This window comes from Patiria miniata, unplaced genomic scaffold (assembly GCF_015706575.1).
Source record: "Patiria miniata isolate m_02_andy unplaced genomic scaffold, ASM1570657v1 HiC_scaffold_5, whole genome shotgun sequence".
NCBI classification, from domain to species: domain Eukaryota; kingdom Metazoa; phylum Echinodermata; class Asteroidea; order Valvatida; family Asterinidae; genus Patiria; species Patiria miniata.
Genome location: NW_024037072.1, coordinates 5,897,084 through 5,951,454, shown reverse-complemented (window position 1 = coordinate 5,951,454; position 54,371 = coordinate 5,897,084). Strand labels below are relative to the sequence as shown.

The following is a 54,371-nucleotide window of genomic DNA, read 5'->3' as shown; positions in this document are numbered from 1 at the left end:
GGGATGTTGGTCCCTCAAAAAGTAGGTCAACAAAATTAGGGCGAGAGCCCGAAAAAAAATGGATTCTGGATGCTGTGGTGCGATCTGGGGCAATTTCTGGTCACTTTAACGAAGTATTTTAATTGGCGTACGCAGTGCCTGCCCTTTTTGACGTCACTTTAAAAAAACAAAACAATTGGGTTCTTTTTTTTTCGGAGGGGGGGGGGGGGATGGCCCCCGTTGGCCCCCTTCTCCTCCTGGATCCGCCCTTGATTCCTTGATCCCAAAAATGCCTATTTTTTCGTTAACAAGTGATTCGAAAAGCTAGGCAAGATCGAAAACAAAATAAGACAGTTAAATTGACCAATGACAATTTGTATCGACCCTCGATGATTGTGTAAGTGCATGTTGTTTAACGAGCCCCCTAACATATCATGTTTCACCTTATACACATTACACCACCAGGAATGCACATTATAAAAACATGTTTGAAAAAACACACACACATACGATAAAAAAAAAACCAATATGTTCGATGATCTAAAACTTTAGAAATCATTTTAAACGTAAAGTCAGCTTTGTATGGTGTTTCTTCGCCGGGTATTAATTTATTCTCGCACTTCACTGATGTATTTTTTCTTGGCGTTCAGTCATCGGTCCATGGTGGCTGAAATAGTACCTAAAAACTAAACGAGACTCGAAGCTGGGTTTCCATGATCACCGTCACTAGTAAACAATTGAAATAAACACAAATAAACAAACTAATCCATGGGCCGTCTGAGGAACCATTTACCCTTTACTAAAGTACTCTGTTGCTATCGTCACGATGTTTTTAATTTGTACAAGCTTTCATTGGGCATTTACACAAACGCTATTAATTTCAATTTGGTGGGTTTGTCTGTTTACTAAAAAAAAAAAAAAACAGGCAAGAACCGCTTTTGCTGTGTTCAGTGTTCATGACAAATACCGAAGGTGCGATAGCTTGATAAATGCGTCAAAAGGTGCAAAGGTTAACCCCCCTCCTGCAGTGTCTGGTACATTCATTTGTATAGTTGATGTGGAAACTGCGCTTGTTATGGCGAATGTTCACGTGGCGACGGCCGTAAACACACACAAATATGTCTTTCATGGTATTTGGTAATTCCTTCAATTGAAACACACAATTATTAGCAAACGTGTCCGATCATAAGAAACGAAGACATGGAGGGATTTTAAAGATGTACATGTACTTTCTATGTTATTCTTGAGTTTTACCACGAAAAATGAATAGGCCTATATTCTTTAATGCCGAAATTCTGCCCGACGGTTCTTGCGGGTAGATTGGTTCCCGCCCCTAAAATGGTCAATACTCGAGAGGCCGAAACCAGTCGACTCGCACGGGACAGATCTGTTTTTTGCCAAAAGCAAACAAAATAAAATTTCCGACCCCCCCCCCCCCAGAAGGATCCAAATTCGCCCGAAATGGGAAAAAAAGTTTTCTTGCATAGGCCGGCCGAGGTCTCGTTGCATGCCAGAAAACCTGACAAACATTAAAATGAAAGTATGCATAATGGGATAATTAGTAACTTATTCTATTGGTATTGGAACTCATCAAGTGCTTATCGTTCAAACTGACGTGAATGCACCGATAACCAACTATAGCCTATCGTATATAGTATTAGACAGGACGGTACATGCACACCTGGCACAAAAAAGAAACTAATAACAGGTTTTATAGTAATCCTTGTTTGGACATTTCTCAGTGAACAAAACAATCCGGAATATACTTTTTGTTACGGAAACTTTTCGGTTTAATTTGATACCTTACTTGGGAACACTGTGTAAGAAATAACGAGAGCGCAAACACTGAAGCTCCTGAAACCCCAAAACTAAAAGTTGCACTTAGCGAGATTTTCAATGGGCGTTGCACACAAAATTTAATGGGGGGCTGCATCGTTGCATTGTGTGTTGCAATGTCCACTGAAAATCTCGCTAAGTGCAACTTTTAGTTTAATTTTTTTGTTCACAGAGAAATGTCCAAACAAGGACGATTATAAAAACTGGTCAGTTTATTTTTGTGGCAGGTGTATTTGCGAGACAAAATTAGACAGGACTAGTTCAGTTGGTCCCAATCGATTCAGAGTGGCTATATATATAATCTGATTCTTTCAATGCATCTGATCTACTACACAATGCATGGGCTGGATTGACCCATTCGCAGTTACGGGGTAATCATATACGAAAGGACTGCCCGGCTAACAAGTGAAAATCAGTCAGTCGGGGAGTCAGTCAGTCAGTCAGTCAGTGAGATAAGTAGCAAGAGAGCACCAGACTTGCCCTCTGGACGCAAGATGTCTAACAACAAATTAATCGAAGAATTGGATAATGAGTATGCCTTGTTACGAACCCACAATCTTGCGCACCATCTCCAATGAAAAAAGAAGAAGATTATTTCATTTTGACGGTAAGCCATTACGGCTTTAAACACAAACCTCAGATCGGGCCCACAATTGTACTTTCAATAAGCACAACAAAAGTATACCTGCGACATAATGACGTCACGCTTTCCTACCCGGAGCCATTTGTGGGAACGATCGGGAAAGTCGGAAAACGCACGTCATGTGAACAAAGTGTGACGTCATTGTGGCTCAGTTGCAAGATTTGTTTCTGTCATCTTTCATCAAAGGGAAAGGCAGATTTCCAGAGAAATATAAGCTTAATTTTTGGGTTTTTTTAAAGAGATCTTTTTGGGGGTGGCAAAAAGAGCCGAAATCAGCCGAAAACTCATCAAGGCTCGGCACAAAAATTTGGTCATTTTAGCCATTAAAATTCAGCCTGGAGACAGGGTTGTTCCGAATGGGGTTGCCGAAACAATGACGCCCCTTCACTTGAATAGAGACGATGACACTACTCCGAGATTAATGAACAATTTTGGCGTGGCAACACTATAATCGTGATCAATTTTAATCAAGCAACTTCCGTTGGTTGATTGCCTTTAAATATCCCTACCCAGGCCAAGCTAATTTTAGCTCCGTTTTAGTCCAGTAGATGTCAAGAAGATCTCGAGAATGGCTTCGAAACCAGGAGCAAAGGTCTCTCTTGCTCATTTCATGATCATCCCTAATAATTCAGTTCAGCTACGTGTGTTATGGGAATGGCATTTTGTTATGGCGACCGTTCCCAAGGCGACGAGAGTAAACAGATAAATAAATCTATCGCGAAAGCAGCCTCGTCTCCATGGCGTCGAGGAGTATGCTCCCACTACAGCTGCTCCTCCCACCCTAGTACTGGATCGTTAATGTTGAAAATCTCGCACAGCAGGTACGGAATATAGTCTGGTGCCTGGCCATGCTTTCATTCAGCGTTTCGTTGTGTTTGGGGTGTCCAGGGTACAGACGTACGGAATCACTTCACCGCGTCAGCATGGGATTGGAACGAGGTTATCGTGAAAGTACGTTGGCACAAAGATCTGGGTGAATTAAGCATTCAGCGCAAATAGATGACGAACCCTTAAATTAATGATTAATGTTTACTGGTTAACATTTTACCTGTACAGGCCAAGAGGCATTCGTCAAAAGCAAATGATGGTTATCTCGGGATGTACCGGTACCTATCCGTACAGATATATCCATCTGGCAATTATTAAAGGTTTGCCCAAGTATTACCAAAATTAAGTGATCTACCACAATATTATGTTGTCTTATTTATGGAGAAACTGTTGGAAAAACCTTGTATGTTTACATCTGAAGCGGAAGTCTTTTCCAGCTTTGCCTAAACGTGTTTCCAGTAGTTAAGATTGCACATCACGAGCCGCTGATAACCCTCTAGGAACACTGACAAAGCTGCCGTATGATAATGTCAGCGAGTTGTTACTATTAATATCTCAAATTTAGTCAGTAGAGATCTCAAAACAATAAAAGCGCACGCTACCAGAGCAACGTTTTGGGAAGTGCGACTGGAAGTGCGACTAGCGATCGATCCGGTGGCTCGATTTTGGAGGACCAAATCGTTGTACCCCAAATTCTTTGCCGCGCTAGAGCAACTCAAAAACTACAAATTTCCATATTAATTTTGAACTCTTATACTATTTTTACCTGATATTTCCAACTATTATGGTTTGGGAGACGCGTTTTTAAAGCTTAAGGGGCGCACTCCAGACGGACTTAACCATTTGCTGGTAACGCCCGGTACCGCCCGGTAACCTTTGGACTGCGACGGGGAGACATCCGTGGTTTAGTTTTGGTGACTCCTTCCTCCTTGTTTGCATGCTACTGTTCTTATCAGTTGCCATTCACTACAATAATGAACTCCACCACTACTGGTTTTAAAGTTCAGAGTGCCGCCTTTTTTCGCAACCTGCGACTATTCAATATGGCCGGATAATGCGCAAAATGATTCTTAATAACTGTTGACGAACTACAACGCTATAAACAAATCAAGTTAACAAGTTGCGACATTTCAGGGCTCGGGCTGCAATTTTGTGTGGGACTACACTGAGGTAAAGGGTTAGGGCTACATCAGTAGGTACACGATTGACCCGGGAAAATAAGTGTAATTTTGAGCCGGAAAAGTGTTATTTTGAGCCGAAAAGTGTTATTTTGACCGGCAAAAGGGTCAGGGACCTGGTTTTTGAGTCAATTAATCTGATCTTGGACTTTTTAGAGTTGTTCAGGGTTAGAGCTGTAGCTCTCGAGCTATGGGTTAGGGCTGTTGTACATTTTCGGCCCTGGCTACATTTATTAGGTACAGTTGAGGCTACTTTTAGGGCTCGAGCTCCATATGGGGACAGGGTGGGTTTTCGGGCTCAGACTTTTTGGTATTTTGTTCGGGGTTACCGATTTGGGTTTAGACTACATTCAACTCAGGTACGGGTTGGAGCTATAGGGTTAGGGCTATTTTCGGCCCTGGGCTATACATTACATGTATTTAGTTGAAGCTACATTTCGAAATCGAGTCACATTTCAGGACAGGGTAGGGGTTATACATTTCGAGCTCGGGCTACTTTAGGTGTAGGTTCGGGGTTACAGTCAGGACTTATAGACTACATTCAGCTCAGGTACATGGTTGGGGCTATAGTTCTCGGGCTACATTTAGGTACTGAGTGGGTACAACATTTTTACGACGCGGGATACATTGAGATGTACGATTGGAACTGCTGTTAGGTATACATAGTTGTGTCTAAATTTAAGTCCAGGCTACATTGAGGTTTCAGGCTACGTCTGAGCACTGTACCGCATAAAAATGCATTATTTAATAAATACAGGGACTAAAGTAGGAATTTAAACAGGAAACGTGGCTTCAGTATAACTCCAAAAGCGAAATGAATTTATCATTTCAAATATGCATAACAAGCTCGCACACTATCACACTGCACTTATATTCGCGCATGACCTACGCCATTTTCAGCGTTTCTGAAGTCCAAAGTTGTATTTAATGGCGGTTGATTTTTGACGGCAACCTGAATGCATTATGGCTACGTCAGCTGCTATCATGTGCGTGCTCCGCATTATTAATTCGCTCTCGTGTATGCTGCTAATCATGGGAAGGAAACCTCCACGTGTCTCTATGAAATTTCAAAAGTAAACAACGGACTGTATGAACTTAATTATCAGCTGCACAGACAAGAAAAATGGTTAACGATACGTATGGTGTTCAAAAAAAGGACAGGCAAACGTCGTGTGGGCTTTCAAACGTCGTGTGCGTGAGCTAGCGTCGTGGGCTAGCACACGACGTTTGAAAGCGCAAGCACACGTTTGCCTATCCCTTTTAGAACACCATAGATACGAATACGATTGACACTGTTAATACTAATTAGGCATTGTGGAACTAAAATTAATGATTCGCGTAAGACATTATGTGCCTTTATCAATGTATCAAGTCATGTATGACTTAGTTTTGTTTTTATTTTAGATCCTCAATATAAAAGGCTTATAAATGCGGGTATTAATTTCGTCTATTCCAATAAAACTTGGTGCCGGTAATTCTATCGTTCTGAGCTCGCCCATTTACATCTACTTTTCGTTATGATTAAAGTGAGGTATCGGGATGGGAGGGGTTTATTTGAAATATAAAATCTGGCTTGTACACAAAGTGTTGAAGATCATTTTCTGAATTTTTGAAATTCACAATACATATTGTGAAGTGACCCCTTTTGGGGTGGGGGGGGGGTGGGGTGGGGGTGGGGACCAGTTACCCTTTCAGTGGCTACGCCCTGCGACCATTCTCGAACGGTAATAACGGTAAAACGGTAATACCACTATTCAGGCGTGATGCACTGCACTTTCGTCCTGGTTACAATATTAAAGTCGAGTCTTCTTGTCTTGTCTTGATATTAACCCTAAAAGGGCCGGGTTATTTTGACCATCTCTCAGCCGGGGGAGGATTCCGCCCCCTCCCCCCCCCCCCCCCCAAGATCTCGGCTATCGAGTGACAAAAAAATTGTGGTCACCTAAGATCTCGGCCATCGAGTGACAAAAATTTTGAAACTCAGTACATGCATTGAGCAACTCATCATGAACATACCCAAGAAATTTCATGACTATAGGTCAAAGGGTTTTGGAATTATGGCTAATTAATTATTCGTATGTAAAAATGGTAATCCTGCTCTCTGTAGGCCTACACGACGTATATGGGAAATTCAGTTTTCACGGTGCATAGCGCCGGAAATTGTTCGCTGCGCGGCAACCCGTGGTCGGGTTAACCCTTTTAGGGTTAATTTATACAGGGGGTCTCAGAAAAAGGTAATCCTATTTTAAGGGTTATTGTGGCCAGACTATATGTTTACCAGCAAAACGCATGGTATCATCTTAAAGCCGAGGCTTTGTGCATTTCAATGTTACCTTGTGTTTCATTCCAGGGTCATGCATCATGGAGCACCATTGTCTTGAAGTTGTGGTGCAAAAATGCAGTTGGTTCACTTTCCTGCTCAACAAAATCGTCACATAGATTCATGTTTTTTTTATTCATGGATTTTATTCACGATCATGAGTACCATAATCATGAGGTATCACATAACAGCAGAAGTCTGGAAATGCTTCTCCAAAGGCATCCTGCGTAGCCTGCAAACTTCTGGTTTCATGCAATTTCTTGACCACAAACATTCTCTGTTCTACCGTTAGCTGAACCATTGTGACAACCTCAGGTTTACACACTGTCTGAAGGCCAGAATGACACGGGTTCAAAAGTGAACCAACTGCATTTTTGCACCACAACTTCAAGACAATGGTGCTCCATGATGCGCGGACCCTGAAATGTAACCCAAGGTATCATTGAAAAGCACACAGCTTCGACCTGAAGATCATAAGATGATACCTTGCTTTTTGCTGGTAAACATAAAGTCTGGCCATAATAACCCTTAAAGGGAATGTATTACATTTGCTTTTGCTGCAATTATCAGAAATGAATGGATTTGGAGAATTAGAATGTAAGCCAAAAAAAAAAATATTTGGTCTCTGGTCAGACCAAAGTTCCGGAATTGACGCGGCCACCCGGCTTTTTTTTTTCTTCAAGCTTGGATTGTACAGACAAGGTGGGGCACTATTTTGCTTTTTTTGGTGTCCTCATGTACATTGGTGTCCTCCATAATTTGCCTTGGTGCTTTCCATTATTTGCCTTGGTGCAATTTCCCATTCCTTGGTGCTCTTTGGTAAAAAAAATTGAGGAGGTGCGGAAATAGAGGGCGCTGTTGAAGCTACCGCGGAACATTTTGGAAAAAAAAAGATCGACGCGCATGATTAAAATCGACGCGCGCTGACCAGAGACCGACTTATTATTTTTTTTTGGCCTTATAGGAAATATTGATAAACTGACTTGTTTCACGTTTTGGGCTTGAAGATGCTTGAAAAACCAAGAAAACCAATCATGTTCTTGAAGTCTGGTTCCCTGACCCCACTTAAGATGAAACGGAGCAATTTGTAGACTTTGGGGAATTGTAAGTTCAGAGAATTAATCTAGCAGGCTTGTACCTATTCACATGTGTGTAATCAATTGCAAAGAAAATGCGGAATAACTAAATATGAAAAATTAGGAGCAGTTTTGAAAATAAGCCAGCTTTCTACAACGCTGGTCGGCCGACCAGCGTAGGAAAAATACAATTTTTTTCAAAATGTCAGCACACCAGGAGCCACGATTTTATAGGATGTTTTAGACTGTCATTCCCTAACAATCTAGTTAGGTATTTCGTGATAATTTGATCATTTTTTTAATGTTTGCAAATGTTGTATCTTCCCTTTAAAGTAGGATTACCTTTTTTTTGACACCCTGCACAAACACCCCTTCCCAGGGATCACATGGGCAAGGTTGGTTGTGCGCATGGATTTGTTGTTTTGCTGTTTACTTGGTCGACTTGGTTTCTTCTTTCTCACAGATGATATTGAAGTGTATGTTTGAAACTTCCTGTATCCTGAATTGATGTAATCTCTTTAAGCAGTGTGGGAGAAATGATTGCTTGTAGCAGTTTTTGTTTGCTTGGATTGGTATGAAGTTGTTGGTGGTAGGTGAAGCTTGTCTGGTAGACCGTTGGACTATGGTTGACTGGGTGCAGGGTGTTTCTTGCGGGAACTTTGCTTGATGGATGTTCTTGAGTCGGGCAACTGTCCGCCTAGTATGGCTATATGGGTCCCCCCAGTGTAGATCCTTATCTTCAACATGCAACACACGTTGCATACATTTTCTAACCGACAGACTGATGAGTGCTGTTCCATCTGGTCCGTTTTTGTTTGATACGTATAGATAGACTTTGGCTACCGGGCTAGGCATGGTTACATGGTTTATGGACAGAGAGTGCAACGTTGTCTGAATGCATCATGGCCGTCGAAAGTGTGCGTGTGTATGGGGGGGGGGGGATATCATATCGTGTGCCTTCTCCCTATTTTTTCGCTCCCGAATAAAAATTATCGTAGCCTACATGAATTTGATTCTATAGCTGATTTTTTAAGCGATGATCTTTTGCTAAAAAAAAAAAATTGGTGAAGGGGTCAGAAGTTGCCTCAGATCGCACCAGGGCAGTGGTGTAAATCTGTGCCGGGGACTGGGGGTCAGGGGGATGGGGGATAACTAAAATCACCAAATTTCCCGGCAGTGGAAAATTGGAAAAGCGAGGGGGGGGGGGGCTTGGCTTGGACACCACAGCCTAGAGAGCGTCTAGAATTGAATTTTCGGGACCCTCAAACACGCGGCCTGAACCCCACGCCGTTAGGGCTTTGCGCTTTATGCTCGCATTACTTCTGATCAAGGTAGTCTCCCCCCCCCCCCCCCCACCACTTTTGAGAAGGATTGACGCCCTTTGGGATGCCGCAGAACAAAGTTACTGTTAGTTTTCGCGCCGCGAATTTGTAGACGTTGAACACAATGTCGACTCAGCAAACTTCGTAGCGTGACGTACATGTAAATGTTTCTGTACGTAAAATTCGCTTCGCATTTGCATTCGCCGCATCGTGCGAGTATTAACTGTTAAGAAATTACATATGTTGGTATTCACATGGACTTCAGACTGAAATCCATGGTGACGAAAAAACAGGACGAGACTCTTGTGGACGAGAACTTTACGTGTTGTGTGCATGGTGGAAAGTCATCCCAACTCGATGAGATAAACCGAGGTTTATCTCATTGGTGTAGCCTATTTTTGTTTTAATCAATATTCATTTTCTTTCTATGCGCGAAGGGCAAGGCCAAAAAAATGACCCCCTTTTTGTCATAAAACGTAATGCCATGTCATCTGTTACCTAATTACCATGACCTTCCAAAATCCTCTTTGCAAAATGGAGAATTTCGCAGGATTTAGGCTGAATGGAAAAAAAATCGAGCGGCTGATTTTGCAGAATGCACTGTGTAAAGGTCTTGGGTCGGACCTTGTGTTGTTTATGCTCAGCCGCGTGCATAAATTAATTTAGGCCTAGATGAGGAAAAAATGTTGCAACCTGACGCCACTTCAGCTGTTGTGTACAAAGTATATGGGAGTCAAGAACATTTTCTAAGTATTTCAAAATTGGAAATGTTTCTCATTCCCAGATTCATGTCTTATCATCATTTTTTGCAATAACTGACCTTCATTGAGATGATACAGGAAGAAAAAAGTGGCGTCATTCAGGTTGAATTTTGTTTCCCTAGATTATACTTGAAATCCTTCGCACTGCTCCAGGATGTCACTGGCTCTACCTCAACATATTGACAGTGATTGTCGGAGGATTTTGCAGGATTGAGGCAGTCCCTTCAAGGATCACATTCAACAAAAAACGGAGGATTTTGCAGGATTGAGACTGTATATACAGTCTCAATCCTGCAAAATCTTCCGTTTTTTCTATATGCAATTTTTACATGGAGGCAGTTGCAGGATTTTGCAGGATTGAAGTTGCATCCTAGCAAAAATGCCTTGGGAGTAAGGGATACTACAATCGTAAAGACTAATGACAAAAAGTCGTGTGGGCATTCTTTTTGCGGATGTAATAAAAAAAAACACCTCTGAAACCAAGAATATTAAACCTTCATCAAGTATGGTACATTTAGGGTGAGCGAATTCTTGGATTTGCCCCCAAATTCTGTCCGAACCAACAATGAAATGTAGGGACTCCTATAGATCAACTCCAGATCAAACACTCGACAATACTTTCGGTTTGGTAACCGGATTTCATATACTAAACACATTGGATGTGAATCATCCGAAAAGACGTCACTTCCTGAGCTCAAATAATGATGCCACTTGAAAAGAAATCAATCATTAATTGTAGATAAATATGTCCATTTAGAAGGCAATTTGTAAGTTTGTCAATTCACAACAGCACTCCACAACAGGCAAACCCAGAGTTACTGGTGCACTACTCCGGAACTAGAAACGACGCCACAATTACGGACCTTATACCCGGTCTAGTTCAGGTGGCTGTGTTTGGTTGTTTGTACACTTGACTACTATCTCCTTGTCATTGTTGCATTATCAATAATCGACAAATACGAAAACAAAAGTCTGCGACCTAGTTTGTTGGTGACCTTTCCTCCAAGATAATGTGTTCGTAAGGACAGTTTTACTGCGAGGTTGAAATAGTTTTTTTTCATATTTCAAGTATCCTTTCCATTTAATTGAACTGTGTGTCAGGAAACGTTAGTCAGTTAGGTAAAGGTTGCAATCCTAGGAAATGCACTTTTTTGTGTGTCCCATTTAACCTTCAATTATACTTTAAATTTTCGATTTGCCATTTCAAGGGTATTTTAATGCCTTTGTGGTTTTTATGCTAAATAATGCAAATTTCCATATGCGTTAGCAAAAGTGTGATGTCATTTCAGGCAGAAACCTCAATGTTACAGCTATTTCAGTCAGCACCAAAAGTTGCCTGAATTGTTGACATTTTGCTATTTTCATAATTTTCGTTTCCTTGGTGATTCGTTGTTGTGTCAGTAAACGGCAGTACATGTTGGGGTCAATTTGAACAGAAAACCCCTAAACTGAACAGTGTCTTCCTGAAATGACATCACAGTAACAGTACCCCCAGTTGTTCGGAAAGGCATAGAAAACTTTTACATTTTTAAAGAAGTGCACTTTTCAATAAAATTAACCAAAAAGGGATGTGAAATAGTTTTTATACATTTTAAGAGAAGTAGAGAGTTACATAAAATATGTTCCCAAGAAAAATTCATCTCATGGACCCATAAAGGGAAGATACAACATTTGCAAACATCACAAAACGAAATGATCAAATTATCACGAAATACCTTATTGGTTTGTTTGGGAATGAGAGTCTAAAGCATCCTGTAAAATCCTGCCTCCTGGTGTGCTTTCATTTTCAAGAAAAATGGTATTTTTCCAACGTTGGTCGGCCGACCAGCGTTGGAGAAACTGCTCCTAATTTTTCATAATTAGTTATTCCGTGTTTTCTTTGCAATTGATTACACACCTGTGAAGGGGTACAAGCCTGCTAAGACTGATTCTCTGACCTTACAATTCCCCAAAGTCTAAAAATTGCTCCGTTTCATCTTAAGTGGGGTTAGGGAACCAGACTACAAGAACATGCTGGTTTTCTTGGTTTTTCCAGCACAAGCCCAAAACGTGAAACAAGTCATTTTGAACAATATCTGCTATAACATACTAATCCTCCAAATCCATTTATTTCAGAAAATTGCAGCAAAAGTAAATGTTGTACATTCCCTTTAAAATACAATTGCAAATTTGGATTATTTTTGTATTTTGCAATTATATTTGTTATTTAATATCCGGTGTATTTTTTTAATATATTTAATTTAAAAATTTAAGGCAAACATCTTTAAGACAGCTAACAGTTTAAAAATTGCATAAAATTGTTATGAACATGACCAACTTTGATGGTTTGCATTTGTCAATTTAAGAATATAATGCGCAAAAAGACAGTTAAAGTAAACAAAATAATATAAACTGTTGATTTGCCCCTACTGAGAGTTTCACTTTTTCTTGCATATACCCAAACCGTGTCACCTATGTAATAAATGTCTCATGTATTATCTGTCAATTGCAATATCCGACTAAATAATGTTTATTGTAAGCACGACCCCAAGATTGTGTCGAATCAATCAGTTTTGCCACTGACTAGTTGCTTGTTTTTCTTTTAGTGTTCACTGTTTGCTATTTTACATAAGTGCACTTTTCCTTTTTTTCATTTGCATATACAAGCATATGTAATTTTATAAATGTTTAAAAGATGAATGCTGGTTTTGTTTTAATTTGCTCCAATTTCCAAAACTGTACTTGAATTTTCGTCGAACTGTTTTCGATTCAGCCTGAGGACCCCTTTGCAGTTCTATTGTAAAATCAAATAAAACCAAACCAAACAAGTACAACCATCTTAATTATCCTTCGAATCAGGATAACCTTCATCCTCAGTGCGTACCTCCATCGAAATGTCATTGAAATTCTCAACACCCCTGAAACGTGAAAGACAAAAAGACGGAGCAAGTTTTATTTTGTGGGTTACTTGTTTGGAAGTCTTCAAAACTGAAGCAATTTCAGTGGTGAATTACGGTTAAAGGGGCACTGCGTCCTGAAATCCCCGAAAATTTCATGTTTTAGAGTCTTTTTATATCCTATTTCAGACATCTGGTTGAAAGGAAACCACCCTTATGTCTCACCATTCACGAGAAATGACGAAATATTCTCGATTGTTTATATTGGACACGACAGAGTATGATATGTGTTTCCTTTTCTTTTCATACAATGTACACACGTACGATCGAACAGAGGTGATCAATCACCAATGCACAAAATGTGGTTTCTTACACGTCCGCAAAAGGCGAACCCTTACGGCTGGAATCACAACTAGCCCAAACAGCCAACTTTTTGGAGTCGCAAAAAAGGACCCCAAAAGACATTCTTACATGAATAACACAAAGATACTACAAAAACACCCAGTTTTAAAAGGATAGTTGTGTGGATGTTTAGGGCCAAAAAAAATATATTCGGTCTCTGGTCAGACCAAAGTTCCGGAATTGACGGGGGACGTGGCTTTTTTTTTTTTTTTTTTGCTTTTTTTTTTCCCTTCAAGCTTGGATTGTACAGACAAGGTGGGGTACTATATTGCTTTTTTGGTGTCCTCATGTACATTGGTGTCCTCCATAATTTGCCTTGGTGCTCTTGATCATTTGCCTTGGTGCATTTCCCATTCCTTGGTGCTCTTGGGTTAAAAAAAAGCTGAGGAGGTGCGGCAATAGAGGGCGCTGTTGGAGCTACCGCGGAACATTTTGGGAAAAAAAAAAGATTGACGCACATGATTAAAATCGACGCGCGCGCTGACCAGAGACCGACTTATTATTTTTTTTGGCCTTATATCCTACTTTTAAATGTTCTTTCCGATTAACATCATTTCGTTCAAAACACCTTTTGTAGCCCAATTGGGCGTATTCCAAGACGCAGTGTCCCTTTAATTGGTGGTCAAGAACTTTCACAGGAAAAGGTTGTAAGAAGTGGTGCCTTTTCCACACACAAAATTACATGAATGATGTCTCTAGTAAGATTATCCTAGCAGTATAATTGTAACCAGCTTAATAATGTTCAGTAACAGGCAAGTCCAAGAAAAGGTACCCTTTTTGTCCCATTCATTTGGTAAGCACCGTCAATATATCGAAATTACTCGATTATTTGATATAACATTTATTTTGATATCAATATCGCTGATGGCAATTTTGTAGTCATATCGAAATACTGAAATTTTGAATCTTGAGGAATGCTATAGAAAATATCGAAAATACATTTAGGTCAAAATAATCTCCCGTTTGTACTTTTACTTTGTGTTTAACGGTTGCTTTATATTAGGCCATCAGCCTCAGTCCAAAATTGTGGCCACCGGTATCAAATGAGGAGAACAATTGTCATAGCGATTTTTGGCACCGTATACCCATCCAGAGTTGGAAAATATGTGATAGCATTGCAGCGGTGGCAGCTTTTTGGGTGTTATAACCCTTTTTTTTCAAAATGTCCATCGAAATGCTTGTTACCACTCTTGGGGCGGTATACCTTACGCATGCGCACTATTATCATTTATGCCTTGATTCGATACTGACCAAACCCCCAGGCTGATGATGGCCTAAATTGATTGTTATACTGCTCTTTTCCTAGCTTACCCGTTGTCCACACCATCCTCCTCGAGTTCTTTTTTGGTGCAGCGGCCACGGAATGCACAGTACAGCAGATTCAGTATGACAATCAGTAGGACGGTGCCTCCCAGGCCCACAGACAGCCCAACGATGAGCGGGATATTGGGTTCGTAGGGTGGTTCCATGATAATGGTGCATCGCGGCCCCGTCATGCCTTCTGGGCATTCACTGTACAAATGAAGATCGCCACAATTTAACCTTCATGAAATATTTCCTATTTTAATTGTAAGTTCATATATATATATCTTGTCCCTCACTACACAAGTCTGAGATCAAACGATTACGTGCACAGAGCCACACAACAGACGTCTGATATATACGGGTATGTAAATGTTATGCGACCCCATGCGCCAGCCAATCGGAGACACAGTTGTGACGTCATTTAGAGCAGAAAATTGGCCAAAGCTGTTGATTGGTCAAAAGCTGCCAAGTTTTTTTCAGACAACATCAAGTAACCGAAGACACGACAGACGGCTCCTGCTGAATGGTCAAAATGTGCAGGTAAAGACACAGTTTTTTTTAGCATAATCTGCACACATATCATAGACGCTTGCCGTGCAAACGTCTATTCCATAGACGACACCACACTTTATGTTACTACATTAAAACATGATTTCGATCATTGAAAATGTGTATACCTAGCCCCTCGGCATTCTTTGGCACTTACATCAAATTGAAGTTATAATGAAAAAAACAACCAACCTGATAACTTACGTAACATTTAAAACGTTGCATGGTGGTGGTATGAACTGGTGAAGGTTGCGGTAACACCATGTGGAACTCTCTTTTGGGAAGATGTGTGGTTCTGAAAAGAACCGATTCTTTTCAGAACCACACATCTTAACCTGATAACTTGTAGATTTCTCCAAACTGTTTATCTCGGCCTACTCTTGTTACAAATGCATGTGAAAACTGTTTTAACTTGTACTTCAAAAATTGTTTCTTAAGACCATATTGCACTTTTTGGCACTCACTCGCAAACTCTATTTGAGTTTTTGGCAATTTTACATCCTACTTTAGAAAACATTTTCGCAAATTAGTAACTGAAAATGGTTCACTGCCTTTCAGCAGATTGTCACCACACCAGTTACAACCACAATTTTACTTCTTTATCAGAATGATATCAGAATCAGATAATTCTACTGAACGTGTCAAGCCAGAGTACAGGCCAAGTCAAAAAAGCTGAACGCAAACCCCAAATTTATATTTCATATTTAAAAAAAATATGTAGCACCAAAAATAATAATGACTGGAAAGCCAGTTTCATAAGCTACTTTTAGATGAAAAAATTACTGAAATTGCTCCGATTATTGCTCAAGAATATCACCAATTTAAATACAATAACCTAAAACCTGTTTTGTCCAAAAATGCGATTTCAAATATCATCGTCACAATTGTCTTCAAACATAAACAGCTGTTTAAAAGTTTATATAATTCAACAAAGTCCTTTTGATGGCCCGTCTTTTAAAAAAAAAGGATTTTATAAATCATATTGTTTGCCTAACCAGTATTGTTAATAAAGATATTGTGTACTACAGTTGTTGACAGCTGTTGAAACGAGTATTCTGTGTCATTTTCTTTGTTGTTCTAAACAGTCGGAATACAAAATAAATACGTTTTTTTTTTTGACGAAACAGGTTTTGGGCCAAAAAAAATAATAAGTCGGTCTCTGGTCAGCACGTGTCTATTTTAATCATGCGCGTCAATCTTTTCTGCTCCAAAATGTTCCGCAGTAGCTCCAACAGCGCCCTCTATTGCCACACCTCCTCAAATTGTTTTTACCAAAGAGCACCAAGGAATGGGAAATTGCACCAAGGCAAATGATCGAGAGCACCAAGGCAAATTATGGAGGACACCAATGTACATGAGGACACCAAAAAGGCAAAATAGTACCCCACCTTGTCTGTACAATCCAAGCTTGAAGAAAAAAAAAAAAAGCCCCCCCCCCAAAAAAAGCCATGTCCCCGCGTCAATTCCGGAACTTTGGTCTGACCAGAGACCGAATAATTTTTTTTTTGGCCTTAGGGTCATTGCGTTTAAATAGTGATATTATTTGATCGGATTGAGCAATTTAAGTAATTTTTTCATCTAAAAGTAGCTTATGAAATGGGCTTTCAAGTCATTATTATTTTTAGTGCTACTAATTATAATTTTGGGGTTTGGGTTCCGCTGTTTTTGACTCGCCCTTTATAATGACTTTAAGGACTGACCTGCACACAGGGTCCTCGTTTTGTATTTGGGAGCACACTCCCCCATTGCAGTATTCCGAGTTCTCTTCGCATGGCGAGATGCATTTATAAACACACATCCCAGTGTCCGCGTTTCTGTCCTCAACGACGACGCTCTTCTCTGGGCACGTGACAGCCTCCTTGTCGACAATACTGCAGATGTCAGTGATATCTTTGTGAAAAAATTAACAGAAAAAGAGTTCAAAATTCACAAGTGTCATTATTCTCCGATGCCACTGTAACCTTTAGAGTGCAAAAATGCAGAAACTGTTCATTGTTTTCGGTAAGATTTCTAAATGTGATCCAAATTGCATATTTGCCGTGGCCTCGTGGTCTGGAGCGTTGAAATTGTGGTCTGCGGGTAATTCTGCAGGTTGTGGGTTCGAGTCCAGCCTGCGGCTGTTTTGCGTGTACCCTGGGGCAAGGCACTTTGTCCCTCATTGCTTCTTCCCACCTAGGAGTAAATGGGTACCTATGAGGGCAGAGATGGTTACTGTGATTTAAGCTGCTTTGCGCCAAAATGGCAGCATCGAGCTGTCTACTCCCCAGGGAACTGAGATTGTATTTGGAATGTTTCATTTGCCCAATGAGCAGGGTAATAAGCGTAGCGCCTTGAGCACCAATAATGGTGGATACGTGCACTTTAGAAATACCCATTTTTATCATTATCATAGTGTCAGCTTTATACATTTGACCTCAGTTGACAATTTGATAATCATAACAATTTGGTTCAATTTCAAGTCCGAGTCACTTCACCAAAACTGTATACCGCCCTCTTATGCTATTTTGTGTAATGCCCTGCCTGGGGTTTCAGGAGTTTGAGGCTCACCAGAATCGAAGACACTACAAGTTATGCTCATTCCTGCTAATAGAAATTTGTCGTGCGTAGTTCACGTAAAAGGCCTTTCATGGTATCGATTGAAGTCATTTAATGTAAACTCTCATAAAAAAACAACAACAGATGAGGCCAGTGTTAACCTGTCGGAGTTGTGCATTCTTGGCAGTTCTTCTCCAGCAGCAGGTTTCCAAGTCTACCCGCTTCCACGTCTGGTTCCACCGAGCTTTGATAAAACACCTCCGGCCTGATTGCACGGATGGCTTGGTCTGAGTAGTTGTAGGACACTGTGTGGGGGACAACAACGCTGCCTTTTCTACAACAAAAAAGGAAAACGCCAATTGATCAGGGCCTAATTTCATTGCTATAAGCAGAAAATATTTCTCAACTAGCTTTTTAGCCCAGAAAATAAATGTAGGCTATCAGCTTTGGTCCAAAAATTGGGCCACCGGTTTCAATGATCGAAAGGAGCAATATTCATAGCGATTTTTTTGCAAGGTATGCACATCTAGAGTTGGAACATGTGTAATAGCTTTGCTATCAAGTATTATACGTGCAAATATTGATAACTAAAGCACTGGTTTTCACCTTAAATCCGTTTGATTCACCATGACGTCCAAAAAGCCGACTTCAGATACCCTCTTGTAAAGCGGCAACACCTAAAATGCAAATACATCAAAGCTTGCCAGTTATTGGAACCGTACCTTTTTGTGGCATAAGAGATTTGTTGTGGCATGAGTTAGTCGTGAATACTTCACGCCGTACATGTGCACACCAGTATGTACAAGTATTACATTCACTGTGTGGAATTCTGAACAAAAGAGGTCCACATAAACCAGGTAGCAGCGACGTTGGGTGGACTTGCCCACGTCCACACAGTGTTTCCCCCTCTCTGGAAAACAGGTTTACAGACATTTTTGGGGGTTAGGTTTATCGGTGGCAAGAGTAAAGGAAACACTAAAGGGAATCATAGAAAAATAATTGTGTTGAAAGAGTTTTCACAGTGTGAGTAAAGTGGGTTTTTTTCCACAGGTTTTTCTTAACTAAACGAAAACAAGGGAATTTCCACACTACGTATGTAACATAAACATGTATGCGCATGCGGTGCGTTCCTCTCATAATTTTAATTAGTCCATAATTTTAATTCCTTCACGATCTTCTACTAAGGAAACCCAGAGAAAATAAGTCGAAAGACTTTAGTGAGCTATCCTCGCCAACTGCCGGATAATAAGAATCAATATTTAAACTTACAAGCTCCTTGAAGGTCTGGACAACTATTGAACACTCAAATGAAGTCTTGTCTACGTCTGGGTCACATCCACTGGCAGAAGCATCGGCAATGGCGAGAACAACCAAGAAGATCTTCTGCAGATCATTAGCTCCATCTGGATTAAATATCGCAAAATCTCAATTCTTAAAACTGTGATCCTGTGCTATGATGACTTGTATATGCAGTTAAGGTTCCGGGATTTTTCAAAGGGTGAAATTTTTAACTCTGTGAATGCTATATATTTCGAGAAAACACAATATTCTGAATCTCGATTTCAATTCGAAAGTTGCCAAGCTGTATTTGGAATCGCTTCCTCTTTCATGAATCATAAACACAATCAAAACATGACTCTCATTCAGAGGATTAGTAGCCGAGTGACGTCACACTCTGAGCCGACGAAAAATAGCAACCACGCACACTTGTGTGCCGTTTCAACACTTGCATCCATTCACAAATTCGCCCAACCTACACACGCACAAACTACAAATGAATATTTTCCGAAAATGCGTCCCTTGACTCATCTTTAGAAATGACCTTCTTTTATTGTTTTCTTCAAAATGACAGCACGCCAGAAGGAATAATTTCACAGGGAGTTTAGTGCCATTACTATCTTTAAACCTAGTAAGCTTTTTAAACAAAAAGTTGGTCGTTTACTTTTTGGACAGCTGCAAATGATCCACTCTACCTTTAATTATGGTCCAAATCTGCACTCAAAATAACTTTTTTTGGCAGTTAAATCTGATCAGCGTTTATTTTTTCCCCCACACAAGGATAAAACCTTTTTAAGGGCTGATAGCTATACAATTTTATTAGGGTATTTACATACTACATGTACAGGATGAGTCCAAAAAAGCGGAACCCAAACCCCCAAAGTAATATTTCATATTTAAAATTTAGCACCAAAAATAATAATGACTGGAAAACCAATTTCATAAGTTACTTTAAGATGAAAAAAAATTCTGAAATTGCTCAATCCGTGCAAAGAATATCAACATTTAAATGCAATGACCCTAAAACCTGTTGTTTCGTCCAAAAAAAAATAAAAAATGTATTGTGTACTACCGACTGTTTTGAACAACAAAGAAAATGACACAGAATACTTGTTTCAACAACTGTCAACAACTGTAGTACACATAATCTTTATTGGCAACCCTGGTAAGGCAAACAATATGATTTATAAAATCCATGTTTTTTAAAAGACGGGCCTTCAAAACGACTTTGTTGAATATTTTTTAACTTTAAACTGAGGTTTTATCGCTGGTAATGTTTGTAGACAATTGAGACAATGATTCTTGAAATCACATTTTTGGACGAGACAGGTTTTAGGGTCATTGTGTTAAAATGGTGATACTCTTTGAACGGATTGAGCAATTTCAGTAATTTTTTTCATATAAATGTAGCTTATGAAATTGGCTTTCCAGCCATTATTCTGTTTGGTGCTAATTTTTTTTTCTTAAATATGAAATATAACATTTGGGGTTTGAGTTCTGGTTTTTTTTACTCACCCTGTATAAAACAGCCAGCTACATCATACCATGTACTCACCTGGAATGGGTATGTCAGGATACTCAGCAGGAAAGTAGCCTGAAGACGCAGAGATATTAAAACAACATAAAAAATGTATTATTTCCAAGCCCCGGTGGAACATTGATAACTGTATGAAAAACTTTCAGGTTTATTTCCATGAGATACCTTATACTTATTTCATGTTCTTGTTTACGGTGAAGGAAATTTCAGATGTGAATTCGTTTTTAAGATTTTTAGGGGCTTTATTGTGTAATGACACAACATATAGGGTCCAGAGCAGTGGCGTCGCCAAGGGGGAGCCAGGGGGGGGGGGGGGGCACGTGCCCCCCCTGGAAAACCTAGTGCCCCCCCCGAGTGCCCCCCCCCCCCAATCAAATGCTGGTGCCCCCCCCTATCCTCTGCAAAATTCTGCGCGTTGTTAAAATCATTACCTCAAAAATAGCAATTTCTGGAGATATCTTCAGATTGAATTTAGCATCAAATGTGGCACCATTTTGCATCTAGCCCATCCTCCGTATGCGAAAATTTCCCCCCCCCTTAGACCCCTCCCCCAGGACGGCGATCCGTATCCACCTAAGTGCCCCCCCCCCCCTCCCCATCAAATGCTGGTGCCCCCCCTGTGCCCCCCCAGACTGAAAAGTCATGACATTTAGAGAAATGAAACTTTAAATGAAAGTTTTGGGGGTTTTATTGTTATAACTTCATTGCTTTGCTAGCTCATGTCATATGTTTATTCCATTTTCTCAAGGTATATTTGGTAAAGAGAAGATTGTACTAAAAAGGCATTAAAATGACGACTGGTATGGAATTAAAGGCATATAGGATCATGTGCTTTTCATGCATTTTGTTCGTTTCCATAACACCACTCGAAATCAAAAGAAGAATGTTCAAAATCTAACCCATAAAAGTATCAGCTCGGTGGATATTACACCTCAAGAAAACAGTGAAAAACCATGCACAACCTTGTGATCATGAAACATGATTTTGTCAATAGAACTCTTTATTTCCGAAAATCAGTCAACTGACAGATCGTTGGAAATCACCTACATGTCTTGATTTCTTCTAAAAGACAGCAAGCCAGATGGAATAATTTCACAGGGTGTTTAGTACCAGTACGATCTTTAATCTAAGCAATTTTGATAACAATTCGGTAGGCTACGTTTGTGACAAATGCAAATGATGCTATATGCCTTTAAATGCGGGGAAACGAAACTTACGTTCGCATGTGTACATGCCATCGCCGTAAAATCCCTCTTTGCATTGACAACTGAAGAAATCCGGTGGGTCAAGGTTGGTACACACAGCATCAGCATGGCAGGGACTTGTGGGCAAACACTCGTCCTCGTCTGTTTAAGAAATTTAGTTACGCCGAGTTGTATTACTTCAAATATTTATAAATATGATTTATTTGTGGTATGAGATAACAAGAGAACAGTTTATATTGATTTTTTGCCCATGCATCTTCTCGACAATTAGGTTATAGACCTTATGCGAGCAGCCATTTTAGAGGGCAATGCCTTTGTTTTGCAGGGATCTATACATGAGTGAGCCTATTGTCCATTCATTGTTACTGAATTAAAATAAAAGATGCTTTCTAAGGTGGCCGCTACGCATAAGGTCTATTATCTATTTGCGCAGTAACTGGTCATAGTCCAGTCATGCCCCAGTCCAAGTAACATCTAGATGGCGTCTTTCTTTGGCCCGCACCCAAAAACGTGTTTGTGAATTGGATATTTTAATGGATTTTGTTTTTGAGTAGTGAGACCTACTTGTGCATTCTGTGCCGGTGTATCCTGTGTTACAAACACACACAGATTCGCCGTCCTCTTGTAGCGTGCAGACGGAATTATCTGGGCACTGGTCAGGACAGATTGCACCTGGAGGCAGATTTTAAATAATAATAATTATTATTTATAACACGCACTTTCTCTGGAATCCATTCAAAGGGGCCGGTCTATAGATGTGAAGAAAAAAAAACTCCATTGTTGGGAAAAGCCAGCATAAAGAGATGAGTTTCTGCGTGAAAGATGTGATGTTTTCTGTGTCTCTGATTTCAAGTGGCAAACGGTTCAAGCTGAGGTGCAACATTTGAAAAGGCTCTAGTCGGCATAACTGTCAAGACGAGCTCGGGGAATGGAAAGGAGACTGCCAGATGACCTCAATCCCAGTCTGACAGTACAAAGCTGTAGTAGGTTTTGTACGTAGGGTGGGGCAGAAAAGGGAAGTGCTCATGTATACGATCATACATACAGGAAAAAGGGTTGTGTTAGAAATCTTAAAATCTCTCCACAGTGGTACATCGAAAAGTCACCCTACAAAACATGATTTCAAGACTATAGTATTAACCCTTAAAGTGCTGTTTTTGTCTTAAAGTCAGGGTCGCGGGGGGGGGGGGGGGGGTGTGGAGGGAAATGGAACTCAAGCATGGGCAAGTCTGCACATCGTGGCTTCTAATTGTACAAGCATTACATTCAATGTGTGGACTTTTGATGTCCACATGAACCAGGTAGCAGCAACGTTGTGTGGACGTCCACGTCCACACAATGTTTTCCCCTCTCTGGAAAACAGGTTTAGAGGCATTTCTGGGTTAGGTTTATCCGTGGCAAAACAAAGGGAAACACTAAAGGGAATCGTAGAAACAAATTTGGGTTGAAAGAGTTTTCACAGTGTGAGTAAAATGAGTTTCTTCACAGGTTTTCTTAACTACACGAAAACAAAAGAATGTCCACACTAGGTGTGCAGTGTAAACATGAACTGAGTGTGTGATCTGATACACGTACCCTCTGGAGACGTGCACACAATGGGGAACAAAAGATTGTATACGTCTCCAAAGGGCAATTTCTATAGATGAATATGTCTCCACAAGATTTTCACGAAATAGATATATGGATTTTACTCAAAAAATAAGGAATTTCCAAGGTGGGTTGATCTGTCGCAAAATGGAAGAGTTTTAGAAAAGGGATATTAAGTCCGAATTTCAGTCAAGGAAATTAATTCTGGTTAAAATAAGAGCATTTTGAAACTTCACTTTCAACCTCGAAAACTTTACTACACGAGAACAAAGAAATGTCTCCACAAGAATACAAATTTCAGTATATGTGGGGTTTAACATGTGTGGCGCAACCAGATGCTCGATATTTTTGTACATTTTATCTTCGTACCTGTCACCTGAACTTCAAAGGAGCACATTCCAATGTTGTTGACCGAGTCTGCAGCAGAGCAGACTACTGGGGTTGTCCCATACGGGAAGATGGTACCGCTTCCCGGTATGCACACCACATGGATGTCTGCTCCCGGCGTGTAGCTGTCCGCGGCTGCAGGATCGCCCCAGGTCACGTTGGCCATATTAGTGCCGGGGTCGGCGGGAGCGTTCAAACTCTCCGGGCATTCTACAACAGGTGGCTCAGAGTCTAGAGACAGACAAAGAACCTATTGTTATCCAAATCGGACTCCATTGTCATATAGCTGATACATGAGTCGTGACTATTTTTTTTGATCCTGTATCACTTGTCTTGGACATTTAAAGAAGAAAATGCTATTTATCATATTGATAGACCTTTTGCATTCAGGCGAAGGTAGGGGGCAGTGGTTTAATTTCCTGGATAGGTATGAGCAAGCTTTGTGTGCATTCATTGTTAATAAATTAAATTAAAAAGGTCAGGGGTTCTAATCCAACTGCTAGCCATATGTTGTGTCCTTGAGCAAGCCACTTTACCCTCACTTGCCTCTCTCTACCCAGGATAAGTGGGTACCGGCATTAGCTGGGGAGTAACCTGGGATGGAATAGCATCCCGTCCAGGCGGAGTAGAAATACTCTCAGTCGTTTCATGCCACTGAAACCGGAGATAAACGCCGGCCTGATGGGCAACATTGGCTCGTGACAGACTTGACTTATTCTTAAAACAATCCCAGACATAAGGTCTATTGAAAGTCATCTTCATAAACTCAAGTTTATGCGAAAAAAGAGTAAAATCAACAAGCTACCCAATCTGAAAAGGTGATAAGTTGTGCTCGATCTGCACTGTGAAGTTTTTTGTATAATCTTTGGCCCAACACCATTTTCACCATTGTTTAACTAAAATATCTTAAATATATGCTTAACCGAACTTTCATAGCCAACATTTTATGTAATCATTATAAGAAAATCCATTGGATTTTATGAGTTATCACGATAAATTAGATTCTTGTTTTGGGTTTTTTTTCAAGCAACCATCAGTTTCAAAATTTTCATTTGCCATCATTTCAATGATTTTTTATAATCTACCACGGATTAATCCCTACCGATTATAACCGTGAAATTGCAATTTGCCGTGAGTCCGGTCCCAGCGTCCGTGGCCGTGCAGGTCACCACGGTTTCTGTTTGGCTGAAAGTGGCGCCACTCTCATAATCGCACTGGACCTTTGCCGGTTGGCCCGTGGAGTCCTCATTCCCTGTGACGTCCTCCCATGTCACCACAGCTTCCCCGGTCTGGTCTGGGGCAACGATGATATCTGCCGGACAGCCTTGGGCAAAGGTCGGCGCTGAGGAGGGAAAATGCAATACAAAATTTTAGACTGTTTTACACAGTTAATATTATTAATAGGCATGTGCATAATGGATGCTGCAATGGACCTTTTCCCCAAATAAATTCATAATTATGCATGCACGCACTTACATGGACCCGGCGGTAAGAACTGAAAGCGGTCCATTGAAAATGTACAGGGGTTCAATAGTTGGGTCATATTCTCTCAAATTTTTCCAGGCCTTGTCGCTTTTTTGGTTTAGAAAAGTCACTAAAATCGTCATTACTTTCTGGCCTAAATGTGTTTGGGGGGCATGCACAGAATGAAAACTAAAAAAAAATTCTTTCGTCCCGTGCACACGAGGGCGAAAGAAATCAGCAGGTTCTTATTCTTATTCTTTCCACATGAGTGGGAAAAAATAACCACGTGCTTCGGGGGAATCTGTCCACCAAATTTCAGGCCCAATCGCGGTGCTGAATCGCGGCAGGCTTCACCGTGGCTGAATCACGGGCCCATGGTGAAGCCCTCCACAATTCAGCACCGCAATAATTAGTCACGAAATTTGGTGGACGGGTAGTAAATTTGCTCAAACCGCAGCCCTTCAGTGTTCAGACTTTTGCATGACAAAAAGTTGCAACAGCACGACAATCCAAAGAGTGTTGGAGTGGAAGATTAGTCGCATATTGCCCAGTCAACCGTCTAGTTTGCCTTTGTTTAAAGAGCAGACTTTAAACATGTCCAAAATAGGCCATCACTGGCTCAACTTGAGTTAAAATTCTGGGCGTTCACTGTAATATCAATTTTCTTCAATTAAAATTGAAGTTTCATATTAATTGACTAGTAAACACGACTCCTACCAAACCATGCCACACTGCCTATTCCAGGTCAAAATGTTTGGTGTGTTTCTAGGCTTTTCTTAAAAGAAAAGTCACTCTGGTTGAAAATATAAAAAATTCTTGGTTTTCTATCAAAAATGATTTCAGGGAAGGTTTAGGAACTAAAGTCTGAGCCACTATAATTAAGTGGTTGTACATACACATAGGAAGAGATCGTGAATTATATCTGAGAGTTCTTACCGTCACCGACTGTAACTTTGAAACTGCAAGTGGTCACGTTGGGGAAAAGCACATTATCTGAATCCACGGCCGTGCAGATGACTTCCGTTACCGCATTATTGGGGAAGGCTGAGCCAGTGTCAGGGTCACAGGCCACGTTAGCAGGTTCGCCCATCGAGTCTGGAGCGCCCTCTGGTATCTCATACTCCACCAAGGTCATGTCTCCCTCTCCTGGAGGTACGACAAGGTTGGCTGGGCAGCCACTGACAAACGTGGGATCTGTAAATATATAGACGCCAATGATCAATATTTTCACTTCAGAAAATTACTCGCAACTCTCCAACGTGTTAAAGACACACGCATCAAACTATAGCTTGATTTACCCGCCACATTATGTTCAATTTTTTTGCAATAAACCAGTAGCCTTTGGGTGATTTTCCCCCATATCCATTTAACCTTGGTCAAGGCGTTCGACCTTGGTCCGGGTGCGGTAAACGATCGGCGGCATTTCCCCCTTGATGCAGTGCATTAAAAATACAGCGCGAACAGCGACCTCATGCGGCCACTTTTTTATGCAAATCATTTGGATCCAGACGAACACCTTTGGTCCATCCGTAAATGTGAGGTTTTTGGGGGTGGTGCTCATTATGCTAATAACCTAAGCTGACCTTAAAGTTGTTTTCTTATTGGTCAATCGTTGTGTGGAAACTTGCATATAGTTAGTGAGCGGTTCTGTGTGTATCTATGTCTCACATTACACAAAGCACCAATGCACATAAAATGTGGTTTCTGACACATCCCCAAAAGGGCGAATAGCTGCAAATGATTTCATGATGTCGAGATTTACCAAAGGTGTGATTGGACACTCCACATATTAGCCCCGCCTACACTTAGCTGTATTCGCATATGAGGTCATGCACTAGAAATCCAGCACAAAATAAAGAAAAACATTGGCTTTCGCGGACGATTGGACCAAGGGGATCGCCTGGATCCAAATGATTTGCATATTAAAATAGTGGGCGCATGAGGTCGCTGTTCGCGCTGTGTTTTTAATGCACTGCACAAAGACGATATGCCGCCGATCGTTTACCGCATACGTACGGCTGGACGAATAATGACGAACACCTGACAAAGGCTAAATATCCCCATAAGTAGTCCTGAAGCCCATCACCAGCGACCAGTCCAATATCACACAAAAATTCTCTGAATCACAAGTTTTAATTAATCTGATGGAGGATAATTTGACAGAGCAATTCAACACTTAATAAAATGCTGCAGATTTTATTCAAACAGATAATTTTTTAATTTACTCACAGACCCGAACTTGGAAATCGCAAGTAGTCATAAGAGTATTGGGCGACAGTTCATCTGTTGCGGTGCACGTGACCTTATTATCACCGCCTGCGAAGTCTGAGCCACTGGCCGGGGTACAGGTAACATCTGCCGGGTTTCCGTCATCCTGCGTGGCCGTGCGTTCTGGCCAGACCACTGCCAGTGCCATGTTTGATTCAGGGGAGGGAGGCACATTCACGTCTTCGTCACACGGCGGATCGGGGTTGAATGTCGGAGCTGGTAGGAGAAATAAATACAAGTCATAATCAAGTCTATCTCATGTCCATCACAATTATCACATGTCCATCACAAGTCTATCACATGTCCATCACAAGTATATCACAAGTCCATCACAAGTCTATCCTGCAGTCTTAAGACAACTCACAAGCTATTCAAATGACCTGCAACAAAAATATCCCTTGTTCATCAACTGTTGCTTGCGACTTGTTTATTTGTGGTATGCCTAAAAAGCACAGTCAGTTTACTAATGCAGTACTCATCCTAACAGATTCCAACAAACGCTGGTGTTGGAGTTTGGCTGGTTGGGGATCGTTAGGGTTAAGGTCGAACCAATTGTTAAGCGATTCTACACATTTTACAGACGATGAGATCATGCATTTTATCTGAGAGTTCTTACCTACACCAAGTGTAACTTTGAAACTGCAGGTGGTCACGTTGGGAAAAAACACATAATCTGAATCCACGGCCGTGCAGATGACTTCTGTTACCGCAAAATTGGGGAGGGCTGAACCAGTGTCAGGGTCACAGGTCACGTTAGCGGGTTCGCCCATCGAGTCTGGAGCGCCCTCTGGTATCTGAAACTCCACCACGGTCGTGTCTCCCTCTCCCGGAGGTACGACAAGGTTGGCTGGGCAGCCACTGACAAACGTGGGATCTGTAAATATATAGACGCCAATGATGAATACCCTCACTTCAGAAAATTACTCGCAACTTTCCAACGTGTTTCAAACAAAATACAGGGTGAGTCCAAAAAAAAGCGGTACCCAAACCCCAAAAATTATATTTCATATTTAAAAAATATGTAGCACCAAACATAATAATGACTGGAAAGCCAATTTCATCAGCAACTTTTACATGAAAAAATTAATGAAATTGCTCAATCTGCTCAGAGAATATCACTATTTAACAAAATTACTCTAACACCTCTTTCGTCCAAAAATGCGATTTCAAGAATTGTCATCACAATTGTCTTCAAACATCGCCTGAGATAAAACCTCAGTTTAAAAGTAAAAAATATACAACAAAGTCCTTTTGAAGGTTCGTCTTTTAAAAGAGTGGATTTTATAAATCATATTGTTTGCCTAGCCAGGGTTGTTATTAAAGATATTGTGTACTACAGTTGTTGACAGTTGTTGAAAACAAGTATTCTGTGTCATTTTCTTTGTTGTTCCAAACAATTAGAATACACACTAAACAACTTTCGTTGGACGAAACAGGTTTTAGGGTCATGGCTTTTAAATGGTGATATTCTTTGAACGGATTGAGTAATTTCAGTAATTTTTTCATCTAAAAGTAGCTGATGAAATCGGCATCCAGTCATTATTATGTTTGGTGCTACATATCTTTTTATATATGAAATATATTTTGGGGGGTTTGGGTTCCGCTTTTTTTTTACTCACCCTGTATAAATCTAATGCTTGATGGACCCTCATTCCACATTATGCTCAATCTTTTTTGCAGTAAACCAGTAGCCTTTGGGTGATTTTTGCCAATATCCCTACAAGTAGTCCTGAAGCCCATCACCAACGACTTTCCAGTCCAATATCACACAAATATTCTCTGAATTACAAGTTTAAACACGATGGGGGGCAATTTGACAGAGCAATTCAACACTTTATAAATGCTGCAGATTTACTTTCAAACAGACAGGGGACTAGTTAAAGGCATACAATAAGCTCACTCACAGACACGAACTAGGAATTCGCAAGTAGTTAAAAGAGCCTCGGGGGCCCGTTCGTCTGTTGCGGTGCACGTGACGTTATTATCACCGCCTGCGAAGTCTGAGCCACTGGCCGGGATACAGGTAACATCTGCTGGGTCTCCGTCATCCTGCGTGGCCGTGCGTTCTGGCCAGACCACTGCCAGTGCCATGTTGGATTCAGGGGAGGGAGGCACATTCATGTCTTCATCACAGGGCGGATCGGGGTTGAATGTTGGAGCTGGTAGGAGAAATAATACAAGTCGTTATCAGTGTTGTAGTCTAATTCATTGCAAGTCCTCGCAAGACCATTAAAGAGGTTGTGGAATGCTCGAAGACATTTCCGTCATTCTTTGTGTATACGTAGCCTAAGGTGTGATGAAATAAAAACGACTATTGTTTCTGTCACAAAATGAGTACAAAAGGTACTTTTGAGAGCTGTTTTTTAAGTGCTGTCATGCCTGTTTTGACCCGAACGTGCAATTTGTGTAAAAGTCATCGTTGCGGGCAGCAAACAAAACACGGTAAATCGTGACGTAATAAACAGGACTCCCGATGCAGAGTAGCATACAACGAGTCCTGTTTATTACGTCACGATTTACTGTGTTTTGTTTGCTGCCCGCAACGACGACTTTTACACAAATTGCACGTTCAGGTCGAAACGGGACCTGAAAAATAGCTCTCAAAAGTACCCTTTGTACTCATTTCATGATAGAAACAATAGTCGTTTTTATTTCATCACACCTTAGGCCATATATAACCAAAAAATGACGGAAATGTTTTCGAGCATTCCACAACCTCTTTAAATATATACATCTAACAGAAATTTCTAACAGAAAGTCCTGAAAATGTCCAAAAAGTTGAGTGTTCCTCGATCTTTTCATAACCTCACAAACTCACAAAAGAGATTTGTCACGTGGTGCTACCGTAAATCTTTATCTTATTGCTACCGTCACCATGCAAACCTTCAAATCTATCTACAAATTAGTTCACCGCAAGAAACTTGTATGAAACTGGTACACCTATTATAAAACAGCAAATGGTCAAAATGCATGACAGAGAACTGCAACAGAAACTGTTAAAACTCATCTACTGAAATACTAAAACATGTGTTGACCCAGTAAGACAGTTATGATTGCTCCTTTTGAGTATTTTGTGTGGTGTCAAATAAAATTGTGTGCCTAATGATGCTTCAAGTCCATTACATTTTTAATAAAATCTCAACAACCGCCTTTGAAAGACTTTTTGCTACTTTCAGACTCAGATTCACCCAAAGATACACAATTTATCAAAGGATTAAGACAGAAATTGAGCTTTTGTATTCAGCTAATGCAAACTCAAAGACTAACCTTTCAGGAATCTCACTGTAAACATACAAGTTGCTTCACCAAATGTCACTGAATCCACGGCAGTACATGTGACCACTGTTGTGTTGTCGTTAAGGAAGGCACTTCCACTGCTTGGATCGCACGTCACATTAGCTGCCTCGATGCCGCCTGAATCAATGGCGCCCTCTGGTACTTCGTAGGTGACGATAGTGGTTGATCCAGAGAGGTCCGGAATTTGGATGGTGTCATTCGGACACCCCTTGGCAAAGGTTGGATCTGTGAGAAGAACCATTAACGCAGGTCGGAAGAAATGCCACAATCGGAGGAAACGAAAATGGTACATTAAGTTTTTTCCTGTTTGGACTTATTTGCAGTAAAATGCCATTATTGTGTTTATAGCTAGAGATGGTGTAGCACACAGCAGGGTATGGGGAATTTAGTGTTCTGAAGAAATAATTGTCCAGCTGCAAGAGAACGTTGCTCTGAATGAACAGTCATGCAAAGAGTTTCTTCTCAAGAAAACGACAAATAACAGTTCTCCAAAGTAACACCAACGAGCATTTTGAAACAAATACTCTTTTAAAAAAAACCTATTATCCACAATTTTTGCCACTTACACACACGGACTCTGAAGGTGCAGTCTGTCGTTGGGGCAGTGTCAGCCGGTAAGCGAGTGTCCACAGCAGTGCAGGTGACATTGGTATCGCCTGCCTCAAAGTCCGAGCCGTTGTCCGGCATGCAGGTCACATTCGCCGGGTTGCCATCGGATTGTGCAGCTGTACGCTCCGGCCAGATTACGGCGATAGCCTTATTTTCACCAGGAGCCGGCTGAACATCGAAGTCTTCATCACAGACAGGAGACGCATCAAACGTAGGAGCTGCAGTGTGTAAATATTTTACGTGACGTTCAGGAGTGTCATTTGTAGATATGTTTAAAACCTATGGGCTCTGTACACAAGTACCCCATCAACGGCCAGAAAAGGAGAGTTGGGGTGACCTAGACTGGTACCTGATCCATCCACTGCGCATTTCGAATATATTTCGAAGTTATTGGAGGCGGGGATTAGTCTCGGAGACCATCGCAAGTTGAATTTGAACATATTCGCGCGCCGACGACGCCCGACACTCACGCAAAGATGCGGTGGTCAGAGATTTTGCACATTCAGGAAGTCGTGTGTTCTTTGTGCGCGAACCAGTACAGTACGCGCACACTGTGTGTCCCGTCCACGGAGCTCTCAAAAGGGGTAAAATGCGCCCTCTTTTGTTGGCGCATTGTTGGATAAATGCAAACGATCCTATAAGCCTTTAGCTATCTTTCTGGAGTTTTCCTCCCACCTCTAAAACTGAGCATCTCTGTATTGTCTTCTCACTCTAGCTCGCCTCTAAGCTACAGCACTTGAGGACTTTTAAAGTTTCGTTGGTTTCATTACCAGAAAGAATAAAAAATAATTAAAGGAATGATATCTGGATTTTGACTTCCTACCAACAACAATTGTCACTGTGAAGGAGCAAGTAGCCACCAGCTTGGTCACAGGATGTCTGACGGTACAGGTGACGATTGTGTCGCCTGGCTGAAAGTCGTCACCGTCGTTCTTTGTGCAATTGACAGGGAAAGGCTCTCCGTCAGAGTCATCGTTACCGATCGGCACGACAAAACTGACCGGGTTGCTGGCCTGAATGATGTCATCAGGACACAGGGTCTTGAAGGTTGGGGCTGGGTGAATGATCAATGGAAGAAAAAAATACTCCAAAATGTTTGAAATTATTTCTTCTTTTTTTTGGACCAAACTGGTCGGATGAATTGCGGCATGTTTTGCCTGAAATGATGAATTGTTGCATATTTTTTACCTAAAATCTGGCCAGAGTTTATCTTTCGATGAGTGCCGTCTGTCATTTTGACAGTTGCATCACAAAATGGCTGATAAAAGTCACTTTGTTGGCTCCCAATGGTCTCATGCTTCTGTATAATAGGGCGGCTTAATGCTTCACACAAACGCAAAAGCTAAGCGATTTTCATGGTGTCAACAACTGAAATTTCATTGTTGAATGCAATTATATCCTAACCAATTTGCTTCGCACAGAAATTCGCATGAAATACGATCCAGCCCTTGTTCATTTGGGCCACACATCTAGGAAAATAAAAATCCACTGACGTAATACAGCACCACAACTAATCAACAATAGACAGAAATTTAAATGAATTTCAATGAAACAAAAGGAAACTTGTAGAAAAACAGCGAAAAGGTGTGAAACCAGGCAAAAAAGCCACAAAACAGGCTCAAGATAAATGGCAACAAAACAAAAAAAACAACCCAGGAACTCCTGTTTAAACAGGAAGATTCTCATGCCTTTATAGACCTATCCAGGCAAGGATGTCTTTTCGACAGACACCACACTGCTGCCGCCAATAGTGTACGCTGACTCTGTGTTCGTATTGGTCTACACACCATGTCACATTTGACATCCTTTCTCATGGTATTTCCCCGTATTTCCCAAGTAAACATCAATGCTTTAAAACCAGCCATACTTAAAGTCTACAAGAACAAATCTGTATGCTTCGACTCACCTACGGATAGAGTGAATGTATAAGTCGAGTCATCACCGGCAGTCGAGTCAGTGGCTACACACTTTATCTCGTGTGTACCACCATCAAACTGAGTCCCAGAGGGCGGGTTGCAGGCCACGGGGAGATATGTGCCACTGCTATCCTTGGCTCGAGGGTCCAGGTAGGCGTAGGTGGCGTAGTTGGTACCAGGGTCCGGGGACCGAAATGGGTCTCCTAGTAGGGTGTCCGGCTCAAAGGCTGGAACTGAAAAAAGGCATTCAGAGATGATTGGCCTGTATATGTGGCAGTGTTGTGGCCCCTTTTTGAATTTTCATCAGCCGGCTGGTTGGCCCACACAAATTTTGCTTCAGCCACCTGTGGTGCCCCCTCCCTCCTTATGATGCTGGTGTCCCCTGCCCCTTTATACTGAAAAAACCCATATTTTACTTACAGACACCAACATCAAAATTGCAAGTGCTGGTGATGGACGGTGCAGTTGCATTCTGTATCGTGCACACCACTTCGGTGCTATCTCCCACGAATGTAGCCGTGTCAGGGTCAGGATCGCAGGTTGCTTCACCCCCTCCAACTCTGGTGGGCCTGTCCCACTTGCCGGTCAGTCCAGTAGCTGTCATCGTACCATCGTCTGGAGGAACGTTGACGGGGCCCGAACTGCACGAGCCTTGGGACTCAAATTCCGGCGCTTATGGAGAGAGGAAAAGGAACATGAAAAATTCAATAATTTCCCAAGAGGATCTTGGCGGTTATTTAAGTTGGGCCGGAACACTTGTGCTTTTTTGGTTGGATGTAGCCGTGTCCAAATTACTTGGCTACGGCTGCAAATAACACACGGGTCTATATCATAGGCACGTGTGTAATTGCCAGCTGAAGACAAGTAATTCGGACCTAGCCTTAGTTTTGCTGCCTGCAACACAGACCGCTGAGTTTGGTGCCAAACCTAAACGAGAATGTATAGTGGCAAGACTAGCATGCCCAAATTAACTTACCGGTGCCAACAGCCACGACAAAGCTGCACGTGACAGTCTGCGTGGTCTCCACGCTGTCTGTGGCCGAACATTGCACAGTGGTTTCGCCATCTGGGAATGTCTCGTTGCTTGCCCTATCGCAAGTGCCGGCAATTGTTGTCTCGGCGGAATCCACCGCATCCGGCGGGGAAAAGTCAACGGTTGAACCGTCATCTGTCACGACGGTTTCTGGGCAACCGTCTGGGAATGTGGGAACTGTGATGAAGATTTGAAGAGATGATTTGAAGAGAAAAATGCTCCTTGCTCAATACTTTCTTAAACATTAAATTTCAGAGTTGTTTTAATGAAATGTAAGGTGACACCTTTTTTATGTTGGAGCTGATTTAGTGAGTCATTTGTGGCTTCGACCACAAGGGCGTCAGCTGCTTCTCAAAAGTTTTTGCCCCTCCATTTTGGTGGTAAATGATTTATCATTTAAACATCATTTTGAAGTTCAGAGTCACTGAATCAGCTATCCTGAGCTAGAATCAAATGTAGGCTACAATTTTAATTTGGGGATGAAAAAGTACGGGGAACAAACAATATGATATCCCACCCACTTCAAAAAAGGAGGGGTGGGGGCATTCCATCGCACATTATATAACCAACATACAGAACCTTGTCATTTGATTGGTGGAACTCACATCACGTGACATTTGTTATTACTGCCATTCACGCCGCGGCTCAAAAAGTACAATCCGCCCAAGGGGAATGGGAAATACTATTGAACAGTTGGGATCATTCTTGTTCCTTGACGCGGTGTTTGTGTGCAAATGCATGCTTGTGTGCGCGTTCAGCATTGCGTGTTCAGCATTGCGCGTAGTGCGTAGCGCGTATTGTTCCAAAGAGCCAGCGCTACAGCGGTGGGTTCAAACATTTTCGTGAAGAGGTGGTTTGGAAGAGAGAAATTCGTTTTTCACCAATTTTGTATTGAAATAAAAAGTTCAAATATATCAAATGACAAGGATCTATATGTCAGTTTTATAAAACAAATATTGAGTGGCTTTAAATTGTGAATTGGGAGGAATATTATCGCTCGGTAAAATCTGGACTTTCCAGTTCACTCCGCTTCATCTCGTGAAATGGAAAAGTCCAGATTTTACCTTGCAATAATATTCCTATTATATTATTCCTCCCATTCCACGCTGATCCACTCAATTATGATATATATTAATGCTGATCGACGCCCATAGCTCTGGGAGAACCCATATATGTATGTTTCACACATCATCAGAGTGACTTAAGTTTAATAGGTGAAGCAACTTACAGACACGAACTTCAAACGAGCAAGTGTCTATCAAAGATGGCAGATCAGAGTCTGCTATCGTGCACGTCACACTGGTGGCACCAGCCGGGAAAGTGAAAGTGTCTGGGTCTGGATCGCAGGAGGCTTGCTCGCCGCCTGCCTTGGTGGGTCTGGCCCACTGGCCCGCGATGCCCGTGGCTGTGTTCGAGCCCTCGTCAGGGGCAGTGTTGATGACAGCAGTGCCGTTGCACGAACCACGATCCTCAAATTCTGGCACTGTTGGGATACAAAAGAAGGCAACTACAAAGCAAAAAGGTAGCAAGCAGAAAGTAAGCCTTCAGTGAAACACCATTTTTGACAAAAACGAAAACCACTTTAGATTTGCGTTCGTATTAACCCCTGGTTACAGGTTCTTGAGTTATTTCCAAATCAGTCCTACTGATTTGAAAATCACAGGCGTGAGGAAAAAGGCACACCTGGATTTGTCTAGGTGTGTTTTTGTTCTAGGTTTGTGGTTTTCTAGGTGTGTGATCTGTGGTCCAGGGAAATTCAGGCGTGCAATTATTCACACTTCTCGGGAAGCTTTTAGGTGTGCAATGGTGTGGGGGTGTGATCGCATGCCTCAAATCAGAAGGACTGCAAATACATATTTTTTGTATTTTTTTCTGATGCATATTTGAAGAAACTAAAGCTTAAAATCTTATGAGTGCATCCCTCAAATCCCTCCATTGCTCCACCCCTTGTCAAATGATTTATGCTATCTGGATAGTTTTGTCTGTTATACAAGTCCACTCCAAGTCCGGTCAAACATAATTCCCACAAGAACGGTCACCTAGCTGCAAAGAGGGATAAACAATGACAATTAAAGAAAAACCTAAGTTTGTCACAGTCCATTTGAATCACTTGTGACTGGACTTAACCTGGAGGACATGTGATGAGGGACTTGCGAGCTGGGATATGAGAACTTTGTGGTAGACCTTACAGTAATTTTGAACAATATAAGATTACATTTATCACCAAGTGTAAAAATCAGAAAAACAATTACCCCATTTGGTTTTTGCATTTTTTTTCTCCAGTATCGCCCGTGCCCAGTTCGATTTCATTTAGGCATAAGCTTCACATTTGTCATATTCTGCAAACTTACTTACGCAGTATTTGCGATTATGCCAATACACCAAAGACATATTGACGTCACGCTTTGTTCACATGTGCACTCTCCTATGGGAAGCCTTAGTGGTACTCATGTGACGTCCCCTGGCTTCCATAGGAGAGCGCACATGTAAACATAAGTGTGACGTCATTATGTCCGGTCTATTGATGGAGATAAATGGGTGTCTTAATTAGTCTTACGAGTCCCGACGGTGACTCTGAAGGAGCAGCGTGCCACTAGACCATCGATGGTTGCCTCTGTCACACGACAGGTGACGACAGTCAGTCCAGCATCGAAGGCATCACCACTCTCGTGGCTGCATGTGACTGGTGCTAGATCTGTATTGCCAAAGTTCTTGTTGCCAATAGGTTTGGGAAACGTGACGGTGGAGCTCTCCTGCACGATGTCTTCTGGACAGCCGCTTTGGAAAGTTGGAGCTGGACAGATTTAAAAAGTCCAACAAATATGTCTCAAATACTGCATGGACTTACTGAATGGTATTTATAGCCACATAGCATTGCATGCTAAATTTTCTGAAAAGTTGTATTTCCTGAATTTGAAATCTAAATTACTTTTTTTCACTAGGAAATATCACAAGTTGGAAGGTTCATAACGTTATCCTCAAGGACAATCTTGCAGTCCTTTTTTGGACACACCCTCTCCAAAATGCCCCTGAAAATTACAGGATATTAAACTTGACAATCTAAACATACAAAATTTAAGAAAAAATTCTAGTTATTATCCGGGTAAGTGGGAAAGTATGTTTTTTTATTTTGCCTAAAGACAAACTACCCAAAATAAACATCTAACACTTACAAATGACTTAACAGGTCAATTTTTAGGGGTTGCATGCACACCCGACTATAGACCCGTGAACGTGGCGTTGTATACAAGCCACGTTTACAAGCCACGTTCACGGGTCTAACCCGACTACATTCATTCAACTTCACACCAAAAAGGACTGCGTGACTACAAATTACAATATTCCTTCATTCCACTGAGGGGCGGATCCAAATCATTTTTTTGGGGGGGGGGGCCAAAAAATGTTGGTCCCCCCATGGTGGTGTTAGTTACGCAGTGCCTGCCTTTATTGCGACATCACTTAAAAAAATTAATGAGTCAATCGTTGTTGTTGTTTTTGAGGGGGGGGGGGGGCATGGCTCCTGTTGCCCCCTCCCCCCCCCCCCTCCCCTTCCAATCCGTCCTTGCAATCCACGTACAAGCATGGAGAAAAAAAGAACACATTTCTCCATGCTACAATTATAGCCACGACCGGCCACCGCGCTGATAGTGTGATGTGATAGAGCAGTGATACCTTCCTGACATCCAAAATATACCACGCTCACGTCACTCAGATTATCTTGCTGCCAGCACTATAATATGCCGCGCCAGCGTGTTTAAAACCCTCCAATAAATTATCACCAAAGCAGAAGAGCAAAGGCAGAAACCAAAGATCCTAGCGCCGTATAGATCTTTGGCAGAAACTGTGGACTTTACTTACTCACGAATACTTGAAATGCGCAGGTGCTGGTGCTTCCTGGATCCGACGTATCCGTCGCCGTACACTGCACTATGTTTTCGATTATCTTGAGACCTTCAAACACGGTGCCCCGAGGTTTGTCGCATGTAACAGCCGCCGGGTCGCCGTCCACGTCCGTCGATCGAGGCATCGGCCAGTACACAGAGGCGTATAAATTCTGGTCGGGGTCTGCCGGTGCGAAAATGGCCGAATCGCACACTAGATTTGGCCCTGGTAATGATATAGAATGACAAATTGAATTTCGCTTTAGCACCCCGTGCATGTACAATACATTTTAGTCTCCTATTTAAGTTTAAGTTTTTCCCGCCACAAAATTGTTTCACTATGATCATGGAATTCTACCTCCATGCTATGATGAATGTTCATCTTTGCATACCCCGAGTATCCACTCAGCCTAGTGGACTGGCTGCGACGTATTATGGACGTTAGTCTATGTAATAGTCTTAGACCGTGTATGCCCAGCATGATTGATATAAGAAGAAATTTCATATCTGTCATTAAAAAAAATCGCCTGGGTTATTGATGCCGAAATGTCATTATACTGGTCACTGGTGCAGCTGACCTATAAAGTCGTGGAAAAATCGTTCAAAAAGGTCCCCTAATCTATCTATCATTAGCTCAATTTCAAGGAATCCCCACAAAGAGGTTTTTTCACGAGTAGTTGAACACTAATATCATCTAAGTATCATTCGAAATTTCAACTTAATCTGTTGTTGCAAACGCTTGTGTTACACCTCGAACTATCTGCAAGGAAAATTTCGACGAGGATTTTTCGCCGACCAAACTCACGTGCATGGTTTTCAGGTTGGCCGATTTTGGGGCAAAAAATGACGAAACGCATAATCATATTCATTTAGCGTGATTTCTTTTTAATTAGTCTCGGCATCGACCAATTACGGAAGCCGGCAAAAAGGGTGATATTTATTATTTAAATAACTTGTTAAGGCGGCGCAGAGTGGGCCAGAATCACCTCAAAGTGTGGCAAAATTCAAAAATAGTGAATGTGACATTTTCAACTTTTTAAACTTTTTTGAGGAAGAGAACATCCTAAAGAATATTTTCTCCACCCATATTTAAATTTTATAGTGTCACATACCCATGTGAACATAAAAAGTGCAAAATCTGCTCTTAAAATGATAAGGCCAAAAAAATAAATAAGTCGGTCTCTGGTCAGCGCGCGCGTCGATTTTAATCATGCGCGTCGATCTTTCTTTTTTCCAAAATGTTCCGCGGTAGCTCCAACAGCGCCCTCTATTTCCGCACCTCCTCAATTTTTTTTTACCAAAGAGCACCAAGGAATGGGAAATTGTACCAAGGCAAATGATCGAAAGCACCAAGGCAAATTATGGAGGACACCAATGTACCTGAGGACACCAAAAAAGCAAAATAGTACCCACCTTGTCTGTACAATCCAAGCTTGAAGAAAAAAAAAAAAGCTAAAAAAAAAAAAAAAAAGCCGCGTGGCCGCGTCAATTCCGGAACTTTGGTCTGACCAGAGACCGAATATTTTTTTTTTTTGGCCTAAAAGTGGCAACTTTAACGTGTTTCACCGGATTCATATGATGGAGAAAGCAGTCAACTTGTTACTGCGTGCAGTTCTTACCCATTAGTAGCAAATTTAGAAAATAAAATTCAAAATGTTAAAAAATGTATATTTGGAAATTAATGATCAGTAAATTTGACCCCCCAAAACACCAAAACTTTAAGTTATGGTGGCTTTATATAAAGGGACACCGCACATATATATTGACGCCAATATTGACGCCAATATTCATGACATGGCCTCCATGTCGCAAATATTTGCGCCAACACTGACGCCAATATTCACGACATGGACCCAAGTCGCAAATATTGACGCCAATATTCAAGACGTGGACCCAAGTCGCAAACATTGACGCCAATATTCACGACATGCATGGTCTCCAAGTCGCAAATATTGACGCCAATATTGACGCCAATATTCACGACATGGTCTCCAAGTCGCAAATATTTGCGCCAATATTGACGCCAATATTCACGACATGGACCCAAGTCGCAAATATTGACGCCAATATTGACGCCAATATTCACGACATGGACCCAAGTCGCAAATATTGACGCCAATATTGACGCCAATATTCACGACATGGACCCAAGTCGCAAACATTGACGCCAATATTCACGACATGGTCTCCAAGTCGCAAATATTGACGCCAATATTGACGCCAATATTCACGACATGGTCTCCAAGTCGCAAATATTTGCGCCAATATTGACGCCAATATTCACGACATGGACCCAAGTCGCAAATATTGACGCCAATATTGACGCCAATATTCACGACATGGACCCAAGTCGCAAATATTGACGCCAATATTGACGCCAATATTCACGACATGGACCCAAGTCGCAAATATTGACGCCAATATTGACGCCAATATTCACGACATGGACCCAAGTCGCAAATATTGACGCCAATATTGACGCCAATATTCACGACATGGTCTCCAAGTCGCAAATATTGACGCCAATATTCACGACATGGCCTAAGTCGCCAACCCACTCAGGCGTGAATATTCTCCTTTTTTTTAGCAACCTAGGTAGGTAATTCAAGCAACTTGTCTGGCGCACACTACTATACAGTACACATAATCACCTCAGTATACAGGATCACCTCAAAGTGTGGCAAAATTCAAAAATAGTGAATGTGACATTTTCAACTTTTAAAACTTTTTTGAGGAAGAGAACATCCTAAAGAATATTTTTTCCACCCATATTAAAATTTTATAGTGTCAATATTTGCGACATGGAGGCCATGTCGTGAATATTGGCGTCAATATTGGCGTCAATATTTGCGACATGGAGACCATGTCGTGAATATTGGCGTCAATATTGGCGTCAATATTTGCGACATGGAGGCTATGTCGTGAATATTGGCGTCAATATTGGCGTCAATATTTGCGACATGGAGACCATGTCGTGAATATTGGCGTCAATATTGGCGTCAATATTTGCGACATGGAGACCATGTCGTGAATATTGGCGTCAATATTGGCGTCAATATTTGCGACTTGGAGACCATGTCGTGCAATATTGGCGTCAATATTGGCGTCAATATTTGCGACATGGAGGCCATGTCTTAAATATTGGCGTCAATATTGGCGTCAATATATATGTGCGATGTCTCTTTAAAGCCACCATATTAAGTGCATTTTTAAAAATAAAATTAGTGCGATAGTTAGGATTCCCGTCGATTCCTACCAACATTTTAATCTTTACGTTTCCACCCAAGCCCGAAGCTTTACATTGATGCTAAATTTGTTTGCTAGAATTTACTATAATGCGTGTAAGAGGCGTTTTAACGGCCCCATGTTCGCCGTTTTTAATGAACTGTACATACATAGGCCTATACTCTTAATATAAAAACGTGTACAAGCAAAAAGTCATCCTTTTGTAATTGCAGCGATTTTCATTCAGTTTTTAAAACTTGTTTGAGGAAGAAAACATCCAAATTTTCCACTCGTTTTATTTTTTTTTGTAAGTTTTTATGGTGTCACATACCCCTGTGAACAGGAAACAGTATGAATACTTCTATTAAAAATAATGATCAAATTTGGCAACTTTGAGAAACGCGTTATGATTTTATGAAAGAGAAAGCAGTCAACTTGTTAGTGCGTACAGTTCGTACCTATTAGTAACCAAGTTTGAAAAAAATTCAAAATGTTATAAAATGTACATTTTGGAAATTATGATCAGTACATTTGACCAAAAAAACATCAAAAATGCATTTTGTGATAAAATTAGCACGATACTTTGGATTCCCACCGGGGGGGGGGCTCGTGCCATATTTTCAATGGGGAGCGCTGATAAAATCCTACAATCAGGCACACTATATTAATTAAAAGTGTACAAATGCACCCTTCTCACGACTATTTATCTAGGGGAGACCGTTCGCATGTACGTCACATTCTTACATTTTGCTAGTGCATTTTATTTTTACGTCAAACCGCCACTGACGACAGACCAACATCCCAAATGTCAAAAAAGGAGTTCTTGCGCCCCAGTTTGTGGGACTAGTCTGAGTTCATACCCCTCTAATGTGTAGCATAATAGGTAACATCCACATTACAATTAAAATAGAATTTCAACCCGCCAATCAAAGTGCAGCATTTCAAATGCGGTTCCCCAAACCAAATTAGGTTCCAAATATCAGTTGAATATTTAATCTACCCCTGCTAATTTGATTGGATATTTGATTCAACCAATTGATTCAATAATCAATGAAGTACGAACTTACGTTGTTATTACAATGAATATTTGCCTTATCCAATCGGAAAACACTATTTTGATGACGTCATACATATTTTAAAATGCTTTCATTGATCTTTATAAGTGTCTGTTAACCCAATAAAGGTTTCAATATTACTCATATATGGATGGATATTCCTAGGTTTTGAAAGGAAAAATGGCTCAACCAATCTAAACACGTACAGCATTTTGATAACGTCATATCAATTTAAGAATGCTTTCATTGGATTTCTTAGGTACAGAAACCCCCTAACGCTTCAAGAATCAATGTAATATGAATCTGTCTTGGTATTACAAAGATAAAGTGCCTCGTCCAATCAGAAAACAGTATTTTGATGACGTTATGTGTATTTGAAAATACTGCCATTGAAATCTACGCCCACTGTGCGGCGATACTGCACATTTTTACTGCACACCCATAATGGATATGAACCTTATTATTAAATATGAGGCTTGATTGAGAAGATTGACAGATATTGCAAACACAAGCAAAGCAAACAAAGTCCTGGGTCTCCTGAAGAGAAACATCCACTCGTGCAGCAAATCAGTCAAAGAAATAGCCTACAAAACCCTCATCAGACCGAAGCTTGAGTACTGCGCATCAATATGGGATCCTCATCACAACAATACCAAGGCATCTCTTGAGAAAATCCAATGCTCGCTTTGTTCAAATTGACTACAGCAGGAACTCAAGTGTCACAAACATGCTGGCAAACCTCCGATGGGAACCTCTCGAAAGACGGCGCACCAAACTTCGCTTAATTTCCATCTATAAGGAAGTCCATAATATCAATCCATCAACTGTCGCCAGAACATCATAATATCCACCAGAATGCAAACCGGGCCTCATATCTTAGAAACCCCACCATTCAACAAGAACTGTTACCAGTATTCATTCTACCCCCGGACAACTCGTGAATGGAACATCCTCCCACCAGACGTTAGAGCTCAACCCGACATCAAATCATTCAAAGAGAAACTGGATCAAATAAATGTGGATGAGCTCATTGCAAAATTATTATAACCACCATCTGGTGGTGCTTGCATATAGTATTCAGCAGAAGCAGAAGCAGAAATACCAGTGTTTAAAACAGCTTTGGAAAATGGACGTACCCAAGCCTATAATGAAAAATACTGAACATATCAAAGCGATGATATAGTTGGATCATTATAGGAAATAAACACTTAAAGTTTTTTCAAAATTCCGACTTTTATTCGCTGATATTCCTATTCGAGGGGTCTGGAAGCCGCGCCAGCACGGGTCAACTTTCAGGCTCTATTGGAGGTGGTTGCTATAGCATGGTTGTGGCCAACTCTTGCCATGCCAGCCTCACTTTCAACCCTCTCTGTCCTTTTTTATTTATTTATTTATTTATTTTTTTGGTTGGTGGGAATGGATGATAAAGGAAGAAGTTGTAGGCTGCTTTTCAGAAAATAATGTCATAGGCCTATACTCTAAGCCTTGGGCAAGATTGATAACCCGAGAAAAGTTATCGAAACACACCCAATATTGTATATAAATTCCACCATTTGAGCTCCCATTTCAACAATACGGTATTCATAGCGACCTTTGATCATCCGTTTTATACGCCCAAATCTATGATGAGAAAATAGGCACTGCACGCAATATTGACAAATTGGCAACTGCATGTATGTAGTGGTATAGATATCTAGGTTACTTGGCCGTGCTTTTGAGTTTGAGTGCTAACCAAGTAATGCATGCGCGCCCAGCTAAGCTTGGGGGAAAAGTCTGAAAGTGTCAAAAACATAATTGAGAATGGAGTCAGGATTTTCAAATTCATGATCAATTCAAAGTACATATCGATTAGAGAATTAAGTAACAATGACGTTTTCGAGCATATGTCCGATCGATGATACTGCATGATTCATGATACTTTTTGGTTTACTATTTAGGAACATGCGCCACGGCAGAACCAGTTATTTCTAAACACAATATTTTCAAAAGTGAAGTTGATGCTATACAATCCCAATTTGAAGCTCTTCGAACGAAAGTACTATACAGGGTGTTGCTAAAAAAGTGTAATCCAAAAGTAAGCTATACAGCTTCTTTTAGTTATATTTTACCCGTTTGAAAGTAACTCTAGAGTCGCCATATGCTTCGTCGTCAGATACAACAAACGTGCTTAAGTAAAAAGAAAAAAAAAACTTAAGCGTTCAATAATCTCTAGAGGCAAGCAAAAAATATGAAAACATACTTATAGCTTTGGAATATTGCGCCAAAATCAGTCATTTAGAACAATTAACTTAAGGCTAATACTTCGATAAAATATCATATAAAATCGAGCGTTCCTTACCAGTCATGCATATTATCACTTTTCGCAGAGAGTGAAATCAAGTCGTAATCATCATAAATACCACCCATGTCTGAACTCAGCTGAACAAAGAGTAATGCAAGGGAATTTGGCAAATATCATTTTTCCCTCTTTTGAAAGTTATAGTTTGGTACGTCTTTGCACAACATACCTTGACAAAGAACTGCATGGGAGCAGGTGTATACAATCAATACAGCTCCGAGCCACCAACTTTTCAAGGTCGACATCGCCATTTTAATTTAACGCTCACATGTAAGATCCACGTAGCATTGGCCGTGGTTTAATACTGGCTCAAAAGGACCAGCTGCAGAGCTTCGGTGGAATACTTGTAAAGCCAGGTCACCTCTTCTTACCACACCCGTGTGTTTGTCACAAGATGGCGCCAATTGCCCCTGCCAATCATTGGTGTTGCCGTGGAAACGTGATTAAAATTTAACTTTAGGACATACAACATGGAGATCTCGGCGTCGATTGTAACACAAAAGCCTTCAACACTACACACAAAAAACAAGGTCAATCAATCATTAAAAGCCTATAGATGAGATTTGGTGACAGCATTTTTTTCAGATTGATCAAAGTATAATAAAGGCTATGAGGCAGATACAATTAAAATAATTTTAAAGGAATACATGTATGATCATATGCTTTCCATACGTTTTGTTCGTTGTTTCTAATAATAGCGCCACTCTAAATCCAAAGAAAAAATGTTCAAAACCAACACTGTTGAAGTTTCAGCTCAGTGGATGTTACACTTTTCGGGAAAACGGTGAAAATCCATGGACAGCCTTTGATCATCAAGAAACACGACTTCGTCCATATATCCACTATAAGTTGAAAGTCGGAAACATTGGAAACGACTTATATTTCTTTATTTCTTCCAGACGGAACCATGTCTTGTATAATTCGGTTGATTACCTTTTGGGATTCATGCAGATTATATACACCCTTCGTATGGCCTTAAATGTGGACAGTGCAACCTTGGTTTTTACATGAATTTATCACAATAGTATTGACGGTTAGAGATTTTCTCCGAAGCGTTCGGCATGACAATTATTGACCAATTTCCCTTATTTCAAAGATCATTGTCTCGCGAAGAAAACAAAATCTCCCAAACCGCGTCATTTTCCTCCTTTCCTTCGAGGAAATATCACTCAATCCATTAAAGTAAACGAAAGGTCCCACAAACTATCAAAATTCAATTGAATTTATAACTGATATTGACTGGTCGTGATTGCGGACCTCAAGGACCCTTACTGTGTTTGTTCAGCAATAACCAACACTGATAGTACACACTGAGAGGCTATAAAACAAACTATTTACCTAAAAGGTGTTACTCGGACTTCAATCATTCTCAAATTATTTTATGAAGCTTCTTCTAAAAATGCCAGAGAATAAGTAAACCGAGATAAAAATCCTATATAGAGTAGAAAGCACAAAATACCGACATGGAATTAACTTTCAAGTATACGCCAAAGACAAGTGAAGCGAATTCCCCCATTTTAATTTGAACACTCGTTTAAAATGCACTGTTGAAATTGAAGATGCAACAACTTCTCTTATTTCGTAACCTTTAACCCATGGTCCTTTCAGTTGTCTACTTGTTTTCCTCTTAAGCTGTCATTTAGTTCATTGACATGAACTTATATGGAATATTATTTTTCATGTTGACATAATGAGTAAAAAAAAAACGAAACCCAAATGTCGGGACCATTGTTTGAGTGAAGTTCTGCATGTAGCACTTTTGCAATCTAGGATATGACAGCCCAAGTCATAAGCTTTCTTTTAGTGCAAGAATCATTCCAATCACTCATGTACTTTTTAAGTTACGGAATTTTAAACACAAACACCGTTATAAATTTCTGTCCACTGATCACCAAAAAGGTAAGTTTATTTCAGCAAACCGAAACCAATTCACATACATCCCTATGTAAATTGGTTTCGTTTTGCTGCAAGAACATCTGCCCTTTTTTATCAGTGGATAAAATTTTAAACGGTGCCATCTGGGTTTCCTTATTTCTCGTTGGCGACACATGAACATCGAAACCATTTTCACCTATCTGTACCAAAGTAGTACAGATAGGTCTGTCTATACTAAAGTGCATAAAAACATCCGTACAAATACTTCAGTTTGAAGGAAAGAAGTGCAGGGCACTGGGTGGCACAATTTGTTTGTGTCAATCTACTATGTCGAGTATTGATAACGCAACAATGAGAGTGAGATAGTATACACGTGTACAAATACCCAAAACAAAAAACATAACGAAACCAGGTGCAAGGTCCATTTTGGCGCCTTTACCTAGTTAATTGTGTACGCCAGACTTCCAAGTTCTTGAATGATTTCCAAATGGCATCACGTATCAGTGTTTGTGCTAGGGGGTTGATGCGCGATATATATACGGAACCGTAAAAGGGCCACAACAAACAATGAAAACATTTCCAAATTTCTATCTCACCGCGGCGACTTACTATACTCTCTCGCCGCGGCGAGATACCAATATTTTGGAAAATGTTTATTGCTTGTGGCCCCTCTCAGGGGCGGATCCAGGAATTTTCGCAGGGGGGGGGTTCATCAGCCAAAAAATCTTCAAATGTACACAGTTTTTTTTTTCTCCGGACACTTGGCCTCCGTAAAATAAAAACTGGGGGGGGGGGGTGACCCCCCAAAAAACCTCTGGATCCGCGCCTGTTTATACGGGTGTACATGTACAACAGAGGAGTGAAAACTAGCCTATGCATTATAGGCATGGGCCATTGAACACGTATTCAGTCACGTGTTCAGACACGTGTTCTTATCACTTCTTTGGAATGCTGCTCAATACCTCACCCCCCCCCCAAAAAAAAAAACCTGTTTATTATTCTTTTTTTGGGGGGGGGAGGGGACCAAAATAATAAGTAGCATTTTATTTCAGGTTGCGTTTGCGCACAAACAGATACGCCGAGCAACTGAACCAGTCCATTAATATCGAACATGATAGGGTTTTGGGAACCAACCTATCCTGTCTTAATATGCAAAAGTGAAGAACTTTTGCACTTCTCTAAAGTTTGCGAATTCAAGATACAATGTTTTGTTGTTGCGGAGGGGGCGTGCAAAAGCCGAAAATATCACAGGTCCAATTGTTAAAGATGTGTCCCAATGCCATTTGCGCGTTTCAACTCGAAAATTGATTATCCAATTGGTATTTTCCTAGAATCCTAAGACGTTTCGAAGCTGAATTTTTTCTTTAAAAAAATCGATTTATTGGCGGCCAGATATTAATTCGGCTCTCGCAGGGTGGGTTCATATTTGTGTGCAAAAATGGAATTTTCTCTTTAAATCAAAAGATGCAAATCGAAAACTAGTAAGCCTATAGAAGAAAAAGGCATGTAAACAGCACGGGTTGCCATCTTTAATGTTGTCTTCCCCCCCCCCCAACCGTGCACACCCACGGCGGTTGCTTGCGGAATACGAAACTAGGGTCTTCAAAGTGTCTGTCCAAAGAAAGTTCGGCGGGCGGCGGGCGGCGGGCGGCGGGCGGCGGGCGGCGGGCGGCGGGCGGCGGGCGGCGGGCGGCGGGCGGCGGGCGGCGGGCGGCGGGCGGCGGGCGGCGGGCGGCGGGCGGCGGGCGGCGGGCGGCGGGCGGCGGGCCGGTTCACCCTACGGTTCGCCGGTTCGCCCCCAATCCCTGGTTTGTTGTAAGACTGCACGGATCCGGAGAGGTTTCGGTTTCGCGCGAGCGACTCAAAGCGTTGTTGCCGAAGAATCACACCACCAAATGCATGCACATTGTTTCACCGTGGAAAAGTTACATAATACTTTCTTTTACTTTTGAGTGGAAAGCGCCATTCATTTTTCGCTCTCCCGCCGTTACGTAACTTGTTTTGTGAACGCGCAGTCCTCAGTTCAACTTCTCCGCTTTTGTTCCAATATCGCAATACAAAGAGCGAACAGGGCACACACCTCTTTACGCGGCGGTCAACCTGTATTTGGACGGTGTTCGGGTCTGTTGCATTGGAAGCGAGATAAGGTACATGTATTGAAACAAAACAGAAACGCCCCAGCAAGTACACTTTTCCCAAGCCCCTTCTAAAATCTACTGTTCATAAACTGGGCAGGGATGTGATAGGTTCACATGTGATAGGGGCCACTTCCCCCCCCCCCCAGCCCCCCCCCCCAAAAAAAACTCCATGTCTTTGTGGTTTTTTTAGGAAGCCAACGCGTACATCATTAAAATTGTGCTACCATGCACCAATGCCATGAAGAGCCTTCCCTCTTCCTTTTCATATCAAATTTGGGGCATAATATTTTGGACAAAAAAAGTTTGACCCAGCCTATAATAAAACACGGACCACCCTTAAAAAAAACCCACAATGTTCTGGATTTAGCCTTGCACATACATGGGCGCGAGACCAATACCGGACTGAATGGTCGCGCCTCTTGAAACGAATTGTTGCCTGCAAGTAGGGAAACAAAAGAAGAAAAGTTTGAGAGAGGGGCGCTTCCTCCATCGAGAGTGAAGCTGAATACTGCAATTCGGCATAACAATGAATGCGTTAACAATTACGTAACAGAGCGCGCTGTCAATGGTGTAACGCCCGATATTGAAAGAGAAAGTGCGGCGTGTTCCTTGGTACTGTAGTGATTGGAAAGAATTCTATTACCGAGTACATTGTGCAATGATGATCATTTGTGGCGATACTCTCAGTCAATAGACCTAAGACGTAATGACGTAACGCTTTGTTTAAAAGTGCACTTTCGAAAGCGCACATGTAAACAAAGCCTGGCGTCATTACGTCTCAGGACCATTGAGGGCACTATTTAAGTTTAACGGTCAAGCCTACGCAGGTTTGGTTTGGGGGTTAAACGTACGAAAAGTAGTTCGAACATAATTATCGTTTCGGCGAAGTAGCTCCTGTAAATTACTTGTGTTCATTATACAATTAATAGATAAAGGTTGTGTGATGGCTTTAAGTTGATTGAGGGCGCTAATCAAGTTTAACGGTCAAGCCTACGCGCAGTTTGTTTTGGGAGTTAAACGTACGAAAAAAAGTTCGCGCATAATTTGCTGTTTTTGGTAACGTAGTTCGCCAAAACAGCTCGTGTTAAAAAAACGTGTGTTTCATATAAGACAGTTAAAAACCTAGAACCTCCAGAACCAAATGGTAACAAATGGGAATAGTGTAATATAACTATTAGAATCAAGCATTACAAGCACTGTGATATTTGAAGTGATTGAAAATTAATATATCGATTTACGCGAAGTACACGATACAACAACCAGTTGAATCCCAGAGAGGACGCCTCTCATTAGGTGTCTATATGGGCGCAGACCTGCAAATCGACTCCCGTAGACCTCGATGATAATTACGAGTATGTCCGTAAATTAAGAAAAAATACTCACAATTCTCAGAGGTGTTTGAGACACTCCAAACCAAAGCTTATTGTATTATCTTTTATTTTCTGTTCAATTTTTGTTCAATTATCCAATAACTGAATGGGAGAAAATTCCATCAAAGGATGTCAGCACGAAAAGTAGTCCATTGGCCCATCGCCATTTAGAAAAATGATGCCTGCGCTCTATTGCAAAGAGCAATATTATAGGGCCCAATTTCATGCAAATTGCAAACTCCTGTGTTCGGCTTCCAACCCTCTTCTTATGAAGTTCAAGACCCACAACGGTGATCTAATAGCAAAGAATTTTATGCATGCAAATACTGGCCCGCATATTATACCTTTAACGTGTGTCATGGATGCCACTAAACCAAACTCATGATACAATTGTACGATGTACGATGTACATGTATATACGTGTGCATGTACAACAGACGGGTGAACACAGTCGAGGAAACCATAAGAAAACACAGCTTGTATTATAGGCATGGGCCATGTATTTATACCGATAATGTTCAGAAACCAAGTAGCAATCAAGCAAATGGCCTAGTGGTTAGGCTCATTGTCCACAGACCCCGGGGTCCGGGGTTCGAGACCTGTTGGTGTAATTTTTGGTTTTCAATACACGCGCTCTGTCATTTACTTTAAGAGTCTTAATTTCGCGTCGTCAAACACCAACCGACCTTAGCTCAATCAGTTAAGTCACCGGCTGGGACTGTCTGCGAAGTCCAGGTTATGCATCTACTCATAGGTACGGGGCTCTTTTGCTGTCTCGGCAGCAAGGCATAGGGTGTCGCCTCGTTTCCTCCCTTAACGGTGCTTGGCCCTCCGGGGTTACATGGATGGACAGGGAAGGAGGTGTGGTGGGCCGGGGAATCCGAGACCCAGGAAGAGTACTATATGGGAGTCGGTAACCAATCGCGACCCCTGAATGCTTGGTCAACACCACATAACTTTTTGTTTTTCTTTATCCCCTTATTTTTTTCCCTATAGTCGAAAATTTATAAGGTTAAAAACGCTCTAATAACAAAATCTTTAAGCATACACATTGATTATTGGCCTGCATATTATACGTTTAATGTGTGTCATGGATACCACTAAACCAAACTCATGATAAAATCATGATAAAAATGTGCCCAGAATTAAAAACAAGTGCAAATTAAACTCCTTTTTCAGAGAGTTTCAGAGAGTTTTTCAGAGGGCTTCAAAGTGTCTGTCCAAAGAAATTTCGAAAGCTGCACCGCCGGGCGGCGGGCGGCGGGACGGTTCACCGTACGGCGCGTAGACCCCAATCCCTGGTTTGTTGTAAGACTGGCGGAGAAGTTTCGGTTTCACGCGAGCGACTCGAAGCGTTAATTGTTTCCAAAGGATCAAACCCCAAATGCATGAACAATGTGCGCTGTAAAAAGTGTAACGTCCAATGTGTTCGAATTCCTTGGTACTGTAGTGATTTGAAATAATTTCATTACCGAGTGCATTGTTCAATGAATATTATTTGTGTTGATCCTCTCCATTGAGGGCACTATTTAAGTTTAACGGTCAGACCTACGCAGGTTTGGTTTGTGGGTTAAACATACAAAAAGTAGTTCGCCCATAATTCGCCTCGGCGGCGTAGTTTGCCGAAAGAGCTCCTGTTTATTGTGTTCGGTTCGTTGCTGTCGTGATTCGAAAGAATTGTATTTGATTACATAATTTGTATAGTGCGCAATGACGATCAGCAGTTGTGTGATTGCCTTAAGTTGATTGAGGGCGCTATTCAAGTTTAATGGTCAAGCCTACGCGCACTTTGTTTCGGAAGTTAAAGGTACAAAAAGTAGTTCTCGAGTAATTTGCTGTTTTGGTATCGCAGTTCGCCAAAGCGCTACAGCTCTTGTTGAAAGCACGTGCAAGGATTAAAGATAGGAACCGGTGCATTTCTTCGATTCTCATTTCTAACAGACCCTAATTTTAGGCTCCCGACAAGACAAACACCCCTAGAACCTCTAGAACACTTCACCGTAATGTATTAAATGGGGATAATAGATTCAGGAAATCAGGCTCTGTGATATTTGAAGTGATTGAAAATGAATAACGATTTACGCGAAGTATACGGTATAACAACACCCGGAGGAATGCCAGAGAGGATGCCTGTCATTAGGGTGCAGACCTGCACATCGACTCCCCTATAGACCACAGTGATAATAACGCGCATTTCCGAAAATAAGTTTTAAAATACTTGTTCAATTATTCGGTGACTTATGGGAGGCAATTACATCGAATGATGTCACCCCGAAACGTTGTCCCGTAGCCACTCACCATTTTGAAAAATGATGCCTGCGCTCCATTGCAAAATAAAGCAATTTTAGGGCCCATTTTTCATGCAAATTACACAGACATACGAGCTCACACTCCTGTGTACCGCTTCTACCCATCTTTTTTTTAACATCATGTTCAAGGCTAGACCCAGATTGGTGCTCTAATAGCAAAGAATTTAAGCATACAAACTATGATTTGGCCCCGGCATTTTATACATTTAATGTGTGTAATGCATGCCACTAAACCAAACTCATGATAAAATCATGATAAAGATGTGCCCAGAAAAAAATATTTGCAAAATCATTTTTTTTTTTTCAGAGGGTTTCAGACGCCCTAAATTGGAATAAAAGTATTTTTTTTCTTTAAAACATAAGATGCAAATCGAAAACTAGTTTATATCCTGGACGAAAAACGTATGTAAACAGCACGGGGTGTCATCTTTAATGTCGTTTTCCTCCATAGACCTTGCACACCCGCGGGGGTTGCCTGCGGAACATGTAACGGTCTTCAAAGTGTCTGTCCAAAGAAATTTCGAAAGCCGCACAGGCGGAGCTAGGGCGGGCGGCGGGCGGCGGGCGGCGGGCGGCGGGCGGCGGGCGGCGGGCGGCGGGCGGCGGGCGGCGGGCGGCGGGCGGCGGGCGGCGGGCGGCGGGCGGCGGGCGGCGGGCGGCGGGCGGCGGGCTGGTTCACCGTACGGCGCGTCGTCCCCAAGACTGCACGGGGAGGTTTGGTTTCGAGCGATGGACTAGGAGCGTTGTTTCCGAGGGATCAAACCACAAATGCATGTATGCGCTGTCAATAGTGTAACGCCCGATAAGTAAGGCGTGCTCGAATTCCTTGGTATTGTAGTGATTGGAAAGAATACATTGTTCAATGACGATTATTTATGGTGATACTCTCAACTGAGGGCAGTATATAAGTTTAACGGTCAAGCCTACGCAGGTTTGGTTTGGGGTTAAACGTACGAAAAGTAGTTCGCGCATAATCCGTTACAGCGACGTAGTTCGCTGAAAGAGCTCCTGTTAATTACGTGTGTTCATATTAGGATGATTATAGACAAAGAGGGTTCGTCGCTGTCGTGATTCGAAAGAATTGTATACGATTACATAATTTGTAAAGTGTACAATAACGATCAGTTGTGCGATTACTTTTAGTTGATTGGGGGTGCTATTCATGTTTAACGGTCAAGCATACGCGCACTTTGTTTTGGGAGTTAAACGAACGAAAAGTAGTTCGCGCATAATTTGCTGTTTTGGTAACGTAGTTCATCGCCAAAACAGCTCTTGTTAAAATGCGTGTGTTTCATATTAGGATAAAAGCTGCTGCATTTCTCTGATTCTCATTTCTATCTGACCCAATTTTTATGTGCTCCCGACCAGGGAAAAAAACCTGGAACCTCTAGAACCCTATAATTTACCGAAATGTAACAAATGGGAACTATATAAGAGTCAGGCAATCATGCTCTGTGATATTTGAAGTGATTGAAAATTAATATCAATTTACGCGAAGTATACGGTATAAAAACCAGCAGTAGAATCCCAGAGAGGACGCCTCTCATTAGGTGTCTATATGGGTGCAGACCTGCAAATCGACTCCCATTGACCTGAGTGATATTTATGCGTATTGCCGTAAATTATTAAAATATACTCACAACTCTCCACGGTGTTTGAGACACCCACCAAATTAAAGTTCATTGCATAATCTTTTATTTTGTGTTAAATTTTAGTTAAATTATCCTATGACTTATGGGAGAAAACTCCATCAAAGGATGTCAACCCGTCAAAGTAGACCTGCGGAATACGAAATGGTATTCAAAGCGTCGATCCAAAGCAATTTCGAAATGTTCACCTGCGGCCGGCCGGCGGGCCCGTTCACCGTGCGCGTGCGGCGCGTCGTCCCCAATCCCTGGTTTGTTTTAAGACTGCACGGAGAGGTTTCGCAGTTTCGCGCGAGCGACTCGAAGCGGTGTTTCCGAAGGATCAAACCACAAATGCACATGC

The 54,371-nt window shown here is 41.4% G+C and overlaps 1 protein-coding gene across 4 annotated transcripts; it reads right to left on the bottom strand.

Moving 5' to 3' along the window:
- Positions 1-12,663: 12,663 nt before the first annotated feature.
- On the bottom strand, positions 12,664-38,529 carry LOC119741507 (hyalin-like). 4 transcript variants are annotated; one of them, XM_038217287.1, is made up of 25 exons: positions 38,431-38,529; positions 38,050-38,298; positions 36,749-36,985; positions 35,420-35,674; positions 34,135-34,368; positions 33,579-33,830; positions 33,149-33,391; positions 32,066-32,296; positions 31,200-31,460; positions 30,604-30,858; positions 29,241-29,495; positions 27,953-28,210; positions 27,298-27,552; positions 26,005-26,262; positions 24,707-24,946; positions 23,587-23,835; positions 22,195-22,302; positions 21,643-21,771; positions 20,444-20,482; positions 18,880-19,013; positions 18,217-18,287; positions 17,772-17,944; positions 16,776-16,965; positions 14,533-14,733; positions 12,664-12,840 (listed from the first exon to the last, which is right to left on the bottom strand). In XM_038217287.1, exons 2-25 carry the CDS (start codon positions 38,216-38,218, stop codon positions 12,762-12,764), a joined length of 4,776 nt encoding a protein of 1,591 aa, XP_038073215.1. In that variant the 5' UTR covers positions 38,219-38,298; positions 38,431-38,529; the 3' UTR covers positions 12,664-12,761. The 4 variants fall into 4 exon arrangements, with proteins under 4 accessions (XP_038073215.1, XP_038073214.1, XP_038073216.1 ...); XM_038217286.1 differs by having other exon boundaries at positions 38,050-38,518; XM_038217288.1 differs by lacking the exons at positions 27,953-28,210; positions 29,241-29,495 and having other exon boundaries at positions 38,050-38,521.
- Positions 38,530-54,371: the final 15,842 nt, after the last annotated feature.

Coding starts and splice junctions, on each gene's coding strand:
- LOC119741507 (XM_038217286.1), bottom strand. CDS start 38,350: ATGCACGGGGTGCTAAAGCGAAATTCAATTTGTCATTCTATATCATTA. Junction 35,675..36,748: donor CAGAGTCACCGTCGGGACTC/GTAAGACTAATT, acceptor GTATCCCAACAG/TGCCAGAATTTGAGGATCGT. Junction 22,303..23,586: donor CTTTGAAGTTCAGGTGACAG/GTACGAAGATAA, acceptor ATCTGCCTCCAG/GTGCAATCTGTCCTGACCAG.